The 72,089-nt window shown below is 42.7% G+C and overlaps 1 protein-coding gene across 1 annotated transcript; it reads right to left on the bottom strand.

Annotated features, from left to right (window-relative positions):
* Positions 1-7,521: 7,521 nt before the first annotated feature.
* On the bottom strand, positions 7,522-21,743 carry LOC143766224 (uncharacterized). Its single transcript, XM_077253732.1, has 7 exons — positions 21,694-21,743; positions 15,127-15,261; positions 14,818-14,997; positions 14,611-14,734; positions 14,430-14,527; positions 14,160-14,250; positions 7,522-10,681 (listed from the first exon to the last, which is right to left on the bottom strand). The coding sequence occupies exons 1-7, from the start codon at positions 21,718-21,720 to the stop codon at positions 9,537-9,539; spliced, it is 1,800 nt and encodes a 599-aa protein (XP_077109847.1). The 5' UTR covers positions 21,721-21,743; the 3' UTR covers positions 7,522-9,536.
* Positions 21,744-72,089: the final 50,346 nt, after the last annotated feature.

Genomic DNA, 72,089 nt, shown 5'->3' on the forward strand with positions numbered 1-72,089 from the left:
GGTGGTATGTCTTCATCTAGGAGGCCCTAACAGACCTAAGAGATTCTGCATACATCCGTTTTGGTTATCCCTTATAGGGGAACACGATAGAATAACAGATCAATTGGAGATATTTATAGCAGATCATGGTGATTTCCCTGATAGATTGGTAGTATGGGACACACTTAAGGCATACTTGAGGGGATGTGTTGGGTCCACGATCTCCTATATTAAAAGGGAGTCATCTATTGGGGAACAGAAGCTTGCTGAGGAATGTAAATCACTAGAAGCTGAGTACATTAATAACCCCTCAGACAACTCTTTACATAATTGGCTCGGGAAAGGGAGGGAATACCTGACCTACTTACAGGAAAAAAGCACAAAGAAAACTCTTTTTCTCTAAACAGACTTATTTTGAATTAGGTAACCAATAGAGTAAATTTTTGGCATATATATTTCAACAAACTCAAATATCCCCATCTATTTTGACCATTAATACAAGGGAGGGCAGCCCTTTGCTTAAATCAGATTAGATTGTAGGTAGATTTAAAGAATACTTTAGAGAGCTGTACAGTTCCCAACTGAATCAAACTGTGTAAGAAATTGATGAATATTTAAACCAAATAGAATTTCCTAAACTCTCTTGTGAGAAGACCAGGCCTTCTTGGATAGGGATATCACCTTGGAAGAAATACGGGAAGCAGTTATGTTTCTTTCTAGTGGGATGGCTCCCGGGCCTGATGGCATGCCCATAGAACTATATAAAAGACATATAGATCAGATAAGCTCGGTGCTCTTGCAAACCCTTTCTGAAGCACTTACAAGGCACTCGCTTCCTCAATTCTTCTACGATGCTACTGTAGTGGCAATTCCTAAGCCAGATAAAACAAATGAGTAGTGTTGTTCTTATCGCCCCATATCCTTACGTAATACAGATTACAAAATACTTACGAAACTTATAGCTAACAATTGAAAACAGTAATATTAAGCATTATACATGAGGATCAATCTGGCTTTATGCCGGGAAGATCCACCTCATCTAATATTAGGAGAGTTCAAGTTTTAACACAGATAGGTCACAAGTATCGGGAGCCTTGGGCAATAGCTTCTTTAGACACAACAAAGGCTTTCGAATCTTTGGAAATTTTTACAGTGTTTGCTTCTGAAATTTTTTTCTGATACATTTTGTAGTTGGATTAAATTACTTTACTGCATGCCAAGAGCATGTATCTTTGTAAATGGAATACTGTCAGAATACTTTGATCTAGGTAGAGGCACCAGACAGGGCTGCCCTCTGTCCCCGATGTTTCTTGCTCTAGAAATAGAGCCTATTGCCCTTAAGATTAGACAAGACCCTTTGGTAAAGGGCATTAATATAAATTCCAGAATAGACAAGGTGGGATTATATGTGGATGACCTGGTACTCTTCCTAAACAAAGTGGAACAACCTCTCCCGAGAGAAATTGACCTCATTAACTGTTTTGGGGAGTTATCAGGTCTCAAAATTAATTGGAGCAAATCTGTGGTCATGCCACTGATGGATAATATGGCTGAGCCAATGTTTTTTGGATTAGAAGTAGTACAGAAGTTCAAATATTTAGGCATTATAATCAAAACCCGATTAAGGACCTGAAGGATAACATATACCCCTTATATATGATGAAGAAAAGGTTTGAGAACTGGCCTGAACTTCCCCTATTGGGGGGGGGGCAGAATTGGCTTAATCAAAATAATAATTTTTCCAGAAAGTTTGTATGTGTTGGAACATTCATCAATTAAAGTCCCCAAAGGGTTTTTTAGGAAAATGCATGGTATGATGGCAACATTTATATGGGGTTCATCAAGGTTCGAATCAAGTATTGGATCACTGCAGAGACCCAAAAATCAGGGTGGATATGCGGTACCTAAGCTACTTTTGTATTACATAGCTGGTCAGATACGTTATTTAAAGTGCTGGATAGGTCGCAACAAGATCACTAATGCAGAAGCTCATCTTATTCACTTCTTGGGTGGGAATACACAACGGGCAATATTAGAAGGGTCCTACAGACCACCGCAAGGTTTACTATTTGCACACAACTTAGCGATACAGGTGTGGCGAAAGAGTAAACATATCATGAAATTAATTGACCAAATGGGAGAGACTCAGATATGGGATAACCCCGAATTTCCACACCTCAAAAATCTACAGGACCCATTTTCGAAGCAATATGGAATAACAACACTTAAAGGGAAGGTGCCACCAGTTTTCTTATAGTTTGTTTTTTTGTGAAACTGAGCTTAAAATAGTAAATAAAATTTATTAATGCAATGTTTGCACTGTTTGCAAACATTTGTTTTTGAAAAATATTATATATTTTCTACAAATATATATATTTAACACTAGGGGGAGCATTTTCCGTTTTAGACCTCAAGCAGCTATAGTAAGACTTACCAGCTTTACTGTTAGCTGGAAAATTGGGGCAGTAACTGCTGACTTCACCATTTCCCTCTGCTTTTGGGTGGTCTAGTATTCCTGGGGCAGAATGAGTAGCATCACAGGGAAGCGCCATTTTGTGTGTGACTGCAGGGGGAGAGGAGTGCATAGGAGCGAGAGCGAACAGGCACAGGGGGATGGAGAGCACACATGGGGAGCGAGACAGCCCCACGGGGAGAGACAGTCACCTCCAGGGTCACAGAGGGAGATATATGGGGGAAGGAACAAGGTGACAGGAGAGCAGTGTGCTGAACTATGGGAGATCACAGAGGAGATATATGGGGGAAGGAGCAGGGTGACAGGAGCACAGAGTATTTCAGGAGAGCAGTGTGCTGAACTATGGGAGATCACAGAGGAGATATATGGGGGAAGGATATATGATCCCTGCTGTGTGCATGCTACTACTCTCCCGTTTTGTGAATAACATTCTTGCCATCCCCCACCTTAATCACTGTCCTGTCAGCTGTCACATAGTTACATAGTTACATAGTTAGTAAGGCCGAAAAAAGACATTTGTCCATCCAGTTCAGCCTATATTCCATCATAATAAATCCCCAGATCTACGTCCTTCTACAGAACCTAATAATTGTATGATACAATATTGTTCTGCTCCAGGAAGACATCCAGGCCTCTCTTGAACCCCTCGACTGAGTTCGCCATCACCACCTCCTCAGGCAAGCAATTCCAGATTCTCACTGCCCTAACAGTAAAGAATCCTCTTCTATGTTGGTGGAAAAACCTTCTCTCCTCCAGACGCAAAGAATGCCCCCTTGTGCCCGTCACCTTCCTTGGTATAAACAGATCCTCAGCGAGATATTTGTATTGTCCCCTTATATACTTATACATGGTTATTAGATCGCCCCTCAGTCGTCTTTTTTCTAGACTAAATAATCCTAATTTCGCTAATCTATCTGGGTATTGTAGTTCTCCCATCCCCTTTATTAATTTTGTTGCCCTCCTTTGTACTCTCTCTAGTTCCATTATATCCTTCTTGAGCACCGGTGCCCAAAACTGGACACAGTACTCCATGTGCGGTCTAACTAGGGATTTGTACAGAGGCAGTATAATATGTATATATGTCCTGCTCTTTCTCTGCCTTCCAGGTGTCAGCTCCCGCTCTACGGGCTGTGAATGCAGCTTACCGGAGATCACTGGGACTGTGTGTGAGTGGGGAGGCAGAGACAGAGCAGAAGCACACAGGGCAGCCTGTGAGTGGAGCAGAGAGAGGATGTCTGCTCAGGACGCACAGTGCCTGGAGTACAGGACAGAGGAACACGGAGGTAAATCACCCGCACTCCCCACTCCCCATCCTCCGGCTCCAGTGAGTGCTTCTCCTGTGATAGAGAGTAAGTGGAGCTCGGCAGATAGCACTGGGCTATAATAAAATTGCGGCCAGTCGCACCTACAGCAGTGAGTTGTGCAGCCCACAGAGGCGTGCCCAGCTCACTGCTAATGCTGCTGCAATGTTAGAGATAGGGTCAGCGGAGGTCTAATTATCTCCTATGACCATGGGGTGCCATATTATGACACTGATAGTGTCGTGCTACTGCTGTGAACACAAGATGTCAGCCCCCAGTGTCTTCTTTAAAGTCATATAACACACGAAATATGTTTTACATGCATTCAAAACTTGGTTATAAGAGCAGCTTATGCTACATTACATTGATTTATTTATGATCTACAAACGCGGTACCTTCCCTTTAATCAGATTTTTCAAAATCAAACTTTATTATCATTTGATCAAATTTATATAATCCGACATAGGGATTTTTTATTTACAGATATTTGCAAATGAGACATGCTATAAAGCACCAGTTTCCATATCCTAGGACAAGAATATCCAGATATCCATTGATAGGAGTGCTAACAACTCAAGGACTCACGGGCGTAATATCCTGCCTATGTACCTTTCTCCTAAATTCCAGAATTGCTTCTACTCAACTTGCTGTTGAGAGTAAATGGTGGCAATTAATCCCTTCTATCACTGATGATCAGTGGAATGATGCACTAGAGGCACATACTATGGTGTCGCCAGCAGCAAATAATAAATTAATTCAACTATATATCCTACATCAATCCTACCTGACCCCAGTTAGACTACATAGATTTGGTAGACTAGCAATGGATGAATGCCATAGATGTGGGGAATCGGGAGCAGACTTCTGGCATCTTATCTGGAATTGTTGGAGAACACGAAAATATTGGAGTGAAGTGATAACTACATTAGAAGGGATAATTGGGATACCAATTGAATGTGGTTAAGAAATATGTATCTTGGGAATTGTAGATGAAGAATTGTGGTTGCACTATGACAGGATATTTCTCTGGGAGGTTCTATTTATTGCTAGGAAAGCAATAGCACTAAGGTGGATGGGGGGGGGGGAAACCTCCCACTATTAACCAGTGGAAAAAAATTAGTGAATCATTTCATACCATATGAGAATATATTATATAGAAATAGAGGCTGTCCCCAGAAGTTCCATAAGATATGGGAAAGATGGTGTGAATCACCCTTAACCCACTTATCCCCTAATGCCATGACTTCATCTATCTTACATTACGAATTCTGATGTATGTCCCTTTCAGCATGTGGAATGTGATGTATGTAAACTAAAAGAGTGTGCTTTGTTATGACCCGAACTGGTACGTGTTTAGAATTTTGATAAAGAACCTGTTAATTTAATTATAATGGAAATCGTCATAATATGCTATGTTCCATTCTGTTTTCTTTTTGTTTTGTTTACTTTATAATTGAGAGTGTAATGTTACTTACATATTATTGTGTGGAATGGATAAAAGGTACCATATTTTTCGGACTATAAGACGCACTTTTTTCTCCAAAAATGAGGATGAAAATGGGGGGTGCGTCTTATAGTCCGGATGTACCGGCCGGTTCTGGCTGTGGTGGGTAGGTGGGGGAGCAGCATCGGTGGAGCAGTGGGTCACAGGAAGCTGGCGCTGGCGTCACGGATAACTCCTGTGCCCGCTGATAAAGAGACATTTTCACTGCAACTACAAGGTTCATCAACCATGAAGACGAAAACCATACCAAGTGTACCACTGCAATCTTATCAAACCATGGCAAGAGAGGGAGCTAATTGAAACTCCATGTTTGCTTTTCAAGCCAGAAACAGGTGTTGAAGGAGTCGCAATAGCATAGATGTTGTTGAATGTCCAATAACAGCAGGGTCGGGAGTTGCTGCAGCAGAACAGGGACCTATTCTCAGGTTTGACAGAGTGTACAAAGGTAATAGAACACGAGATTATAACAAAATCCCATGGGCAGGTGAGCTTAAAGCCCTATTAAATTCCCAAGGCTCAGCGAGAGCTGAACTCCAAGGAAGTAAAGCAACTGCTGAATCTCTGAGTCATTGAGGAATCCCAAGAGCAGGTGCTCTAGCCTTATTGTTTTGGTTCCAAAACCCGATGGCGAATGGAGGTTACAGGAAGCTGAATGAAGTTTCCAAGTTCAACGCATATCCAATGCTGCATGTTGATTAACCTATCGAGAGACTAGGGCCGGCAAGGTACAGTGGGTAGGGAAAGTATTCAGACCCCTTTACATTTTTCACTATTTGTTTCATTGCAGCCATTTGATAAATTCAAAAAAGTTCATTTTTTTCTCATTAATGTACACTCTGCACCCCATCTTGACTAAAAAAAACAAATGTAGAAATTTTTGCAAATTTACTAAAAAAGAAAAACTGAAATATCACATGGTCATAAGTATTCAGACCCTTTGCTCCGACTCATATTTAAGTCACATGTTGTCCATTTCCCTGTGATCCTCCAGGAGATGGTTCTACTCCTTCATTGGAGTCCAGCTGTGTTTAATTAAACGGATAGGACTTCATTTGGAAAGGTACACACCTGTCTATATAAGACCTCACAGCTCACAGTGCATGTCAGACCAAATGAGAATTATGAGGTCAAAGGAACTGGCCAAGAAGCTCAGAGACAGAATTGTGGCAAGGCACAGATCTAGCCAAGGTTACAAAAGAATTTCTGCAGTACTCAAGGTTACTAAGAGCACAGTGGCCTCCATAATCCTTAAATGGAAGTTTGGGACCACCAGAAGTCTTCCTAGACCTGGCTGTCCAGTAAAACTGAGCAATCATGGGAGAAGAGCCTTGGTGAGAGAGGTAAGGAAGAACCCCAAGATCACTGTGGCTAAGCTCCACAGATGCAGTAGGGAGATGAGAGAAAGTTCCACAAAGTCGACTATCACTGCAGCCCTCCTCCAGTCGGGCCTTTATGGAAGAGTGGCCAGACAGAAGCCTCTCCTCAGTGCCAGACATGAAAGCCCGCATAGAGTTTGCTAAAAAACATGAGAAGGACTCCCAGACTAAGAGAAATAAGAATCTCTGGTCTGATGAGACGAAGATAGAACTGTTTGGTGATAATTCTAAGCGGTACGTGTGGAGAAAACGAGGCACTACTCATCACCTGCCCAATACAATCCCAAAAGTGAAACATGGTGGTGGCAGCATCATGCTATGGGGGTATTTTTCAGCTGCAGGTACAGGAAGACTGGTTGCAATGGAAGGAAACATGAATGCGGCCAAGTACAGAGATATCCTGGATGAAAACCTCTTACAGAGTGCTCTGGACCTCAGACTTGTTCGAAGGTTCACCTTCCAACAAGACAATGATCCTAAGCACACAGCTAAAATAACAAAGAAGTGGCTTCAGAACAACTCTGTGACCATTCTTGACTGGCCCAGCCAGAGCCCTGACCTAAACTCAATTGAGCATCTCTGGAGAGACCCGAAAATGGCTGTCCACTAATGTTCACCATCCAACCTGACGGGACTGGAGAGGATCTGCAAGGAGGAATGGCAAAGAATCCCCAAATCCAGGTGTGAAAAAGACTCATGGTTGTACTAGCTCAAAAGGCTGCTTCTACTCAATACTGAGCAAAGGGTCTGAATACTTATGACCATGTGACATTTCAGTTTTTCTTTTTTAATAAATTTGCAAAAATTTCTACATTTCTGTTTGTTTTTCAGTCAAGATGGGGTGCAGAGTGTACATTAATGAGAAAAAAATGAACTTTATTGAATTTACCAAATGGCTGCAATGATAAAGAGTAAAAAACTTAAAAGTGGTCTGAATACTTTCCATACCCACTGTACATAACCACCTTGAACTTAACAAAGGAATATTGGTAAAGACCCACGTCACAGGAAGCTAAGGAGAAAACTTTTTTCTCTACGTTTGATGGATAGTTCCAATACGACTGAATGTCATTTGGACTGCATAGAGCATCGGCCACCCTCCAGGTCATGCACTGGATCCTCGCGCACCATAAGAATTACGCCGCGGCATACTTAGACGATATTGTAGTCTTCAGCCCAGATTGGGGAAGTCATCTGCGAAAAGTCAAGGAGGTGTTTTATGCTCTCAGACAGGTGGGGTTTTCTATAAAAAAATGTGCCATGGATAAAGAAGATGCAAAATACCTTGGATATGTAGTAGGTAGAGGCAAGATCAAACCCAGATCAATAAAGTGGACGCAATCCAAAACTGACCGAGACCACTCTCAAAGAAGCAAGTTAGAGTTTTTCTCTGAATCATGGGGCACTACATGGAGTTTCCTCCCAGACTTTGCCATGATGGCCACACCTCTGACCATCCTCCTTCAATGGACAAAATCAGATATGGCCAAATGGACTGCGGAGGTGGCCTTTCAAAAACTGAAAGTAGTCCTGTTTAAGCAGCCTGTTCTGCTAGCCCCAAACTTTAAGAAGGAATTTGTGCTCCAGAAAGATGCCTCAGAATTCAGTTTAGGATCAGTCCTTTCTCAGGATACAGGAAGGAGAACTCCATACTCTACCTGAGTAAGAAGTCAGCATGTAAGAAGAATTATTCCATATTAGAGATGGAATGCTTGTCCATAAAGTGGCGGGGGACACATTACAATACTATCTGTTATGGTGAAAATTTAAATTGGTATCAGACCATTCCTTACTCCACGTGGAACATAGAGCCGGGAACCTATATGGTGATGCCAATGGCCTCACGAAAATCCCGAGTCTAATGGTAAAAGGTGCCAAACACCACAGCTTTAGACAGAGGGAGGAAGTATTTAAGGGGACTACCGGACACATAAATAATGTGATGTATGTATCACAAAGGTGGTTGTCCTCTGTGATATAAACCTGGAGTAATGCTCTATTGCACATAGTACTAAGAGGCCTGGGTCAGGTTTACAGGCAGTCTGAGAGATGGAGGGGGTCTAGCGAACTACATACTCCACCTAAGGGTGTTGTTCACATAATGAAATGGAATCTGATTGTTTGACACATGGCCTGAGTGTGGAGGTAAGAAGACCTCCAGTGTGATGTCTCCAGACTGAGCTGGTATGAAAGATGCTATCCAGCCTGTGTCCTGGACTCTCTAAAATGACTTTGTTGGAACAGTTTACTTTGTTTTGCCTGTACTAAAAGTCTATTTATTTTCCTTTACTCGTGGCATGATTTACCAGCCTGGACATTTAAATTGAAACGGTTCCTGTGTTACCCTACCACGCACCTAAGTGAGTAACATTCCCACATCATTCATTTGCTAGTCCTCATCAGAACATTCTAAATTCACCCAATAACTTTTTATTATAATAATTTAATTTCTGATACATTTAATTTGTCAAATTACTTTTGAGCCCCTTAAATGAGGAGGTTTTAGAAAACTGGTTGCAATTCTTAAACGTTTAAGATATTTCTGTTCAACCACTTTTGTTACACCGGAATGTCTACAGTTCAATTGCATCTCCGTTGTTTCATTTTTAAATACAGAATAGTGGAGCTCCACTCTACCCGTGGCTGTTAAAGGAATATGATGGCTAAATAAATCAGCCATCATGTGCTGGGAAAGATGTGGGCTCGGCCTTCAAGCCAGCATCAAAGACAGGGACACGATTTTTGAGGTACATGTACTTCACAAGTCATGAAGGGGTTAATTATACAACTGTCTTTGTCAATAAAATATATAGTTTTTCCCCATGCGAGTTATTTTTGATTCAACAAAATATTATTTTCAAATAAATAATTTCTTACATTTTAGGTACGCTAATGGATTTTCCCTATGTAGGATTTAAACCATTTGGGGTTAAAATATTTCCCACATTCTGAGCATCAAAAACGCTTCCCACTCTGTGAATTCTCTGGTGTCTAACAAGAATTGATTTCCGGTTAAAATATTTTCCACATTCTAAACATAAATATTGTTTCTCCCCTGTGTGAGTTTTCTGATGCGAGATCAGATGTGATTTCTCTGTAAAACATTTCCCACATTCTGAACATGGAAAAGGCTTCTCCCCTGTGTGAATTCTCTGGTGCTTAACAAGATGAGATTTGCAGATAAAATATTTCCCACATTCTGAACATAAATATAGTTTCTCCCCTGTGTGAGTTCTGTGATGTGCGATAAGATTTGATTTCTCTGTAAAACATTTCTCACATTCTGAGCATGAATATGGCTTCTCCCCTGTGTGACTTCTCTTATGTGTAACAAGGTGTGATTTATGTAAAAAACATTTTCCACATTCTGAACATGAATGTGGCTTCACGCCAGTATGAATTTTCTCATGCCTCACAAGAACTGATTTCTGGCTAAAACATTTTCCACATTCTGAACATGAATGTGGCTTCTCCCCAGTATGAATTTTCTCATGCCTAAGAAGAATTGATTTCTGGTTAAAATATTTCCCACATTCTGAACATGAATGTGGCTTCTCCCCAGTATGAATTTTCTCATGCCTAAGAAGAATTGATTTCTGGTTAAAATATTTCCCACATTCTGAACATGAGTATGGCTTCTCACCATTATGAATTCTTTCATGTGTAACAAGAATTGATTTCTGGTTAAAATATTTTCCACACTTGGAACAAGAAAATCTGTTCTCCTCTGTGTCACTTTTTTGATCTTTAACATAACACGTCTTGAGGGGAAAACTATTTCCATATTCTGAATGTGAAAATATCTTTGCTTTATGATCAGTTTGTTTTTCTTTGTCTCTTTTGTGAGTTTTATATTTCTTAGTAGTCTTTAATGAATCAGAAGATATGAACTGTTTCAAAGGATTAAATGATAGATCTTTGCTGTGAAGGGATGATGGTATATCTGGAGTAATGGCATTCACTTCAAATGTATCCTGTGTGATCTCAAGGTCATCTGATTTAAAAATTGAAGACGTCAGCTGTCCCACTATTTTCTTGGTACATTCATCTGCCAAGAATAAAACCAAATATTAGTTTTGAATAAAATATCCTTACATTTTTTAACATATCTACATAAAATGTCTGAAGAAATGGCAAATTATGTAGCAAAATTTAATTATTCTCTAAGACAATACCAACTCACAGACTAATAGATATTCTCATAGCATGAACCAGTAGAGCATGGTTTTCAACTGTTTGTTAATCCTTTCTCCCAAATATTGAAATAAAAAGCCACCCAAAAAGTTATGTAGGGGAAAATGAAACCAATGAAAACGTCTACCCATTCTGCAAAAAACAAGTTCACACTCAGGTTCATCATCTGTCAGTGGAAAAACAGAGGTTTCCACAATAATTAGGGGCTGAAAGGCTCTTGAAAAGCAATGTGGGTGTTATGATTCCACCGATCAGTGTGTTTTTCACACAGTGACTAAAAGCTCAGTCATCCAAACGGAGTCTGGGAGGTTCTGAGCTTCTTACTGGTGTTCCCTGTTCCAGGTAATTACCCAGCTACTTAGCTGAGCTGTCGGTCCCAGATTTCTGTCAGACTTAGGATCTGCTCAGTGGTGTGCCTTGTATTTCTGTGCTCTGGTTATTGATCTATTGCTGCCTGACCTTGGACCTCATTCTGACCATCCTTTTGCTGAATAATTATATCTCGGCTTAAAGTACTGTCCAACTAGTACAATAGCTACTTCATTAACACTGGGAGAATTAAATTGTTTTTTTGTATTCACCAACCAGTGTCGTCTGCTCCGATTACAATCTGATATTCGTCACTTGACATTCTTTCTAAGGCTGTTTTAAAAAGGTTTACTACAGGATTGTGTTGATGGAAAAATCTTTGCAAATTCAAAACAATATTTTTTTTTGTGTCAGGTATAGCTTCACAACATCGACCATCTTGCATCTGCTCATCTCCCAAAAAGTACATTTGTAAAAATGTGGGGTCTTCATTTGCTTCAGGAAGCATGAAACCTATTTTGTGATGTATTTGGCCTTGGACTTTAAAAGTTGACATAAATCCTGCTTCCTCAAGTCCAGCTGTCGCACCAAAGGATTTCATCGGGAAAGATGAATGGTATCTCCTGATAGTTTGAAGAAAATGCTTGGACTCAGGAGTTGCTCTCTACATGTATGAAAGTAGTCGTTTGGGAAGTTGATTTGAAGGTGGCAAACTGACTTTGCCATTCGAGCAGCACATACCAGGTGATTCCAAGTTAAACTTTTTTGCTTGACAATGTTCGCATATTACATCCATTTTACGCATTATGACTTTCAGATATGAGCTATAGTCCTGAATTGGGTCATAGTGAAATGGTTCCAAACTCAAGTCAACCTGCCTACATCTTTGCATAAGTTGTATATGTTGTATGCGGACATTTTGACGACATTCATCCTTTTGTCCAGATGTTTCAGCTTCCCTTGATTCAGCTTGTCTCATCCGTTTCCTTTCAAGCCGGGATGCTAGTTGTTCACTTGTCTCAGCTGTTTCAGACAGCTTTGTTTTCTTAATTTGCCCAATAGATGGTTGTATTTTTGGCAGCATTTAAAAAAAAACAGTCCTTCGTATTATAATCCTTAGTAATCACCTCATACTGATCAAAGATCTAATAGGTTAATTTATATATTTCAAGCAGAAAGCGTGTGACTGCCTCAGTCAGACTGTTCTAATTGTCCACTGCAACCAATCAGAGCTCAGCTTTTACTTTACCTCAGCAGCCTAATGCTGAAAGCTGCACTCTTCTTGCTATAGGAAACTAAAACGATCTTACTGTAAGCAATTTTCATAAATGTGGCCCCAGTTACTTCTGCAGAAGCTAAAGTTCAACTAGAACAATCTTACTGTGAGGCAATTCTCATAACTATGGCCCCAGTTATTTCTGCAACAGCTGTTGCTATAATTACAGAATTTAGAGCGATCAGGTTGCCCCACCTTATTGACTATATGGTTGCTACCACTTTAAGAGCGACTCATCGGGCGCTGTCGCTTTAATTCCTTAAGACTCTTTGGGCAAAAACTGCGGTTTTACACTCAACACACAGACACCAATTTTCTCATTTAATTCTATAGAGCCTAAAAAGGGGGGCAAATCTCATAAAGGGGAGGGATTTTAAGTTTAAGGCTATGTGCTCACGATCCAGAGTTGCTGCGGGTTTTTACTTCGAGAAATCCCATGTCCACTATGCGTCCACAGACACCTGTGGGTCACTCACGGAGACTGACATGCGGCGAGTCTTTCCAGACCGCATCATGTCAATTTCTCTTGCGGAGACTAGAAATTTCACCAATAGAATGTATTGAACGAGGTGAATCTGCATGGATCAGTGAACACATGCGGATTCACCTGCGTTCAATAGACGGCAGCGCTTTGGACGCAACGAACATGCGCTGCGTCGAAAGCACTGCTACTTTTGGATTGTGGGCCTTAATGTTCATAGTATTTTTAGTCTGGTGTTAAAGTCGGACTGTGCAAAAATTCACTCAAATCGGGTGAAAAACGTGACTTTGTATTCAAAGGGCTACCACACACAGGGTTTTTGCTTTATATATAATTTAACAATACTACTCACTTGGAAGCAATGTGAGGTATCTCAGGAACTGTTTCTTTTTAAAAGTCTGGCTGGTTTATTGCAGTCCTCAAACAATATCACAGTAAACTTAAATACAGCTTTGTCCGGCACAAAGTCCATACAGTAGTGTTGGTTTGCCCACTCGGCACAGAGTCCAGCTTCTCAATCTTTTAGCAAAGCCACACAATCCATGAGGTCTGCAACCTCCACACAATGACCCTTTACTAAGATGGTCAGTGTTGAACCTTTGGAAGCCATCTTGCTTCCTTTTTGGGCCTACTTATAGCCACATGGAACTCTCACTCATTGCTTGAGTACTGTGTCTAGCCTTTAGTCTAGTTTCAGTCTCCAGCTCCTGAGAACTATCTATGGCCACATTCACACATTCAGTATTTGGTCAGTATTTTCCATCAGTATTTGTAAGCCAAAACCAGGAGTGGAACAATCAGAGGAAAAGTATATCACTTCTGCATTTTTCACCCACTCCTTTGCACTGATGAGGGGCAGTACCCCAAAACACAGTGTCTGCAAATTGAGATTCTGGTTTGGCTTTTATCCTAAGTCACGTGACAAGGCTCGTAAATGGGTCGACATTGACTGTTAGGAGTGCTACTTCCAATAGGTGGCACTAGAGTTCTAGTCCTCTTCTTCTCTGAAGAGACAATTTGCAAATACTGATGGAAAAAACTGACCAAATACTTAATGTGTCAACGTTCCCTTACATAGACTGTCCTCAATCCTCCCCTCTCATGTTCCTACAATTCCTAGTGCTAATTCCAAGAACTTGAGCTACCACTTGCTGTTCCCCGCTCATGCTTCTCTGGCCATTGGATTTCAGCTGTGCTTCACCAATATCATGCCAGCCAGTGACTAAAGAAAATGTGACTTCTCTGCATTTAATGGTTACTACTCACCTGGGTAGTCACATGTAGGAATCTCCTCTTTAAACCACTCATCACCCCTCACATATGTCTCTGTAATAGTAATATGGGTAAGATCTTCACCCTGAAACAAATATTGGAAAAGTCACATCTATGATCAGCTCTAATCCTGCCATCTCCACCGTTCTCATTACACAAGTGTAAAACATATAATACTAGTGGATAAAACAAGACTGAGCACAAAACCTTCACAGCCGTCTACAAATCATAGGGGAGATCTCATGACACCTTCTCTCCATCTACCTGATGATCCTGAGGAACATTGGGATCTTCTTGTTTACAGCCCTGTGGAAGAAGAGGACGGGGACATCTCTCTGGTGTTGTCCTCTTACTGGATAGAACTGGAGGAAACACATACAGGGACTGAATTCATTCTTCACATACAGATAATGATAGGCCGTGTGTAATTAGTCCTGTCTATTACCTGGTGATGTGAGGGACTGGGGAACCTCCATCATGACATCCTTGTACAGATCTTTGTGATCTTCTAAATACTCCCACTCTTCCAAGGAGAAATAGATGGTGACATCCTGACACCTTATAGCAACCTGACACATATAATGATACCGTCATCACCCCGATCCCTTCATAGCAATACTGTATATTGTCCCAGCATTCCCAGCAGTGTCACCTCTAAAGTCAACAGCTCAATCATCTTGTAGGTGAGTTCTAGGATCTTCTGGTCATTGAAGTTCTCATGTATCAGGGTGTGAGGTGGAGGCCCTGTGATTGGGCTCACAGGTCTCCCCCATCCCTCAGACACAGGGTCCTGACATTGCTCACTAGAGGTCTTCTTCACTACTGTGTAATCCTGGTTATGGAGAGACACATTAATAAATCTCACTACAGACATTTCCAGAGTCCTCACCTCTCCAGTTCTGTCCATCTGTTATTCCCATAGATAAGAAAGATGTAATGTGAAGTCATCAGAATCTCTCACCTCTCCAGTAAGCCAGAAGAGGATCTCTAGGGTGATGTGTAATATCCTCTCCGCCATCTTGTCCTTGTCCATATCCATTCTTGACTGGTAAATCAGGAAAATTATTTTATATAGAAGATCCGATATTGTAGGAACCTGAATGGGGAAAAGATGAAGCCTACATAACATCATAAAGAATCCCATTTAATAATACAATTAATGGAGATATTAAAGGGAACCTGTCACCCCCAAAATCGAAGGTGAGCTAAGCCCACCGGCTTCAGGGGCTTATCTACAGCATTCTGTAATGCTGTAGATAAGCCCCCGATGTATCCTGAAAGATGAGAAAAAGAGGTTAGATTATACTCACTCAGGGGCGGTCCCTCTGCGGTTCTGGTCCGATGGGCATCGCGGTCCGGTCCGGGGCCTCCCATCTTCTTATGATAATGTCCTCTTCTTGTCTTCACGCTGCAGCTCCGGCTCCGGCGTACTTTGTCTGCCCTGTTGAGGGCAGAGCAAAGTACTGCAGTGCGCAGGTGCCGGGAAAGGTCAGAGAGGCCCGGCACTTGCGCACTGCAGTACTTTGCTCTGCCCTCAGCAGGGCAGACAAAGTACGCCGGAGCCGCAGCGTGAAGACAAGAAGAGGACGTCATCGTAAGAAGATGGGAGGCCCCAGACCGGACCGCGACGCCCATCAGACCAGAACCGCAGCGGGACCGCCCCTGAGTGAGTATAATCTAACCTCTTTTTCTCATCTTTCAGGACTTCAGGAAAATGGCCGCGGGATTCCGCGCGTGCGCAGATGGAGATCGCGGCGGCCATTTTCCTGAAGCCCGGGCAGCAGAGCGCTCCATCTGCGCACGCGCGGCCACAGGAAAGATGGCCGCGCCCACCGGTAAACGGCGAATAGCGAAGCCCGCGCTGTTTTGAATCTCCTGGGCAGTGGATCTTCGCTTTGGACATGCGCACACCACTACGCCACCAACGTAATGATGAGCAGGTTTCTGAGGGAAAAAAAGCGCTGTAACCACGCCCATCCGACCTGACCAACTTGAGTGACAGGACAAAACGGCCACTTCACACAGGTATTTCGGCAGCTTAACGGGGGAATAAAGGCAACAAAAAGGCACTAATGTAAAGCCCAGCTCTGCCCCTATTTCACACTATTTTTATCTAATCTTTAAAAAACGGGGTGATAGGTTCCCTTTAATATTGGAGAAGGCGTTTGGTGGATTTACCTATGACTGTTGCTAGGTATTGAGTGTGTGATAATTTATTTTCTTCTCCAAATTTAGTTTAACCCCATCCTCCACGCATCAGTGAATTTCTCTGTGTGTGTGTGTGTGTGTGTGTTTATTTGCATGTTTGGTATTTTTCGTTACCCCTGTTCGTATTACTTTGTTAGTCTGGTTGGTGTATTACATTACACTACTACTCCCCTCTGCCCTGGATGGGAGAAAGGTAAAGACTCAGGGCGGATTCAGGAACTAAGGCAGGGTACGTGGCCCCGGTGCCTTCACCATCAGAAGTAATGTGAGAAACAGGATGCCCCTAGCGATAGGGAAGGAGCCCCTGGTCCTGGGACGTGACATGTGTTATCCAAGCATGCTTGTGTGCTAACCGAGTGTCTTCGAAGTTCGACGGCTGCAACACATGCATGGATTGCTTGTGTGTTACATAATCCCTACATGTGTTGCTGCTGTTGAAAGCTGAGAGACATGCAGGCACGGGGACTCGAACATATTTTTCAAGCACCCCGAAGACACACTCTGTTAGCACACGAGCATGCTCAGATAACATCTTATCTGAGCATATTCGCTCATCAGGAATAATAAACATAGTGGGATGCATGTAATCAGAGTAAAATGAGGCATCACATGCTTAATTCTGATTAGACTGCAGTGTTGTATTTCTGCGTAGGTTTATGATAATTGACGCTATTCTTAGCCTTATTGCTATTCAAAGAAAAAATCTATTACCTGAAAAGGAAGGTATATTCTCTATATAATTAGAGCGAGGAAGGAGTTTGGGTGGAGAACGGAGTGGACATGGTAAGTGCTGGCTCACAGGCCACTGCAATGCATAAAGTAGTATTAGGACACATTAAGCTTGGAGCCTAATCGATGAAAACAGCAGAGCTGCAGCTGGCAGACACAAAGTGAGGCTTTCTGCATGATAAAGGGATATATTACTATAATAAGAGCATGGATGCATTTACTGGCACTTAATGACACGATTAATGACTAAAAAATGAAATGAGTTGGGTAATGGATAACTTCTTTAACCCCTTTCTGTCATTAGACGTACTATTCCGTCCATGTGGGGTGGGCCCTACTTCCCAAGGACGGAATAGTACGTCCAGCACGATCGGCCGCGCTCACGGGGGGAGCGCGGCCAATCGCGGCCGGGTGTCAGCTGACTATCGCAGCTGACATCTGGCACTATGTGCCAGGAGCGGTCACGGACCGCTCCCGGCACATTAACCCCCGGCACACCGCGATCAAACATGATCGCGATGTGCCGGCGGTGCAGGGAAGCATCGCGCAGGGAGGGGGCTCCCTGCGGGCTTCCCTAAGCCCCCCGCAGCAACGCGATGTGATCGCGTTGCTGCGAGGGTCTTACCTCCCTCCCTGCCTGCTCCAGACCCGGATCCAAGATGGCCGCGGATCCGGGTCCTGCAGGGAGGGAGGTGGCTTCACAGAAGCCTGCTCAGAGCAGGCACTGTGAAGCAGCCTGCACTTCTCTCAGATCGGTGATCTGTCAGAGTGCTATGCAAACTGGCAGATCACCGATCTGTATTGTCCCCCCCTGGGGCAAAGTAAAAAAGTAAAAAAAAAAAATTTCCAAATGTGTAAAAAAAAATTTAAAAAAATATTCCAAAATAATGAAAAAAAAATATATATATATTATTCCCATAAATACATTTCTTTATCTAAATAATAAAAAACAATAAAAGTACACATATTTAGTATCGCCGCGTCCGTAACGACCCGACCTATAAAACTGGCCCACTAGTTAACCCCTTCAGTAAACACCGTAAGAAAAAAAAAAAAAAAACGAGGCAAAAAAACAACGCTTTATTATCATACTGCCGAACAAAAAGTGGAATAACACGCGATCAAAAAGACAGATATAAATAACCATGGTACCGCTGAAAGCGTCATCTTGTCCTGCAAATAACGAGCCACCATACAGCATGATCAGCAAAAAAATTAAAAAGTTATAGTCCTGAGAATAAAGCGATGCAAAAATAATTATTTTTTCCATAAAATAGTTTTTATCGTATAAAAGCGCCAAAACATAAAAAAATAATATAAATGAGGTATCGCTGTAATCGTACTGACCCGAAGAATAAAACTGCTTTATCAATTTTACCAAACGCAGAACGGTATAAACGCCTCCCCCAAAAGAAATTCATGAATAGCTGGTTTTTGGTCATTCTGCCTCACAAAAATCGGAATAAAAAGCGATCAAAAAATGTGACGTGCCCAAAAATGTTACCAATAAAAGCGTCAACTCGTCCCGCAAAAAACAAGACCTCACATGACTCTGTGGACCAAAATATGGAAAATTTATAGCTCTCAAAATGTGGTAACGCAAAAAATATTTTTTGCAATAAAAAGCGTCTTTCAGTGTGTGACGGCTGCCAATCATAAAAATCCGCTAAAAAAATCAAACCCCCCTTCATCACCCCCTTAGTTAGGGAAAAATAAAAAAATGTATTTATTTCCATTTTCCCATTAGGGCTAGGGTTAGGGCAAGGGTTGGGGCTAGGGTTAAGGCTACAGTTAGGGTTGGGGCTAAAGTTAGGGTTAGGGTTGGGGCTAAAGTTACGGTTAGGGTTTAGATTACATTTACGGTTGGGAATAGGGTTGGGGTTAGGGGTGTGTCAAGGTTAGAGGTGTGGTTAGGGTTACTGTTGGGATTAGGGTTAGGGGTGTGTTTGGATTAGGGTTTCAGTTATAATTGGGGGGTTTTCCACTGTTTCGGCACATCAGGGGCTCTCCAAACGCGACATGGCGTCCGATCTCAATTCCAGCCAATTCTGCGTTGAAAAAGTAAAACAGTGCTCCTTCCCTTCCGAGCTCTCCCGTGTGCCCAAACAGGGGTTTACCCCAACATATGGGGTATCAGCGTACTCAGGACAAATAGGACAACAACCTTTGGGGTCCAATTTCTCCTGTTACCCCTGGGAAAATACAAAACGGGGCTAAAAAATAATTTTTGTGGGGGGAAAAAAAAAAGATTTTTTATTTTCACGGCTCTGCGTTATAAACTGTAGTGAAACACTTGGGGGTTCAAAGTTCTTACAACACATCTAGATAAGTTCCTTGGGGGGTCTAGTTTCCAAAATGGGGTCACTTGTGCGGGGCTTCTACTGTTTAGGTACATTAGGGGCTCTGCAAACACAATGTGACGCCTGCAGACCATTCCATCTAAGTCTGCATTCCAAATGGCGCTCCTTCCCTTCCGAGCCCTTCCATGCGTCCAAACGGTGGTTCCCCCCCACATATGGGGTATCAGCGCACTCAGGACAAATTGGACAACAACTTTTGGGGTCCAATTTCTCCTGTTACCCTCCGGAAAATACAAAACTGGGGGCTAAAAAATAATTTTTGTGGGAAAAAATTTTTGTTTTATTTTTACGGCTCTGCATTATAAACTTCTGTGAAGCCCTTGGTGGGTCAAAGCGCTCACCACACATCTAGATAAGTTCCTTAGGGGGTCTACTTTCCAAAATGGTGTCACTTGTGGGGGGTTTCAATGTTTAGGCACATCAGGGGCTTTCCAAATGCAACATGGCGTCCCATCTCAATTCCAGTCAATTTTGCATTGAAAAGTCAAATGGCGCTCCTTCGCTTCCGAGCTCTGTCATGCGCCCAAACAGTGGTTTACCCCCACATATGGGGTATCGGCGTACTCAGGACAAATTGTACAACAACTTTTGGGGTCCATTTTCTCCTGTTACCCTTGGTAAAATAAAACAAATTGGAGCTGAAGTAAATTTTTTTGTGAAAAAAAAGTTAAATGTTCATTTTTATTTAAACATTCCAAAAATTCCTGTGAAGCACCAGAAGGGTTAATAAACTTCTTGAATATGGTTTTGAGCACCTTGAGGGGTGCAGTTTTTAGAATGGTGTCACACTTGGGTATTTTCTATCATATAGACCCCTCAAAATGACTTCAAATGAGATGTGGTCCCTAAAAAAAAATGGTGTTGTAAAAATGAGAAATTGCTGGTCAACTTTTAACCCTTATAACTCCCTAACAAAAAAAAATTTTGGTTCCAAAATTGTGCTGATGTAAAGTAGACATGTGGGAAATGTTACTTATTAAGTATTTTGTGTGACATATCACTGTGATTTAATTGCATAAAAATTCAAAGTTGGAAAATTGCGACATTTTCAAAATTTTCGCCAAATTTCCGTTTTTTTCACAAATAAACGCAGGTACTATCACAGAATTTTTACCACTATCATGAAGTACAATATGTCACGAGAAAACAATGTCAGAATCACCAGGATCCGTTGAAGCGTTCCAGAGTTATAACCTCATAAAGGGACAGTGGTCAGAATTGTAAAAATTGGCCCGGTCCATAACGTGCAAACCACCCTTGGGGGTGAAGGGGTTAAACATATCTGGCCAGAATCCGTCACTGACTCCATCACCGCCGGCCGCCTGACAGGCAGGAATAATACCCCGCACTACAGTAGTACAGGGCATCACCGGAGCAACCAGAGGCTTCTATGCTGTATGATCGCACTAATGAGGGGTGTGGAGAAAAGCTGAAAAATGTCTTAAAGAAATAAATATCACAGTTTTAGCAAAAGAGAAAGAACATTCTCTATTCTTGATGAGGACAGAGAGAAGACATCTTCTATATATCTGAGGTAACGGAGAGACAACATCCATTATTGTATCTGAGGCAGAAAGACAGAGGCAGAGCGCCTCCTCCATTATATCTGGGGCACAGAGAGGGGGAGTCCTGTGTTCCCCATAGACACATCCCAATATATCGCCATGACAGCCGGGGCCTAACACTGGGGTCCTAGAACGGGGTCATTAAATTATAAAGAGAAAACAACAAGGTAAAATCCAGCTACATTCACTGAAGAGAAAAAGTTCTACTGCTGGGATAATCTGTCCCCAGAATGTCTCCATTACATGTACAGCTCCCCCCGCAGATAACAGCCCCTCATACATCTACAGCACCGGCCCCGGGGGCCACATCTCCAGCCCTGGGAAACTGATCCAGGAGGTCGGTGCTGTGTCCCGGGGTCATCTGTATCTGCACCAGGAGTGGGGGAGGGAGGAGATATTTATTAGGAGGTGGGTGGTGCCATATTGTGGGGGCAACTTGTACTGTCATAATGTGTGTGGGGGGGGGGAGGGGCCGGTACTGGGGGAACATTATACGGGGGGGAGAAAGAAAGGAGCATTGTACTATGGGAGCAATATGTGTTTCCTCACTCCCTGTTTTCATAGTTGGCTGGTATGGCTCTATCACAGGAAAAGCACCAAAACACTCTGTGCACTGAAGGGGTTACTGCCCCCTGTGCCCAGTAATGGGGAATCTCCAGCACCTACCTCCACCTGCAGAGCCGCACACCACATATATGGCTGTTCTGTGCGCACAGGACCTGGGATGAGGTCACAGGAGGGGAGGAGTCAGGGGTCACATGATCAGGGGCCTCAGTGTATGCAGGACTGTGCTGTGCTGGTTGTCATGGTGCTGGATGAGGGGAAGATTATGTGTGGGGTCAGGAGGGGTTTACAGGGTGGATGTAGCGGAGCCGTGTGTGTATGAGGTGTACGGAGCTGAGCCGCGTGTGTACGAGGTGTACGGAGCAGAGCCGCGTGTGTACGAGGTGTACGGAGCAGAGCCGTGTATGTACAAGGTGTACGGAGAGGAGCCGTGTGTATGAGGTGTACGGAGCGGAGCCGTGTGTGTGTACGAGGTGTACGGAGTGGGGCCGTGTGTGTGTACGAGGTGTACGGAGCGGAGCCGTGTGTGTACGAGGTGTACGGAGCAGAGCCGTGTGTGTACGAGGTGTACGGAGTGGAGCCGTGTGTGTACGAGGTGTACGGAGCGGAGCCGTGTGTGTACGAGGTGTACGGAGCAGAGCCGTGTGTGTACGAGGTGTACGGAGCAGAGCCGTGTGTGTGTACCAGGTGTACTGAGCGGACCCTTGTGTGTACGAGGTGTACAGAGCGGAGCCGCGTGTGTACGAGGTGTACGGAGCAGAGCCGTGTGTGTACGAGGTGTACGGAGCAGAGCCGTGTGTGTACGAGGTGTATGGAGCGGAGCCGTGTGTGTACGAGGTGTACGGAGCGGAGCCGTGTGTGTACGAGGTGTACGGAGCGGAGCCGTGTGTGTACGAGGTGTACGGAGCAGAGCCGTGTGTGTACGAGGTGTACGGAGCAGAGCCGTGTGTGTACGAGGTGTACGGAGCAGAGCCGTGTGTGTACGAGGTGTACGGAGCAGAGCCGTGTGTGTACGAGGTGTACGGAGTGGAGCCGTGTGTGTACGAGGTGTACGGAGCGGAGCCGTGTGTGTACGAGGTGTACGGAGCGGAGCCGTGTGTGTACGAGGTGTACGGAGCAGAGCCGTGTGTGTACGAGGTGTACGGAGCAGAGCCGTGTGTGTACGAGGTGTACGGAGCAGAGCCGTGTGTGTACGAGGTGTACGGAGCAGAGCCGTGTGTGTACGAGGTGTACGGAGCAGAGCCGTGTGTGTACGAGGTGTACGGAGCAGAGCCGTGTGTATACGATAGTTTCCCCCTTGGCACATCCCGTTTTGACCTTTGCAGCCCCAGCGCTCTGTTAGGCCGTGCTCACATGTCCAGTAGTGATCAGGACGGACCCAGCAGCAATCAGTTGGTGAAGAGCTTATGCACACACAACTTTTTAGTCCGTTTTTAAATGAGTGATTTTAGCTGAATACATTTTTTTTTCATTGAAGTCTATGGAAAACGGATCCGTTAATCAGCTGATGGTAATTCTCTCATTTGTATTGGCTCCATTTTTTGCTTCCTGGACTTTTTTCTTAGGGCAGAGACAGTCGGCTGTATTTCTAGTGCGAGAATCGCTTCGCACTGCACGGACTGCCCGGCACCTCTCCGGGCCTGAGCAAGACAGTGTGATGGATTACTCTGCAGCCATCAGGTGAGGAGAGCCAACAGCCAGCATGAGGTTTACGGTGCGATTCTCGCATGAGAAATGCAGCAGTCTGTCTCTGCCCTTCCTTAACCCCTTCCCGACATGTGACGGAATAGTACGTCACATGTCGGGACCCCCGCTTTGATGTGCGCTCCGGCGGTGAGCGCACATCAAAGTCGCGACATGTCAGCTGTTTTTTACAGCTGACATGTGCGCGCAATAGCGGCGGGTGAAATCGCGATCACCCGCCGCTATTAACTAGTTAAATGCCGCTGTCAAAGCAGACAGCGGCATTTAACTACCGCATCCGGCCGTGCGGCCGGATATGAGCACATCGCCGACCCCCGTCACATGATCGGGGTTCGGCGATGCTCCTCCATTGTAACCATAGAGGTCCTTGAGACCTCTATGGTTACTGATTGCCGGTGGCTGTGAGCGCCCCCCTGTGGTCGGCGCTCACAGCACACCTGCATTTTAGCTACATAACAGCGATCTGATGATCGCTGTTATGTAGCAGAGCCGATCGGGCTGTGCCTGCTTCTAGCCTCCCATGGAGGCTATAGAAGCATGGCAAAAGTAAAAAAAAAAAGTTTTTAAAAATGTGAAAAAAAATATAAAAGTTTAAATCACCCCACTTTCGCCCCAATCAAAATAAATCAATAAAAAAAAAACCCAACCTACACATATTTGGTATCGCCGCGTTCAGAATCGCCCGATCTATCAATAAAAAAAAAGCATTAACCTGATCGCTAAATGGCGTAATGAGAAAAAAATTCGAAACGCCAGATTTACGTTTTTTTGGTCGCCACGACATTGCATTAAAATGCAATAACGGGCGATCAAAAGAACGTATCTACACCAAAATGCTATCATTAAAAACGCCAGCTCGGCACGCAAAAAATAAGCCCTCACCTGACCCCAGATCACGAAAAATGGAGACGCTACGAGTATCGGAAAATGGCGCAATTTTGTTTTGTTTTGTTTTTTGCAAAGTTTGGAATTTTTTTTCACCACTTAGGTGAAAAATAACCTAGTCATGTTAGGTGTCTATGAGCTCGTAATGACCTGGAGAATCATAATGGCAGGTCAGTTTTAGCATTTAGTGAACCTAGCAAAATAGGCAAGCAAAAAACAAGTGTGGGATTGCACTTTTTTTGCAATTTCACTGCACTTGGAATTTTTTTTCCCGTTTTCTAGTACACGACATGCTAAAACCAATGATGTCGTTCAAAAGTACAACTCGTCCCGCAAAAAATAAGCCCTCACATGGCCAAATTGACGGAAAAATAAAAAAGTTATGGCTCTGGGAAGGAGGGGAGCGAAAAACGAAAACGGAAAAAGCTCCGGGGGTGAAGGGGTTAAAGGACGGCCATCATCAGCCCCGATTCTGTTAGTTGGTGCTGCACAACGTGATGGGATTAGATATAGGGCTCGGCGGAGTGTATCACAGAGGATGGACTTAGATATGCGGACTGCATTGGATACGCAGATTTTATCACGCCCTGGGATTCAATGTGCGGACTGTATCACACGCTGGGCTTAGGCTATGTCTCCACGCTCAGGATGGCCGGCGGTATCGCCGCAGCGGCGAAGCCGCTCGGCGCTAAGCCCCGCCCCTTTCTGGGACGCGATGGTGCCGGATGTGTACAGTACACATCCGGGATCATCACACCCCTCGCCATAGGGCCCTGTGATATGCCTTGCGGGGACGCTGCGTCCCCGCAAGGTGTACGGACATGCTGCGATCTGAAAAGACGCGCAGCATGTCCGGAGTCGCAGGGCCGCCGCGTGCGGGTTTCCACGCATAGTGGAGACGGGATTTCATAAAATCCCCTCCACTATGCTGGAACATCTGGACGCTGCTTGTTTGACGCTGCAGCTCTGCGCAGCGTCAAACAAGCAGCGTTTACTTACCGTGGAAACATACCCTTAGATATGCAAACTTTATCATGCATTGGGATTAGATACAGGACTCTAGTGAGAAAGTGCATTATAAGGGAATGGGTACATTTAATTGTAATTTCCCTTTAAAAGAAAAAATCTGAAAAATCAGGTATATGGGAGATTCAATACCTTTTTTGATTGCTGTGACCAGTGTGTTCATTATGTAGATACCTATACACATGGACCAGTCTTTGCCCATTCAAACCTGGTTGTTTGAATACAACCAATTGTTGCATATATATATATAGGCGAATTCGCCTCGACCAATCAGCGACGGGCACAGTATCGACGTAGATGTCATAATGGTTGCCATGGCGACGATGATGTCATAAAGGTTGCCTCGACCAATCAGCGACGGGCACAGTCTGCCGCGAATTCTGGAATCATCATTGTCCATATACTACGGGGACATGCATATTCTAGAATACCCGATGCGTTAGAATCGGGCCACAATCTAGTGTATATATATATATATATATATATATATATATACATACATACATACACACACACACACACACACACACACACACACACACACACACACACACACACACACACACACACACACACACACACACACACTCACTAAGCAGGGTAAAGTAATATTTTTTGTATACATGTAAAATGATGGGAGATCTAATGCCTTTTGTTTTTCACAATTGTGCCTATTTATTTAAAGGCTCCCGAGTCCTCCTCGCTGTATATACTTTTACAGCAGCGAATCCGTATTTATAAACATGGAGCTCTATGTTCATTCAGACTTGGTTATCTACATATCCCTAATAGGTGCATATTCACACTACAATCTATCTTATGTGTTAAGGTACCGTCACATTTAGCGACGCTGCAGCGATCTAGACAACGATGCCGATCCCTGCAGCGTCGCTGTGTGGTCGCTGGAGAGCTGTCACACAGCTCTCCAGCGACCAACGATGCCGAAGTCCCCGGGTAACCAGGGTAAACATCGGGTTACTAAGCGCAGGGCCGCGCTTAGTAACCCGATGTTCACCCTGGTTACCAGTCTAAATGTAAAAAAAACCAAACAGTACATACTTACATTCCGGTGTCTGCCGCGTCCCCCGGCGTTCTGCTTCCCTGCACTGTAAGCGCCGGCCCTAAAGCAGAGCAGTGATGTCACCGCTGTGCTTTGCTTTACGGCCAGCCGGCGCTGACACAGTGCAGGGAAGCAGAGCGCTGGGGGACGCGGCAGACACCGGAATGTAAGTATGTAGTGTTTTTTTTTTTTTTACATTTACACTGGTAACCAGGGTAAATATCGGGTTACTAAGCGCGGCCCTGCGCTTAGTAACCCGATGTTTACCCTGGTTACCAGTGAAGACATCGCTGAATCGGTGTCACACACGCCGACTCAGCGATGTCAGCGGGAGATCCAGCGACGAAATAAGGTGCTGGCCTTCTAGCTCCGACCAACGATGTCACAGCAGGATCCTGATCGCTGCTGCCTGTCAAACACAACGAGATCGCTATCCAGGACGCTGCAACGTCACGTATCGCTAGCGATATCGTCGTTCAGTGTGAAGGTACCTTTAGCTAATTGTATGCACCTCCACTAGGGCACATGTTCACACTAGAACTTTGTGTTAGTCAATAAGTATTTCTGGGAGACTTAACCCCTTTACCCCCAAGGGTGGTTTGCACGTTAATGACCGGGCCAATTTTTACAATTCTGACCACTGTCCCTTTATGAGGTTATAACTCTGGAATGCTTCAACGGATCTTGGCGATTCAGACATTGTTTTCTCGTGACATATTGTACTTCATGATAGTGGTAAAATTTCTTCGATATAACTTGCGTTTATTTGTGAAAAAAATTAATATTTGGCGAAAATTTTGAAAATTTCGCAATTTTCCAACTTTGAATTTTTATGCCCTTAAATCACAGACATATGTCACGCAAAATACTTAATAAGTAACATTTCCCACATGTCTACTTTACATCAGCACAATTTTGGAACCAAAATTTTTTTTTGTGATGGAGTTATAAGGGTTAAAAGTTGACCAGCAATTTCTCATTTTTACAATACCATTTTTTTTTAGGGACCACATCTCATTTGAAGTCATTTTGAGGGGTCTATATGATAGAAAATACCCAAGTGTGACACCATTCTAAAAACTGCACCCCTCAAGGTACTCAAAACCACTTTCAAAAAGTTTATTAACCCTTCAGGTGTTTCACAGGAATTTTTGGAATGTTTAAATAAAAATAAACATTTAACTTTTTTTCACACAAAATTTATTTCAGCTCCAATTTGTTTTATTTTACCAAGGGTAACAGGAGAAAATAGACCCCAAAATTTGTTGTACAATTTGTCCTGAGTACGCTGATACCCCATATGTGGGGGTAAACCACTGTTTGGGCGCATGGCAGAGCTCGGAAGGAAAGGAGCGCCATTTGACTTTTCAATGCAAAATTGACTGGAATTGAGATGGGACGCCATGTTGCATTTGGAAAGCCCCTGATGTGCCTAAACATTGAAACCCCCCACAAGTGACACCATTTTGGAAAGTAGACCCCCTAAGGATCTTATCTAGATGTGTGTTGAGCACTTTGACCCAACAAGTGCTTCACAGAAGTTTATAATGCAGAGTCGTAAAAATAAAAAATCATATTTTTTCACAAAAATGATCTTTTCGCCCCCATTTTTTTATTTCCCCAAGGGTAAGAGAAGAAATTAGACCACAAAAGTTGTTGTGCAATTTGTCCTGAGTACGACGATACCCCATATGTGGGGGTAAACCACTGTTTGGGCGCATAGCAGAGCTCGGAAGGGAAGGAGCGCTATTTTACTTTTCAATGCAAAATTGACTGGAATTAAGATGGGATGCCATGCTGCGTTTGGAGAGCCCCTGATGTGCCTAAACATTAAAAACCCCCACAAGTGACACCATTTTGGAAAGTAGACCCCCTAAGGAACTTATCTAGATGTGTTTTGAGAGCTTTGAACCCCCAAGTGTTTCACTACAGTTTATAACGCAGAGCCGTGAAAATAAAAATTCTTTTTTTTTTTCACAAAAATGATTTTTAGCCCCCAGTTTTGTATTTTCACAAGGGTATCAGGATAAATTGGACCCCAAAAGTTGTTGTCCAATTTGTCCTGAGTACGCTGATACCCGATATGTGGGGGGGAACCTCTGTTTGGGCGCATGACAGAGCTCGGAAGGGAAGGAGCGCCATTTGGAATGCAGACTTAAATGGATTGGTCTGCAGGCGTCACGTTGCATTTGCAGAGCCCCTGATGTACCCAAACAGTACAAACCCCCCACAAGTGACCCCATATTGGAAACTAGACCCCCCAAGGAACTTATCTAGATGTGTTGTGAGAACTTTGAACCCCCAAGTGTTTCACTACAGTTTATAACGCAGAGCCGTGAAAATAAAAATTCTTTTTTTTTTCACAAAAATGATTTTTAGCCCCCAGTTTTGTATTTTCACAAGGGTATCAGGATAAATTGGACCCAAAAAGTTGTTGTCCAATTTGTCCTGAGTACGCTGATACCCCATATGTGGGGGGGAACCACTGTTTGGGCGCATGACAGAGCTCGGAAGGGAAGGAGCGCCATTTGGAATGCAGACTTAAATGGATTGGTCTGCAGGCGTCACGTTGCATTTGCAGAGCCCCTGACGTACCCAAACAGTACAAACCCCCCACAAGTGACCCCATATCGGAAACTAGACCCCCCAAGGAACTTATCTAGATGTGTTGTGAGAACTTTGAACCCCCAAGTGTTTCACTACAGTTTACAACGCAGAGCCGTGAAAATAAAAAATCTTTTTTTTCCCACAAAACTTATTTTTTGGCCCCCAGTTTTGTATTTTCCCAAGGGTAGCAGGAGAACTTGGACCCCAAAAGATGATGTCCAATTTGTCCTGAGTACGCTGATACCCCATATGTTGGGGTAAACCCCTGTTTGGGCACACAGGAGAGCTCTGAAGGGAAGGAGCACTGTTTTCCTTTTTCAACGCAGAATTGGCTGGAATTCAGATCGGATGCCATGTCCCGTTTGGAGAGCCCCTGATGTGCCTAAACAGTGGAAACCCCCCAATTATAACTGAAACCCTAATCCAAACACACCCCTTACCCTAATCCCAACAGTAACCCTAACCACTCCTCTAACCCAGACACACCCAACCCTATTCCCAACCGTAAATGTAATCCAAACCCTAACCCTATCTTTAGCCCCAACCCTAACTGTAGCCCCAACCCTAGCCCTAACCCTAGCAATAACCCTAGCCCTATCACTAGCCCTAACACTAGCCGTAACACTAGCCCTAACCCTAGCCCTAACCCTAGCCCCAACCCTAGCCCTAACCCTAGCCCCAACCCTAACCCTAACCCTAGCCCCAACCCTAGCCCCAACCCTAACCCTAGCCCTAACCCTTGCCCTAACCCTAACCCTAGCCCTAACCCTAGCCCTAACTCTAGTCCTAACTCTAGTCCTAACCCTAACCCTAATGGGAAAATGGAAATAAATACATTTTTTAATTTTTTAATTTTTCCCTAACTAAGGGGGTGATGAAGGGGGGTTTGATTTACTTTTATAGCGGGTTTTTTAGCGGATTTTTATGATTGGCAGCCGTCACACACTGAAAGACGCTTTTCATTGCAAAAAATATTTTTTGCGTTACCACATTTTGAGAGCTGTAATTTTTCCATATTTGAGTCCACAGAGTCATGTGAGATCTTGTTTTTTGTGGGACGAGTTGACGTTTTTATTGGTAACATTTTCGGACACGTGACATTTTTTGATCGCTTTTTATTCCGATTTTTGTGAGGCAGAGTGATCAAAAACCAGCTATTCATGAATTTCTTTTTTCTGGGAGGCGTTTATACCGTTCCGCGTTTGGTAAAATTGATAAAGCAGTTTTATTCGTCGGGTCAGTACGATTACAGCGATACCTCATTTATATCATTTTTTTTATGTTTTGGCGCTTTTATACGATAAAAACTATTTTATAGAAAAAATAATTATTTTATAATCGCTTTATTCTCAGGACTATAACTTTTTAATTTTTTTGCTGATGATGCTGTATGGCGGCTCGTTTTTTGCGGGACAAGATGACGTTTTCAGCGGTACCATGGTTATTTATATCAGTCTTTTTGATCGTGTGTTATTCCACTTTTTGTTCGGCGGTATGATAATAAAGCGTTGTTTTTTGCCTCGTTTTTTTTTTTTTTTTCTTACGGTGTTTACTGAAGGGGTTAACTAGTGGGGCAGTTTTATAGGTTGGGTCGTTACGGACGCGGCGATACTAAATATGTGTACTTTTATTGTTTTTTTTTTATTTTATTTAGCAAAAGAAATGTATTTATGGGAATAATATTCTTTTTTTTTTTCTTTATTTAGGATATTTTTTTATTTATTTTTTTACATATGTGGGGAATTTTTTTTTTACTTTTTTACTTTGTCCCAGGGGGGGACATCACAGATTGATGATCTGGCAGTGTGCACAGCACTCTGCCAGATCTGCGATCTGCTGTGCAGGGCTGCAGGCTTACCAAGTGTCTGCTCTGAGCAGACACTCGGTAAGCCACCTCCCTCCCTGCAGGACCCGGATGCCGCGGCCATCTTGGATCCGGGACCTGCGGCGAGGAGGGAGGTAGGAGACCCTCAGAGCAACGCGATCACATCGCGTTGCTCCGGGGGTCTCAGGGAAGCCCGCAGGGAGCCCTCTCCCTGCGCGATGCTTCCCTATACCGCCGGTACACCGCGATCATGTTTGATCGCGGTGTGCCGGGGGCGGTCCGTGACCGCTCCTGGCACATAGTGCCGGATGTCAGCTGCGATATGCAGCTGACACTCGGCCGCGCTCCCCCCGTGAGCGCGGCCGATCGCGTATGACGTACTATGCCGTCGGTGGTCATACGGCCCACCCCACCTCGACGGGATAGTACGTCAGATGTCAGGAAGGGGTTAATGACTTTTTGATTGTTGTGATTATTTTGTCTTTTTATATTTAGGCTCATTAATCTTCCTTCTTGCCAGACATACAGTTGTGCGAAAAAGTGTTTGCCCCCTTCCTGATTTCCTATTCTGTTGCATGTCTGTCACATATGTTTCAGATCACCAAACAAATGTAAATATTAGACAAAGATAACACAAGTAAACACAAAATGCAACCCCTTAATGACCGCCGATACGCCTTTTAGCCCCTTTCCAATGTTGGGCGTAATAGTACACCTACGTCGGAGTCCGCCTGTTTGGTGCCGTCTCCGGCACTGAGCCTGCACCTTTCTGGGCACATGTCCGCTAATATATACAGCTGACATGTGCCCGCAAAAGTCGCGATCCACCCGCGGCCGTTAACTAATTAAATGCCGCTGTCAATCTCTGAAGCGCGTCGGAAATCCCGCCCATCGGTGACCCCGTCACATGAACGCAGCAGACCTCTATGGTTGTCCTTGATGGATTGCTGCCCAGTGGTCGGCGCTCATAGCAAGTGAGCATTTCAGCCACAAACAGGAGATCTGATCATCTGCTCTGCTACATACAGGTGATCGTGTTATGGCAGCTTCTAGTCTCCCATGGAGTCAGACTATTGAAGCATGCCAAAAGTGAAAAAAAAAAAAGTTTTTAAAAAATATTAACCCCTTAATGACCACCAATACGTCTTTTTACTGACCTGAGATATGAGAATAGCCTCCCCATACAGGTGACAATCCAGCAACTGTCGGCTGTCCACTATAGCTGACACCTTGCTGCATCAGCCGTGATCAGTTTTTGGCACTTCCATATCTGTTTAACCCCTTAGATGCTGCTGTCAATAGTTGCTACATACAAATAAATGGTTAACAGAGTGTGGAGGCTTCCTCTTTAACCCCATTGGCATCCTGAGATCATGATTGTATGGTCCTGATGTTTGCCGTGACAATTCACGGACAAATAATGGCCTTAGAGTCTGCCGGTTATAGTAACCTGTTCAGACGTTTGCAACCTTTAGGTGATAAAAACACACTTTTTCATTCCAGTCAAGTCACTTTGTATTAATTCCTGAAAAGCACCTGAAGGGTTAATAAACTACCTGGCAGCAGTTTTCAGTATGTCAGGGGGCGCTGATTTTAACCCCTTAACCCCCGGAGCTTTTTTCGGTTTTGCGTTTTCGTTTTTTGCTCCCCTCCTTCCTGGTGCCATAACTTTTTTATTTTTCCGTCAATACCGCCATGTGAGGTCTTATATTTTGTTCAATCTCACACTTGTTTTTTGTTTGGCTTTTCTGCTAGGTTCACTAAATGCTAAAACTGACCTGCCTTTATGATTCTCCAGGACATTATGAGTTCATAGACACCATGTCTAGGTTATTTTTTATCTAAGAGGTAAAAATAAAAATTCCAAACTTTGCTTAAAAAAAAAACTGCTCTGTTTTTCGAGATCCGCAGCGTCTCCATTTTTCGTGATCTCGGGTTGGGTGAGAGCTTATTTTTTGTATTTTTTTTTTACCATGTTCATTAAATGCTAAAACTGACCTGCTAATACAATTATCCTGGCCATTACGAGTTCACAGACACCAAACATGTCTAGGTTCTTTTTTATTTAAGTGGTGAAAAAAAAATCCAAAGTTTAAAAAAAAAACGCAGCAGAGCAGGAGCCGAGTGTCATGCGTCTGTGCTCCGATTCTCTCGCACAGGGAGGATCAGAGCACAGCTGCGGAGGAGGCGGAGAAATGAATTTCTCCATCTACTCCATTGCTGGGGTCCGCTTATAACGCACATCACTCAGATGATATCCAAGTGATGTGCGTTGTCTCACTTGCACCCATAGGCTTACAGTCGTGGCCAATAGTATTGACACCCCTGCAAGCAATTCTGTCAGATAATACTCAGTTTCTTCCTGAAAATGATTGTAATCACAAATTCTTTGGTATTATTATCTTCATTTAATTTGTCTTAAATGAAAAAACACAAAAGAGAATGAAGCAAAAAGCAAAACATTGATCATTTCACACAAAACTCTAAAAATGGGCCAGACAAAATTATTGGCACCCTCAGCCTAATACTTGGTTGCACAACCTGTAGCCAAAATAACTGCGACCAACCACTTCCGGTAACCATCAAGGAGTTTCTTACAATGCTCTGCTGGAATTTTAGACCATTCTTCTTTGGCAAACTGCTCCAGGTCCCTGATATTTGAAGGGTGCCTTCTCCAAACTGCCATTTTTAGATCTCTCCACAGGCGTTCTATGGGATTCAGGTCTGGACTTATTGCTGGCCACCTTAGAAGTCTCCAGTGCTTTCTCTCAAACCATTTTCTAGTGCTTTTTGAAGTGTGTTTTGGGTCAGTGTCCTGCTGGAAGACCTATGACCTCTGAGGGAGACCCAGCTTTCTCACACTGGGCCCTACGTTATGCTGCAAAATTTGTTGGTAGTCTTCAGACTTCATAATGCCATGCACATGGTCAAGCAGTCCAGTGCCAGAGGCAGCAAAGCAACCCCAAAACATCAGGGAACCTCCGCCATGTTTGACTGTAGGGACTGTGTTCTTTTCTTTGAATGCCTCTTTTTTTCTCCTGTAAACTCTATGTTGATGCCTTTGCCCAAAAAGCTCTACTTTTGTCTCATCTGACCAGAGAACATTCTTCCAAAACGTTTTAGGCTTTTTCAGGTAAGTTTTGGCAAACTCCAGCCTGGCTTTATTATGTCTCGGGGTAAGAAGTGGGGTCTTCCTGGGTCTCCTACCATACAGTCCCTTTTCACTCAGACGCCGACGGATAGTACGGGTTGACACTGTTGTACCCTCGGACTGCAGGGCAGCTTGAACTTGTTTTAATGTTAGTCGAGGTTCTTTATCCAACATCTGCACAATCTTGCATTGAAATCTCTTGTCAATTTTTCTTTTCCGTCCACATCTAGGGAGGTTAGCCAGAGTGCCATGGGCTTTAAACTTCTTGATGACACTGCGCACGGTAGACACAGGAACATTCAGGTCTTTGGAGATGGACTTGTAGCCTTGGGATTGCTCATGCTTCCTCACAATTTGGTTTCTCAAGTCCTCAGACAGTTCTTTGGTCTTCTTTCTTTTCTCCATGCTCAATGTGGTACACACAAGGACACAGGACAGAGGTTGAGTCAACTTTAATCCATGTCAACTGGCTGCAAGTGTGATTTAGTTATTGCCAACACCTGTTAGGTGCCACAGGTAAGTTATAGGTGCTGTTAATTACACAATTTAGAGAAGCATCACATGATTTTTCGAACAGTGCCAATACTTTTGTCCACCCCCTTTTTTATGTTTGGAGTGGAATTATATCCAAATTGGCTTTAGGACAATTCTTTTTGTGTTTTTTCATTTAAGACAAATTAAATGACGATAATAATAACAAAGAATTTGTGTTTGCAATCATTTTCAGGAAGAAACTGAGTATTATCTGACAGAATTGCAGGGGTGTCAATACTTTTGGCAACAACTGTATATGGGTGCGAGTGAGCCGAGAGTTTTCCTCGGTCCGAGACAATCGCAGCATCTCGGACCGAGGAAAACGGCCGATAAAAAGTCGGCTGGTGGGATCTGCCCCATAGCTTAACATTGGTCCAAGTGCAATGCGATTTTTTTTATCGCATTGTACTCGGCCATTTAAAACGCCAGTGTGATGCCAGCCTAATAGAAACATATGCACCACTTCTGTATTTATCACCCATTCCTTGTTTTGGCTTACAAATTCTGATGTAAAATTCCGACCAAATACTGCTAGTGTGATAGCAGACTTATGGGCACATGCCAGCTGTCCTGGCTTTGATGAGGGCTCCGGCGGAGGTTCTGTCATTGGATGTACTATTCCGTCCGAAAGTCACTTCGAACCTGGATAGTTCGCTCAAAATAAAAAATGTTGTAAATTTCCTTGAAAAAATGAAAAATTACTTCTACATTTTTAAACCTCCTAAAAGGCTAACAAAATTAAGTAACATTTTACAAATGGTGCTGATGTAAAGCAAACGTGGGAGAAATTTATTTATTATTGTTTTTGTGTGGTATGACTATCTGGATTAAAGGGATAATCATTCAAAGTTTGAAAATTGCTAATTTTTTTTACATTTTTGTCTCATTTTTGATATTTTTTATAAATGAAAACAAAACATATCTACCTAAATTTACCATTAACATAAATTATAATGTACCACGAAAAAACAATCTCAAAATCACTGGGATTTGTTGAAACATTCCAGAGTTAGTGCCACATCAAGTGACATTGGTCAGATTTAAAAAATTTGGCCTGATCACTAAAGGATTAAAAAAATATAAAAGTTCAAATCACCCCCTTTCTCCCATTCAAAAGAAAACAATAAAAAAAAAATCTACTAGGGACCATTCATGTCAGACTAATTTGATCAATTTCTATGAAGAGGAAAGTTCCGGACTGGACCAAGGGAACGCAGTGGACGTAGTGCATATGGACTTTTCAAAAGCTTTTGATACACACAAAAAGTTGATACATAAAATGAGAATAATGGGGATAGGGGAAAATATGTGTAAGTGGGTAAAGAGCTGTCTCAGGGATAGGAAACAAAGGGTGGTTATTAATGGAGCACACTCGGACTGGGTCGCGGTTAGCAGTGGGGTACCACAGGGGTCAGTATTGGGCCTTCTCTTTAACATATTTATTAATGACCTTGTAGGGGGCATTCAGAGCAGAATTTCAATATTTGCAAATGACACTAAACTCTGCAGGGTAATCAATACAGAGGAGGACAATTTTATATTACAGGATGATTTATGTAAACTAGAAGCTTGGGCTGATATATGGCAAATGAGCTTTAATGGGTATAAATGTAAGGTCATGCACTTGGGTAGAAGTAATAAGATGAATAACTATGTGCTTAATTCTAAAACTCTGGGCAAAACCGTCAATGAAAAAGACCTGGGTGTATGGGTGGATGACAAACTCATATTCAGTGGCCAGTGTCAGGCAGCTGCTACAAAGGCAAATAAAATAATGGGATGCATTAAAAGAGGCATAGATGCTCATGAGGAGAGCATAATTTTACCTCTATACAAGTCACTAGTGCGACCACACTTAGAATACTGTGCACAGTTCTGGTCTCCGGTGTATAAGGGTATGTGTCCACGTTCAGGATTGCATCAGGATTTGGTCAGGATTTTTCATCAGTATTTGTAAGCCAAAACCAGGAGTGGAACAATTAGAGGAAAAGTATAACAGAAACATATGCACCACTTTTGCATTTATAACCCACTCCTGGTTTTGGCTTACAAATACTGATTAAAAATCCTGACCAAATCCTGATGCAATCCTGAACGTGGACACATACCCTAAGGCTACGTTCACATTTGCGTTGTTGTGTGCTGCGTCGGCAACGCATGCAAAAACGCATGCAAAACGCAGCGTTTTGTGACACATGCGTTCATTTTTATAGCGCAAAAAAAATGCAACAAGCATTGTCCTCTGCGCCCTGACGCTTGCGCCCAAAAAATGCATGCGTCACAAAACGCAACACAACGCATGTCCATGCGCCCCCCCCCATGTTAAATATAGGGGCGCATGACGCATGCGTTGCCGCGGCTGCGCCCGACGCAACGCAAATGTGAACGTAGCCTAAGAAAGACATAGCTGAACTGGAGCGGGTGCAGAGAAGAGCGACCAAGGTTATTAGAGGACTGGGGGTCTGCAATACCAAGATAGGTTATTACACTTGGGGCTATTTAGTTTGGAAAAACGAAGGCTAAGGGGTGATCTTATTTTAATGTATAAATATATGAGGGGACAGTACAAAGACCTTTCTGATGATCTTTTTAATCATAGACCGGTGACAGGGACAAGGGGGCATCTTCTACGTCTGGAGGAAAGAAGGTTTAAGCATAATAACAGACGCGGATTCTTTACTGTAAGAGCAGTGAGACTATGGAACTCTCTGCCGTATGATGTTGTAATGAGTGATTCATTACTTAAATTTAAGAGGGGACTGGATGCCTTTCTGGAAAAGTATAATGTTACAGGGTATATACACTAGATTCCTTGATAGGGCGTTGATCCAGGGAACTAGTCTGACTGCCGTATGTGGAGTCGGGAAGGAATGTTTTCCCCCAAGGTGGAGCTTACTCTTTGCCACATGGGTTTTTTTTTCCTTCCTCTGGATCAACATGTTAGGGCATGTTAGGTTAGGCTATGGGTTGAACTAGCTGGACTTAAAGTCTTCCTTCAACCTTAATAACTATGTATCAAAATAAAAATGGAATTAACCCAATCGCTAAACAGCGTAACGGGAAAAAAAAGTTAAAAACGCCAGAATTACTTTTTTTGTGGCCGTAACATTACATTAAAATGCAATAACGGCGATCAGAAGATCGTATCTGCACCAAAATGGTACTAATAAAAATGTCAGCCTGACACGCAAAAAATAAGCCCCCACCCAGCCCAAGATCACAAAAAATGAAGCCACTACAGGTATCAGAAATGGGGCACATTTTTTTTTTTTTTTTTTTTTTTTTAAACTTTGGAATTTTTTTCACCACTTAAATAAAAAAGAACCTAGACATGATTGGTGTCAGTGAACTCATAATGGCAGGTCAGTTTTAGCATTTAGTGAACATGGTAAAAAAAACATACAAGAAAACAAGTGTGGGATTGCACTTTTTTTTGCAATTTCACCTCACTTGGATTTTTTTCCAGTTTTCCAGTACATGATATGTTAAAACCAATGGAGTAGTTCAAAAGTACAACTCGTCCCGCATATCAGAGGAGAGAGAAATGGGGTTCCTCATTACCTCTGCCATCCTCAGACCTTCCTGCTCCGTCCCTCCGTCTTGCGCATGCCAAGATCTGCCTGCTGATGCCCAGCAGTAATAGGAGATTTTTGCTATTGGTTTATTTTGATCACTGTGATAAACCCTATCACAGTCATCAAAATAAAAAAAATAGTAAATCAAACCCCCCGTTGTCACTTCCTTATAGTTAGATAAAATAAAAAAATTATAATTTTTTCCATCCTTTGCAGTTAGAGCTGTGGTTAAGGTTGGGGCTAGGGTTAGGGTGGTGGTGTTGGGGTTAGGGTTGAAGACAGAATTGGGGGTTTTCCATTGTTTAGGCACATCGGGGGTCTCCAAACGCAACATGTTGCTCGCCATCGATTCCAGCCAATTTTGTGTTCATAAAGTCAAACGGTGCTCCTTCCCTTTTGAGCACTGCCATGCCCCCAAACAGTGTATTTCCCCCACAATTGGGGTATCTGAGTACTCAGGAGAAATTGCACAACAAGTTTTGTGGTTTATTTTCTCCAGATACCCTTGTGAAAATAAAATAGTTTGGGTCCAAAGTAAATTTTATGTGAAAATGCTAAGTGTTACTTTTTTCCTTGCTTTAGTTCTTGTGAAGCACCTGAAGGGTTAATAAACTGACTACTAGCTGAAGAGCCCGGCGTTGCCTGGGCATAGTAAATATCTGTGGTTAGTTATAGCACCTCACTTCTCTTATTTTCCCATCACGCCTCTCATTTTCCCCCTCACATCTCTCATTTTCCCCCTCACTCCTCTCATTCCCCCTAACACTTGTCATTTCGACCTCACATCTGTCATTTTCCAATCATTTTCACCTCACACCCCTCATTTTCACCTCACACCTCTCATTTTCCCCTCAGTATATACATGTTTGTCATCTCCCTTATATATAGTATACACCTGTATGTCATCTCCTGTATATAGTATATACATGTTTGTCATCTCCCTTATATATAGTATACACCTGTATGTCATCTCCTGTATATAGTATATACCTGTCATCTCCTGTATATAGTATATACCTGTATGTCATCTCTTCTGTATATACTATATACCTGTATGTCATCTCCTACTATATATAGTATATACCTGTATGTCATCTCCCCTGTATAAAGTATATACGTGTCATCTCCTCCTGTATATAGTATACACCTGTAAGTCATCTCCTCCTGTATATAGTATATACCTGTGTGTCCTCTGCTCCTGTATAGTATATACCTGTGTGTCATCTCCTCCTGTATATAGTATGTACCTGTATGTCATTTCCTCCTGTATATAGTATATACCTGTGTGTCATCTCCTCCTGTATATAGTATATATGTGTGTCATCTCCCCTGTATATAGTATATACCTGTAATAATAATAATCTTTATTTTTATATAGCGCTAACATATTCCGCAGCGCTTTACATTTTTGCACACATTATGATCGTTGTCCCCAATGGGGCTCACAATCTAAATTCCCTATCAGTATGTCTTTGGAAAGTGGGAGGAAACCGGAGAACCCGGGGGAGCGCTTTACATTTTTGCACACATTATGATCGTTGTCCCCAATGGGGCTCACAATCTAAATTCCCTATCAGTATGTCTTTGGAAAGTGGGAGGAAACCGGAGAACCCGGGGGAAACACATGGAAACATGGAGAGAACATACAAACTCTTTGCAGATGTTGTCCAGGGTGGGGCCTGAACCCAGGACTCCAGCGCTGCAAGGCTGCAGTGCTATCCATGAGCCACCGTGCTACCTGTGTCATCTCCCCTGTATATAGTATGTACCTGTATGTCATCTCCCCTGTATATAGTATATACCAGTGTGTCATCTCCTCCTGTATATAGTATATACCTGTGTGTCATCTTCTCCCCTGTATATAGTATATATGTGTGTCATCTCCTGTATATAGTATATACCTGTTTCATCTCCCCTGTATGTAGTATATATGTGTGTCATCTCCCCTGTATGTAGTATATATGTGTGTCATCTCCCCTGTATATAGTATATACCTGTGTGTCATCTTCTCCTGTATATAGTATATATCTGTGTGTCATCTCCTCCTGTTATTAGACCTCGTTCACACGTTATTTGCTCAGTATTTTTACCTCAGTATTTGTAAGCTAAATTGGCAGCCTGATAAATCCCCAGCCAACAGGAAGCCCTCCCCCCTGGCAGTATATATTAGCTCACGTATACACATAATAGACAGGTAATGTGACTGACAGCTGCCGTATTTCCTATATGGTACATTTGTTGCTCTTGTAGTTTGTCTGCTTATTAATCAGATTTTTATTTTTGAAGGATAATACCAGACTTGTGTGTGTTTAGGGCGAGTTTCATATGTCAAGTTGTGTGTGTTGAGTTGCGTGTGGTGACATGCATGTAGCGACTTTTGTGAAATGAGTTTTGTGTGGCGACATGCGTGTAGCAACTTTTTGTGTGTCGAGTTGCATGTGACAGGTTAGTGTAGCAAGTTGTGTGCAGCAAGTTTTGCGCATGGCGAGTTTTGTGTGTGGCAAGTTTTATGTGTGGTGCGTTTTGAGTATGTGCAAGTTTTGTGTGAGGCAACTTTTGCATGTGTTGCAACTTTTGTGCATGTGGCAATTTTTCCGCGTGTGCAAGTTTTGCGTGTGGCGAGTTTTCCATGAGGAGAGTTTTGCATGTGTGGCGAGTTTTGCGTGAGCCTAGTTTTGCATGTGGCGAGTTTTGCGCGTGGCGAGTTTTGAGCGGCGACTTTTGTGTTTCGACTTTTAAGTGGCGAGGTTGGTGTATGTGTGGTGAAATGTGTGCTGAGGGTGATATGTGTTCAAGCACATGGTAGTGTGTGGCGCATTTTGTGTGTGTTCATATCCCCGTGTGTGGTGAGTATCCCATGTCGGGGCCCCACATTAGCAACTGTATAGTATATACTTTGTCGCCATCGCTCTCACTCTTTAAGTCCCCCTTGTTCACATCTGGCAGCTGTCAATTTGCCTTCAACACTTTTCATTTCACTTTTTCCCCATTATGTAGATAGGGGCAAAATTGTTTGGTGAATTGGAATGCGCGGGGTTAAAATTTCACCTCACAACATAGCCTATGACGCTCTCAGGGTCCAGACGTGTGACTGTGCAAAATTTTGTGTCTGTAGCTGCGACGGTGCAGATGCCAATCCCGGACATACACACACACACACACACACACACACACACACACACACACACACACACACACACACACACACACACACACATACATACACACATTCAGCTTTATATTTTAGATTTTGTGTGACACGAATCTCTCATTTAATGGCAAAAAAATTAAAGTTTGAAAATTGCCAAATTTTCCCCAAATTTCCTTTTTTTTTAGCTAATATATAAAGCTGAATGTGTGTGTGTGTGTGTGTGTGTGTGTGTGTGTGTGTGTATGTCCGGGATTGGCATCTGCACTGTCGCAGCGACAGCCACAAAATTTTGCACAGTCACATGTCTGGACCCCGAGAGCGTCATAGGCTATGTTGTGAGGCGAAATTTTAACCCCGTGCGTTCCAATTCCCCAAACAATTTTGCCCCTATCTACATAATGGGGAAAAAGTGAAAGGAAAAAAGTGTTGGAGGCAAATTGACAGCTGCCAGATGTAAACAAGGGAAACTTAAAGAATCAGAGCGATGGCGCCAAAGAGCATATACCGTACAGTTGCTAAGGTGGGGCCCCAACATGGTATACCACACACGGGGATATGAACACACACACAAAATGCGCCACACACTACCACGTGCTTGAACACATATACCACCCTCAGCACACACCACACATACACCAACCTCGCCACATAAAAGTCAAAACACAAAAGTCGCCACTCAAAACTCGCCACGCGCAAAATTCACCACATGCAAAACTAGCCACCTGTCTAAAACTAGCCACACGTGCAAAACTCACCTAGGTACATACTATATACAGGAGCAGATGACATAAAGGTACATACTATATACAGGAGCAGATGACATACAGGTACATACTATACACAGGAGCAGATGACATACAGGTACATACTATATACAGGAGCAGATGACATACAGTTATATACTATATACAGTGGAGATGACATACAGTGTCAGGACTCTGAACATTTTTTACCTTTTGTGCATTACTGCCCTTTTCCAAGATGGTGTCTTTGGTCTCATGTGCACTGTGTCTTCCTGCTATAAAACTCCACCCCAGCCTTCAGTCTGTGCTAGAGTATTCTGCCTTGCATCCAGCTCCTGACCTCTGATTACTCCCTGGCTATATACCTGCTCCAGTGAACCTGTGTGGTGATCCTGCTACTCTGCTCGGAGTTCCTGCTGCATACACGTTTCCAGTAATCCTCCTTCATCTGCTGCTCGTGTTTACTTCCATCTCATTTGCTGGACATGGAAGCTGTTTCTGCTCTGCAAAAACCTGAGACTATTAACCAGGCCTCCCTGGTTGAGCTAAGATATGATTTGAACTGCCTTATAAGCTTATCTATCTGTGTTTGGACTAAGACAAGGATTTATTCGTGTCAAGTATCCTCAAGAATAACCGTGCTTCATAGACTTTCTGCTTGATTGCATTTTCCTCTGAAGTTTCCTATTGACTGCTAAGCTGCGTTTATTATTTGCACCAAGTGTTGTGGACTTGAGTTTCTCTCTGCACCTGTTTGAATCACCGTGTGATAATATAGACTTTACCACTTATAAAACTGTGTCCTGTAGTTGTCTTGTTCCATGCAAAGAGTCTCCTGAGTTATCCCCTATAATTATTACATACAGGTATATACTATGTACAGGAGCAGATGACATACAGGTACATACTATATACAGGAGCAGATCAGATGACATACAGTTATATACTATATACAGGGGAGATGACATACAGTTACATACTATATACAGGAGGAGATGACATACAGGTACATACTATATAAAGTAGATGACACACAGGTACATACTATATACAGGAGATGACACACAGGTACATCCTATATACAGAAAACCGGCTAGAATATTGAAAGGATATATTAAGTTGAAAAACCAGAAAAAACGTACTATCCTTAAAACGATATTTTATTATTAAATTGTCTAAAATCCCAATAGATAAAACTCAAATGTATGCAATCAACATCAGCCAACTGGGTTGGGTAAGCTAGAAAAATAGGGAGAAAATAGCAGATATGCCTGACACAGTCCCTGTAGGTGGCCCTAAAGTGTCTTAAACCTACCTACCAGCGGAGGTTGGCACCCTAGATTTCGATATGGCGCCCCCGCTCACCGTCGACTGTCCCTCCTTACCCTAGTAGGGTCCTACTTGCTACCCACACCCAGGTACCCACAGACATACACACACAAATTGACCAATAGGTCACACTAACCAAAAAACGTGAAAAAGTGAAAAAAGAAAAAAGTGAACGAAAAATTCTAAAAACACTGCAGACATTGCTGCATAAATGCACTAAATAGCATGTACCCCACAGTTACCTCAAAAAGATTTTTTTGAAAAAATAGATAGTGCAGAGCTATGGGGTACAGCCGGGCACAGTTGGAGTGTGCTCAGTAAAATATTCGGAGGTCATAAGTAGTGAAACCTCTAATAGATGTAACAATAGGTCACTGTCTTTGTTAGTGGTTGATGACCTAAAAATCTTAGACAGACCAATAAAGCTAATGTACAGAGTGGATCCCTAAGCAAGATAGCACCCCTCCGAAAAGGTTAGCAGATATATGAGTACACTCAATGGATGTAAATATGTTGTTGGGTGATATAGATATTACACCCTAAATTGTCCAAAAATAAACAGAACAAAATATTCAACAAAAACCAAAAAACAAAATAAACCCAAATGAAAAGATTATCTGCCTTATAGGGTATCGCATGTAGTATTTCTCATTTAGTTTAAGGGCTAATGCACATCAGTATACAGAAACGACTGAGAACCATCCCTATATTAGATGATCTGGTAAACTTTTATTGTTATGAGTAGCATAATAGTCTGCACTCTAGATGCCATCCGAGTTCCGCATCTTATACCATAGAAAAAATCAGCAAAATATTGAACAAAATCAGAAAAAAAGAAAAAAACACAAAACAAATTGGTATCACATATAGTGTCTCTCAATTGCGTTAGATTAGTGCATCTACAAGCCCAAAAAAATATAAGGCCAATCCCATTATAGGATATCACATATAGTATTTCTCATTTGGTTTAAGGGCTAATGCACGTCAGAGTACAGAAACAGCTGAGAGCCATCCCTCATTACCCTCTCTATAATGGATAATCTGATACACTTTTGTTGCTGTCAGTAACACATTAGTCTGCACTCTAGATGCCATACGAGTTCCGCATCTCATACCAAAGAAAAAATTAGCAAAATATTAAGAAAGAAACACAAAATAACTTGGTATCACATAAAGTGTCTCTCAATAGCGTTAGATTAGTGCCTTATAGGGTATCACATATAGTATTTCTCATTTAGTTTAAGGGCTAATGCACATCAGTATACAAAAACGACTGAGAACTATCCCTCATTACTCTCTCTATATTAGATGATCTGGTACACTTTTATTGTTATGAGTAGCATATTAGTCTGCACTCTAGATGCCATCCGAGTTCCGCATCTTATACCATAGAAAAAATCAGCAAAATATTAAACAAAATCAGAAAAAAGAAAGAAACACAAAACAAATTGGTATCACATATAGTGTCTCTCAATTGCGTTAGGTTAGTGCATCTACAGGCCCAAAATATCTAAGGCCAATCCCTTATAGGATATCACATATAGTATTTCTCATTTAGTTTAAGGGCTAATGCACATCAGAGTACAGAAACAACTGAGAGCCATCCCTCTTTACCCTCTCTATAATGGATAATCTGGTACACTTTTGTTGGTGTCAGTAACACATTAGTCTGCACTCTAGATGCCATACGAGTTCCGCATCTCATACCAAAGGAAAAATTTTACCAAAATATAACAAAATCAGAAAAAAGAAAGAAACACAAAATAAATTGGTATCACATAAAGTGTCTCTCAGTAGCGTTAGATTAGTGCAACTACAAGCCCAAAATATCTGAGGCCAATCCCTCATTGCTGTCCTATAGGCAAGTGGTAATCCACTTGTGTAGCCATAGCTGCTAGACTTCTGAAGCCATTGTTGCTATACCCGAATTTATCCCCTGATGAGCCCCTAAACTGGGAAGGGGCGAAACGCGTAGGGATGGCGAGATGGGACTGAACATGTCACCTACTCAGATAAGTTTTTTTGTCAAGACAGACCAAGTACAGCACTTGCCTATAGGACAGCAATGAGGGATTGGCCTCAGATATTTTGGGCTTGTAGTTGCACTAATCTAACGCTACTGAGAGACACTTTATGTGATACCAATTTATTTTGTGTTTCTTTTTTTTTTCTGATTTTGTTATATTTTGGTAAAATTTTTCCTTTGGTATGAGATGCGGAACTCGTATGGCATCTAGAGTGCAGACTAATGTGTTACTGACACCAACAAAAGTGTACCAGATTATCCATTATAGAGAGGGTAAAGAGGGATGGCTCTCAGTTGTTTCTGTACTCTGATGTGCATTAGCCCTTAAACTAAATGAGAAATACTATATGTGATATCCTATAAGGGATTGGCCTTAGATATTTTGGGCCTGTAGATGCACTAACCTAACGCAATTGAGAGACACTATATGTGATACCAATTTGTTTTGTGTTTCTTTCTTTTTTCTGATTTTGTTTAATATTTTGCTGATTTTTTCTATGGTATAAGATGCGGAACTCGGATGGCATCTAGAGTGCAGACTAATATGCTACTCATAACAATAAAAGTGTACCAGATCATCTAATATAGAGAGAGTAATGAGGGATAGTTCTCAGTCGTTTTTGTATACTGATGTGCATTAGCCCTTAAACTAAATGAGAAATACTATATGTGATACCCTCTAAGGCACTAATCTAACGCTATTGAGAGACACTTTATGTGATACCAAGTTATTTTGTGTTTCTTTCTTAATATTTTGCTAATTTTTTCTTTGGTATGAGATGCGGAACTCGTATGGCATCTAGAGTGCAGACTAATGTGTTACTGACAGCAACAAAAGTGTATCAGATTATCCATTATAGAGAGGGTAATGAGGGATGGCTCTCAGCTGTTTCTGTACTCTGACGTGCATTAGCCCTTAAACCAAATGAGAAATACTATATGTGATATCCTATAATGGGATTGGCCTTATTTTTTTTTGGGCTTGTAGATGCACTAATCTAACGCAATTGAGAGACACTATATGTGATACCAATTTGTTTTGTGTTTTTTTCTTTTTTTCTGATTTTGTTCAATATTTTGCTGATTTTTTCTATGGTATAAGATGCGGAACTCGGATGGCATCTAGAGTGCAGACTATTATGCTACTCATAACAATAAAAGTTTACCAGATCATCTAATATAGGGATGGTTCTCAGTCGTTTCTGTATACTGATGTGCATTAGCCCTTAAACTAAATGAGAAATACTACATGCGATACCCTATAAGGCAGATAATCTTTTCATTTGGGTTTATTTTGTTTTTTGGTTTTTGTTGAATATTTTGTTCTGTTTATTTTTGGACAATTTAGGGTGTAATATCTATATCACCCAACAACATATTTACATCCATTGAGTGTACTCATATATCCGCTAACCTTTTCGGAGGGGTGCTATCTTGCCTAGGGATCCACTCTGTACATTAGCTTTATTGGTCTGTCTAAGATTTTTAGGTCATCAACCACTAACAAAGACAGTGACCTATTGTTACATCTATTAGAGGTTTCACTACTTATGACCTCCGAATATTTTACTGAGCACACTCCAACTGTGCCCGGCTGTACCCCATAGCTCTGCACTATCTATTTTTTCAAAAAAATCTTTTTGAGGTAACTGTGGGGTACATGCTATTTAGTGCATTTATGCAGCAATGTCTGCAGTGTTTTTAGAATTTTTCGTTCACTTTTTTCTTTTTTCTTTTTTCACTTTTTCACGTATTTTGGTTAGTGTGACCTATTGGTCAATTTGTGTGTGTATGTCTGTGGGTACCTGGGTGTGGGTAGCAAGTAGGACCCTACTAGGGTAAGGAGGGACAGTCGACGGTGAGCGGGGGCGCCATATCGAAATCTAGGGTGCCAACCTCCGCTGGTAGGTAGGTTTAAAACACTTTAGGGCCACCTACAGGGACTGTGTCAGGCATATCTGCTATTTTCTCCCTATTTTTCTAGCTTACCCAACCCAGTTGGCTGATGTTGATTGCATACATTTGAGTTTTATCTATTGGGATTTTAGACAATTTAATAATAAAATATCGTTTTAAGGATAGTACGTTTTTTCTGGTTTTTCAACATCCTATATACAGGGAAGATGACATACAGGTATATACTATATACAGGGGAGATGACATACTGGTATATACTATATACAGGAGATGACACATAGGTATATACAGGAGGAGATGACACACAGGTACATACTATTTACAGGAGATCACATACAGGTATATACTATATACAGGGGAGATGACATACAGGTATATCCTATTTACAGGAGATCACATACAGGTATATACTATATACAGGGGAGATGACATACAGGTATGTACTATATACAGGGGATGACACATAGGTGTATACTACTGTATATACAGGAGATGACACAGGTACATACTATATAGAGGAGAGATGACACGTATATACTATATACAGGGGAGATGACATACAGGTATATACTATATACAGGAGGACATGACATACAGCTATATACTATATACAGGAGATGACATACAGATATATACTATATTCAGGGGAGATGACATACAGGTATATACTGAGGGGAAAATGAGAGGTGTGAGGTGAAAATGAAGCATGAGGTGAAAATGAGAGGAGTCAAGGGAAATACTGGAGTGATCGGAAAATGACAGGGGTTAGGGGGAAAATGAGAGGCTTGAGGGGGAAAATGAGAGGTGTGAGGGGAAAATGAGAGGTGTGAGGGGGAAAATGAGAGGTGTGGGGGGTAAAATGAGAGGTGTGAGGGGTAAAGTGAGAGGTGTGAGGAGGAAAATGAGAGATGTGAGGGGGAAAATGAGAGATGTGAGGGGGAAAATGAGAGATGTGATGGGGAAAATGAGAGATGTGATGGGGAAAATGAGAGATGTGAGGAGGAAAATGAGAGGCGTGATGGGAAAATGAGAGATATGAGGGGGAAAATGAGAGCTGTGAGGGGGAAAATGAGAGAAGTGAGGTTTTATAACTAACCACAGTTAGTTTCTATGCCCGGGCAACGCTGGGCTTTTTCAGCTAGTAAATAAATAAAAGTCATATCAAAGAAATTTTACCACTAACATGAAGTACAATATGTAACGAAAAAACTATCTCAGAATCAGTGTAATCCGTTGAAGCGTTCCAGACCTATAACCTCAAAGTGACAGTGGTCAGAATAGTAAAAATTGGCTTGGTCACTAAGGGGTTAATTGAAGGTCTTTATTATTAAAGGGAACCTGTCACCCCCAGGCATATTATAACTAAGAGCCACCTTGTGCAGTACTAATGCTGCATTCTGTCAAGGTGGCTCTTTTAGTTGGGGTCCCTTTCAACGCTGCAATATCCGTTTTTATAATTTGTCCCTCATACCTGTTGTTTGTCTTTTGCCCCCGGACACAAACGCCTGCCAGCCATCACTCAATACTCCGATCGCCACCTCCACTTCCTTCATGAACATCCCCATGCCTGCATTGTAAGTTTTTTTTTTGGCATGCGCAGTTTGCGCTGCCCTTCGACTCCCATCACACTATGGGAACTTACAGCGCAGGCGCCAGGGACTTGGTGATGGCTCCTCGGAGGCGTTTGTGTCCGGGGGGGGGGGGGGGGGTTAGACATGCCCCCCGGACAAACTACAGGTATGAGGGAAGAATTATAAAAACGGATATAGCAGCGTTGAAAGGGACCCCAACTAAAAGAGCCACCTTGACAGAATGCAGCATTAGGCCGGGATCACACATACGCGAGATACGGCCGAGTCTCGCAGGTGAAAACCCAGCTCTGGCCCCAGCACTCCGGAGGGGAGCGTGCAGCTTCATGTATTGCTGTGCGGCTGCACGCTCCGCTCTGGAGTGTTGGCGCCAGAGATGGGTTTTCACCTGCGAAACTCGGCCTTATCTCGTGTATGTGTGATCCCGGCCTTAGTGCTGCACAAGGTGGCTCTTTTAGTTAAAAATGCCTGGGGGGTGACAGGTTCCCTTTAAGGGAAAGCTAAATCCAAACCTAGAAAGCCCTGTGAGAAAAAGTGATTGCTCCTAAAGGCTCAGGCCGGCATCACACTTGGCGTAAGACAATACGCCACGTATTATACGTCCGTACTACGCGTTCAATATGCCAAAATGTCTCCGTAATCGACTTCCGTAGTTCCTGCGTTGCTTAGGTGTGGTCGCATATTTTGCGCATGTGCTTGTGTAATCCGTATGTGATCCATATGGCGTATTTTTCACGCACCATCACAAAATGGACATTTAACGGTTTTCAGGCCTGCAAATCATTTAAACCATCATTAACTACACTAATTAAGACCTCTACAACAGGTGGAGCCCTCCCATCTGTCCTATATGTTCTCTAGCATATTTTGGCTGTGTTGCTTTGAGATTACAAACATGTCTGGCCCTGTGTATTTAAGCACAACTCAGCGGGTGTTGCTTCACTGGGTGTTGTCTCGTCGCTTTGGCCAGCCATATCAGGTCAATGTGGATCCGCGAAGGAGGAGACGAAGATTGTGGGTACATCCTCTATTGACCCAACGCCAGAGTAAAGGCCATTTCCAGAGACTATATTCAGCTTTGAGGGCACATCCAGAGAAGTTTTACCTGTATACTCGCATATCCATCCGGACTTTTGACATGTTGTTGGAGATCTTACGTCCTGGGCTCACCTTTCAGGACACCTGGATGAGAAAAGCCATCTCTGCTGAGGAGCGTCTGCTCCTAACCTTACGGTATGAATTCCACATTCGCACATACTGTTTTGTTATTTTGTTTTCTGTCAAAATGTGTGGTGTCCTACTATGTTTCATTAACTTAACTTGGACATGAAGCCACAAGCACATATAAAAGAATGGTGTCAATATTCTAGTATATTAAGATTTTCAAATGAAACTTTTTCTATTGTAAATAATGTAATAGTAAATGAAATATACACTTGTGCTTATTCCTTTTTTCGTAGTCCTCATGTTTTTTTTTTTTCCCTTTTTGTTGTATTGCAGCTTCCTGTCCACAGGCTTGTCCTATGCGGGTCTACACCTGGAGTTTCTGGTTGGGCGGTCGACCATTTCAGGCATTGTTAGGACAACCTGTTCACAAATCTGGCAGAAACTACATGAACTTGTGTTGCCTGAGCCAAAACAGGACGATTGGCTTAAAATCGCCACAGGTTTCAAAAATAATTGTGACTTCCCTAATTGCATTGGAGCTGTGGATGGGAAACATATCAGGGTGCGTAAGCCGCCGAACTCTGGTTCCCAATTCTACAATTACAAGCAGTTTTTCTCTGTAGTTCTGTTAGCAGTTGCTGACAGTAACTACAGGTTTAGAATTGTAGACATTGGGGCCTATGGGCGAACTGGAGACTCTAGGGTCTTCAATTCGTCCATAATGGGTCGGCGGCTACGTGACAACCAGTTGAACCTCCCACCACCACAACAACTCCCAGGCTCCAATGCGGAAGCAGTGCCTTTTGTTTTGGTTGGAGATGAGGCCTTCCAACTGTCGAGGCACGTCATGAGGCCTTACCCCAGGCGCAACCTTGACCACCGGCGGAGGGTGTTTAATTTGAGACTTGCCAGGGCACGGAGACTGGTTGAGTGCGCCTTTGGGATTCTTGTGGCCAAATGGCGTGTTCTTCAGTCTGCCATCCAGCTGAGTGAGGCTACAATCAACGAAGTGATAAAAGCCTGTGTAATTCTACATAATTTCACAAGAATACATGATTGTTCCTCTCCAAATTTTGAAGATAACCTCATGAACAATGTTAGTAGGCCTACCCCATATGTCCCTCCTCCGCGTCGTCCACTTTCTGGTCTTAAAGTTCGTGATATCTTTACAAATTATTTTTTGTCTCCTCAAGGTGCTACTCCCTGGCAAGACTATGCATTTTTGCATGTGTAATTAATTTTCTCTATAAAGTATGTGTTAACCAAGTTAAAAACTCTGTCTGTTGTATTTTATTATTTCACATATGGTTATCAGCATATCATGTGTGTGTGATGGAAGAATGAATACAGCGCATCCAGACGTTGATTGTTATTAATATAACGTTTTACTGTATAACTTTTTTAAATGTCTAGGTTATTTTTTGGACATAACCATTTTTTGGCCTCTAAATGGCCTATATTTGTGGGCCCCAAAAAATCGTTACAACATCCACAATAAACACTGCTCTGTAGGGACAATACAAACGAAAATTGTTGTAAAAAATCATATAAAAAAATTTAAAAAATGGTAAAAGAAACATAAAAAAAAAAAAAAAAAAAAAAAAAATTACAAGTCCTGGTAGGTTGGGGCAGGAGAAGTAGCTTGCTCAGGGTCTGCATCAGGTGGCCTTTCTAGGCCCAATTGTCCAGCACCCTGTGCAGATGTTGTAGTGGCCTGAGGGACATTAGCCCAGCTATGATGCTGGGAACTTGGAAGAGTGGGCCGAGGATTTGGGAGATACCCCTGCTGATGACCATATGGCCGGGAATCATAACCCAACCCAAAATGACCATATTGTCCATACCCAGGTTGGGACCAGCCTCCAGCACTGGGTGTGGACAAGTGGCTATATTGGGATGGTTGATGATATCCCGCCATATGTTACTGAGGTGGCCATTGTGTGTTCGTTGTGGGTTGGGGCTGAGGTGTTGGCTGACGTGGAGGGGGTGCTTCAGATCCTTGTTGAGCAGCCAGGCCTTGTAATCTCTGAGGCCGCAGAATATTTTCAGGTGACATCTGCCACTGTTCAATCATCTGCATGAGATTGTATGGGTTATTTGGGGGGTGCATGCGTCAACAAGGATCTGAAAACAGCCTCTCACAAGAAGCCTCAACTCCCGCTCTATGAACCTTAAGTACTGGGCAAGGCTCCTGGTAAAGCCCTCCTCCCCATCATCCTCTCGAACACGTGCCAAATAGCTCATGACCCCAGCATCCACGTTTCGCCGGCTTTGTATCAGCTCTCTTCTGCGGCGTGCACGCTGTGGTCTGACTGCAGCCTGTGGGGATGGATCCAGGGCAACAGTTGGGCTGCTGCTATTTCCAGGGTCATCCTGGCTAGGTGGTGGTGCTGCTGATGATGCTGCGGCGGAAGATGCAAACTGTGGGTCCTCTTGTAGTGGTTCTGATGCAGATGGAGCTGCCTGACCAGATGAGGAGGATCCAGGAGGGATGGAGCCTGAGGGAGCAGCAGATGGACCAGCCACCTCTTCACCTTCCCCAACTGGGTCAATGACCAGTTCCGAGTCAGACCCTGTCTCCCTGTCAGTGAGGTTAGACTGAGTTCTGAAAAAGAACAATGTTTTATGTTCCAAATTTCCAGGAGTGGAACAATTAGAGGAAAAGTATAACAGAAACATATGCACCACTTTTGCATTTATAACCCACTCCTGGTTTTGGCTTACAAATACTGATTAAAAATCCTGACCAAATCCTGATGCAATCCTGAACGTGGACACATACCCTAAGGCTACGTTCACATTTGCGTTGTTGTGTGCTGCGTCGGCAACGCATGCAAAAACGCATGCAAAACGCAGCGTTTTGTGACACATGCGTTCATTTTTATAGCGCAAAAAAAATGCAACAAGCATTGTCCTCTGCGCCCTGACGCTTGCGCCCAAAAAATGCATGCGTCACAAAACGCAACACAACGCATGTCCATGCGCCCCCCCCATGTTAAATATAGGGGCGCATGACGCATGCGTTGCCGCGGCTGCGCCCGACGCAACGCAAATGTGAACGTAGCCTAAGAAAGACATAGCTGAACTGGAGCGGGTGCAGAGAAGAGCGACCAAGGTTATTAGAGGACTGGGGGTCTGCAATACCAAGATAGGTTATTACACTTGGGGCTATTTAGTTTGGAAAAACGAAGGCTAAGGGGTGATCTTATTTTAATGTATAAATATATGAGGGGACAGTACAAAGACCTTTCTGATGATCTTTTTAATCATAGACCGGTGACAGGGACAAGGGGGCATCTTCTACGTCTGGAGGAAAGAAGGTTTAAGCATAATAACAGACGCGGATTCTTTACTGTAAGAGCAGTGAGACTATGGAACTCTCTGCCGTATGATGTTGTAATGAGTGATTCATTACTTAAATTTAAGAGGGGACTGGATGCCTTTCTGGAAAAGTATAATGTTACAGGGTATATACACTAGATTCCTTGATAGGGCGTTGATCCAGGGAACTAGTCTGACTGCCGTATGTGGAGTCGGGAAGGAATGTTTTCCCCCAAGGTGGAGCTTACTCTTTGCCACATGGGTTTTTTTTTCCTTCCTCTGGATCAACATGTTAGGGCATGTTAGGTTAGGCTATGGGTTGAACTAGCTGGACTTAAAGTCTTCCTTCAACCTTAATAACTATGTATCAAAATAAAAATGGAATTAACCCAATCGCTAAACAGCGTAACGGGAAAAAAAAGTTAAAAACGCCAGAATTACTTTTTTGTGGCCGTAACATTACATTAAAATGCAATAACGGCGATCAGAAGATCGTATCTGCACCAAAATGGTACTAATAAAAATGTCAGCCTGACACGCAAAAAATAAGCCCCCACCCAGCCCAAGATCACAAAAAATGAAGCCACTACAGGTATCAGAAATGGGGCACATTTTTTTTTTTTTTTTTTTTTTAAACTTTGGAATTTTTTTCACCACTTAAATAAAAAAGAACCTAGACATGATTGGTGTCAGTGAACTCATAATGGCAGGTCAGTTTTAGCATTTAGTGAACATGGTAAAAAAAACATACAAGAAAACAAGTGTGGGATTGCACTTTTTTTTGCAATTTCACCTCACTTGGATTTTTTTCCAGTTTTCCAGTACATGATATGTTAAAACCAATGGAGTAGTTCAAAAGTACAACTCGTCCCGCATATCAGAGGAGAGAGAAATGGGGTTCCTCATTACCTCTGCCATCCTCAGACCTTCCTGCTCCGTCCCTCCGTCTTGCGCATGCCAAGATCTGCCTGCTGATGCCCAGCAGTAATAGGAGATTTTTGCTATTGGTTTATTTTGATCACTGTGATAAACCCTATCACAGTCATCAAAATAAAAAAAATATAGTAAATCAAACCCCCCGTTGTCACTTCCTTATAGTTAGATAAAATAAAAAAATTATAATTTTTTCCATCCTTTGCAGTTAGAGCTGTGGTTAAGGTTGGGGCTAGGGTTAGGGTGGTGGTGTTGGGGTTAGGGTTGAAGACAGAATTGGGGGTTTTCCATTGTTTAGGCACATCGGGGGTCTCCAAACGCAACATGTTGCTCGCCATCGATTCCAGCCAATTTTGTGTTCATAAAGTCAAACGGTGCTCCTTCCCTTTTGAGCACTGCCATGCCCCCAAACAGTGTATTTCCCCCACAATTGGGGTATCTGAGTACTCAGGAGAAATTGCACAACAAGTTTTGTGGTTTATTTTCTCCAGATACCCTTGTGAAAATAAAATAGTTTGGGTCCAAAGTAAATTTTATGTGAAAATGCTAAGTGTTACTTTTTTCCTTGCTTTAGTTCTTGTGAAGCACCTGAAGGGTTAATAAACTGACTACTAGCTGAAGAGCCCGGCGTTGCCTGGGCATAGTAAATATCTGTGGTTAGTTATAGCACCTCACTTCTCTTATTTTCCCATCACGCCTCTCATTTTCCCCCTCACATCTCTCATTTTCCCCCTCACTCCTCTCATTCCCCCTAACACTTGTCATTTCGACCTCACATCTGTCATTTTCCAATCATTTTCACCTCACACCCCTCATTTTCACCTCACACCTCTCATTTTCCCCTCAGTATATACATGTTTGTCATCTCCCTTATATATAGTATACACCTGTATGTCATCTCCTGTATATAGTATATACATGTTTGTCATCTCCCTTATATATAGTATACACCTGTATGTCATCTCCTGTATATAGTATATACCTGTCATCTCCTGTATATAGTATATACCTGTATGTCATCTCTTCTGTATATACTATATACCTGTATGTCATCTCCTACTATATATAGTATATACCTGTATGTCATCTCCCCTGTATAAAGTATATACGTGTCATCTCCTCCTGTATATAGTATACACCTGTAAGTCATCTCCTCCTGTATATAGTATATACCTGTGTGTCCTCTGCTCCTGTATAGTATATACCTGTGTGTCATCTCCTCCTGTATATAGTATGTACCTGTATGTCATTTCCTCCTGTATATAGTATATACCTGTGTGTCATCTCCTCCTGTATATAGTATATATGTGTGTCATCTCCCCTGTATATAGTATATACCTGTAATAATAATAATCTTTATTTTTATATAGCGCTAACATATTCCGCAGCGCTTTACATTTTTGCACACATTATGATCGTTGTCCCCAATGGGGCTCACAATCTAAATTCCCTATCAGTATGTCTTTGGAAAGTGGGAGGAAACCGGAGAACCCGGGGGAAACACATGGAAACATGGAGAGAACATACAAACTCTTTGCAGATGTTGTCCAGGGTGGGGCCTGAACCCAGGACTCCAGCGCTGCAAGGCTGCAGTGCTATCCATGAGCCACCGTGCTACCTGTGTCATCTCCCCTGTATATAGTATGTACCTGTATGTCATCTCCCCTGTATATAGTATATACCAGTGTGTCATCTCCTCCTGTATATAGTATATACCTGTGTGTCATCTTCTCCCCTGTATATAGTATATATGTGTGTCATCTCCTGTATATAGTATATACCTGTTTCATCTCCCCTGTATGTAGTATATATGTGTGTCATCTCCCCTGTATGTAGTATATATGTGTGTCATCTCCCCTGTATATAGTATATACCTGTGTGTCATCTTCTCCTGTATATAGTATATATCTGTGTGTCATCTCCTCCTGTTATTAGACCTCGTTCACACGTTATTTGCTCAGTATTTTTACCTCAGTATTTGTAAGCTAAATTGGCAGCCTGATAAATCCCCAGCCAACAGGAAGCCCTCCCCCCTGGCAGTATATATTAGCTCACGTATACACATAATAGACAGGTAATGTGACTGACAGCTGCCGTATTTCCTATATGGTACATTTGTTGCTCTTGTAGTTTGTCTGCTTATTAATCAGATTTTTATTTTTGAAGGATAATACCAGACTTGTGTGTGTTTAGGGCGAGTTTCATATGTCAAGTTGTGTGTGTTGAGTTGCGTGTGGTGACATGCATGTAGCGACTTTTGTGAAATGAGTTTTGTGTGGCGACATGCGTGTAGCAACTTTTTGTGTGTCGAGTTGCATGTGACAGGTTAGTGTAGCAAGTTGTGTGCAGCAAGTTTTGCGCATGGCGAGTTTTGTGTGTGGCAAGTTTTATGTGTGGTGCGTTTTGAGTATGTGCAAGTTTTGTGTGAGGCAACTTTTGCATGTGTTGCAACTTTTGTGCATGTGGCAATTTTTCCGCGTGTGCAAGTTTTGCGTGTGGCGAGTTTTCCATGAGGAGAGTTTTGCATGTGTGGCGAGTTTTGCGTGAGCCTAGTTTTGCATGTGGCGAGTTTTGCGCGTGGCGAGTTTTGAGCGGCGACTTTTGTGTTTCGACTTTTAAGTGGCGAGGTTGGTGTATGTGTGGTGAAATGTGTGCTGAGGGTGATATGTGTTCAAGCACATGGTAGTGTGTGGCGCATTTTGTGTGTGTTCATATCCCCGTGTGTGGTGAGTATCCCATGTCGGGGCCCCACATTAGCAACTGTATAGTATATACTTTGTCGCCATCGCTCTCACTCTTTAAGTCCCCCTTGTTCACATCTGGCAGCTGTCAATTTGCCTTCAACACTTTTCATTTCACTTTTTCCCCATTATGTAGATAGGGGCAAAATTGTTTGGTGAATTGGAATGCGCGGGGTTAAAATTTCACCTCACAACATAGCCTATGACGCTCTCAGGGTCCAGACGTGTGACTGTGCAAAATTTTGTGTCTGTAGCTGCGACGGTGCAGATGCCAATCCCGGACATACACACACACACACACACACACACACACACACACACACACACACACACACACACACACACACACACACACACACACACATACATACACACATTCAGCTTTATATTTTAGATTTTGTGTGACACGACTCTCTCATTTAATGGCAAAAAAATTAAAGTTTGAAAATTGCCAAATTTTCCCCAAATTTCCTTTTTTTTTAGCTAATATATAAAGCTGAATGTGTGTGTGTGTGTGTGTGTGTGTGTGTGTGTGTATGTCCGGGATTGGCATCTGCACTGTCGCAGCGACAGCCACAAAATTTTGCACAGTCACATGTCTGGACCCCGAGAGCGTCATAGGCTATGTTGTGAGGCGAAATTTTAACCCCGTGCGTTCCAATTCCCCAAACAATTTTGCCCCTATCTACATAATGGGGAAAAAGTGAAAGGAAAAAAGTGTTGGAGGCAAATTGACAGCTGCCAGATGTAAACAAGGGAAACTTAAAGAATCAGAGCGATGGCGCCAAAGAGCATATACCGTACAGTTGCTAAGGTGGGGCCCCAACATGGTATACCACATACGGGGATATGAACACACACACAAAATGCGCCACACACTACCACGTGCTTGAACACATATACCACCCTCAGCACACACCACACATACACCAACCTCGCCACATAAAAGTCAAAACACAAAAGTCGCCACTCAAAACTCGCCACGCGCAAAATTCACCACATGCAAAACTAGCCACCTGTCTAAAACTAGCCACACGTGCAAAACTCACCTAGGTACATACTATATACAGGAGCAGATGACATAAAGGTACATACTATATACAGGAGCAGATGACATACAGGTACATACTATACACAGGAGCAGATGACATACAGGTACATACTATATACAGGAGCAGATGACATACAGTTATATACTATATACAGTGGAGATGACATACAGTGTCAGGACTCTGAACATTTTTTACCTTTTGTGCATTACTGCCCTTTTCCAAGATGGTGTCTTTGGTCTCATGTGCACTGTGTCTTCCTGCTATAAAACTCCACCCCAGCCTTCAGTCTGTGCTAGAGTATTCTGCCTTGCATCCAGCTCCTGACCTCTGATTACTCCCTGGCTATATACCTGCTCCAGTGAACCTGTGTGGTGATCCTGCTACTCTGCTCGGAGTTCCTGCTGCATACACGTTTCCAGTAATCCTCCTTCATCTGCTGCTCGTGTTTACTTCCATCTCATTTGCTGGACATGGAAGCTGTTTCTGCTCTGCAAAAACCTGAGACTATTAACCAGGCCTCCCTGGTTGAGCTAAGATATGATTTGAACTGCCTTATAAGCTTATCTATCTGTGTTTGGACTAAGACAAGGATTTATTCGTGTCAAGTATCCTCAAGAATAACCGTGCTTCATAGACTTTCTGCTTGATTGCATTTTCCTCTGAAGTTTCCTATTGACTGCTAAGCTGCGTTTATTATTTGCACCAAGTGTTGTGGACTTGAGTTTCTCTCTGCACCTGTTTGAATCACCGTGTGATAATATAGACTTTACCACTTATAAAACTGTGTCCTGTAGTTGTCTTGTTCCATGCAAAGAGTCTCCTGAGTTATCCCCTATAATTATTACATACAGGTATATACTATGTACAGGAGCAGATGACATACAGGTACATACTATATACAGGAGCAGATCAGATGACATACAGATATATACTATATACAGGGGAGATGACATACAGTTACATACTATATACAGGAGGAGATGACATACAGGTACATACTATATAAAGTAGATGACACACAGGTACATACTATATACAGGAGATGACACACAGGTACATCCTATATACAGAAAACCGGCTAGAATATTGAAAGGATATATTAAGTTGAAAAACCAGAAAAAACGTACTATCCTTAAAACGATATTTTATTATTAAATTGTCTAAAATCCCAATAGATAAAACTCAAATGTATGCAATCAACATCAGCCAACTGGGTTGGGTAAGCTAGAAAAATAGGGAGAAAATAGCAGATATGCCTGACACAGTCCCTGTAGGTGGCCCTAAAGTGTCTTAAACCTACCTACCAGCGGAGGTTGGCACCCTAGATTTCGATATGGCGCCCCCGCTCACCGTCGACTGTCCCTCCTTACCCTAGTAGGGTCCTACTTGCTACCCACACCCAGGTACCCACAGACATACACACACAAATTGACCAATAGGTCACACTAACCAAAAAACGTGAAAAAGTGAAAAAAGAAAAAAGTGAACGAAAAATTCTAAAAACACTGCAGACATTGCTGCATAAATGCACTAAATAGCATGTACCCCACAGTTACCTCAAAAAGATTTTTTTGCAAAAATAGATAGTGCAGAGCTATGGGGTACAGCCGGGCACAGTTGGAGTGTGCTCAGTAAAATATTCGGAGGTCATAAGTAGTGAAACCTCTAATAGATGTAACAATAGGTCACTGTCTTTGTTAGTGGTTGATGACCTAAAAATCTTAGACAGACCAATAAAGCTAATGTACAGAGTGGATCCCTAAGCAAGATAGCACCCCTCCGAAAAGGTTAGCAGATATATGAGTACACTCAATGGATGTAAATATGTTGTTGGGTGATATAGATATTACACCCTAAATTGTCCAAAAATAAACAGAACAAAATATTCAACAAAAACCAAAAAACAAAATAAACCCAAATGAAAAGATTATCTGCCTTAGGCCGGTTTCACACGTCAGTGGCTCCGGTACGTGAGGTGACAGTTTCCTCCCGTACCGGAGACACTGACACACGTAGACCCATAAAAATCAATGCATCTGTTCAGATGTCATTGATTTTGTGCGGACCGTGTGCGGACCGTGTCTCCGTGTGCCAAACACGGAGACATGTCAGTGTTCGTGGGAGCGCACGGATTACACGGACCCAATAGAGTCAATGGGTCCGTGTAAAACACGCACCTCACACGGACATTCTCCGTCTGGGGTCCGTGTGGCGTGCCGGAGACAGCGCTACAGTAAGCGCTGTCCCCCCCACATGGTGCTGAAGCCGCCATTCATATGTTCCCTGTAGCACCGTTTGCTACAGAGAAAATATGAATGATAGTGTTTAAACTAAAGATCCATGTGTCCGCCGCCCCCCCACCCCCTGTGCGCCCCCCCCGCTGGTCAGAAAATACTTATCCGGGTCCCCCGTCGGCAGTCGCTCCTTCCTGGTCTGGCCGCGCCTCCTACTGTATGCGGCCGATTACACTCATGAATATGTGGCTCCACCTCCAATAGGGGCGGAGCCGCCTATTCATGAGTGTAAATGAGCGGCCCCACGTGACCGCATACAGTAAGCCGCGGCCAGACCAGGAAGGAGCGACTGCCGACGGGGGATCCGGGTGAGTATTTTCTGACCAGCGGGGGGGGCGCACAGGGGGTGGGGGGGCGGCGGACACATGGATCTTTATTTTAAACACTATTCTTCATATTTTCCCTGCAGCAAACGTTACTGCAGGGATGATATGAATCGCAGCTTCAGCACCATGCAGAGTGGGTACCACACGCTCCGTGTGGTACCCACTCGCCATACGGGCGGCACACGTGTGCCGCAGGTATGGCCTCCGTGAGTTCCCAGGCACACGGACACGGATAACTCCGGTACCGATTTATTCCGGTACCGGAATTATCTGGACGTGTGGGACAGCCCTTATAGGGTATCGCATGTAGTATTTCTCATTTAGTTTAAGGGCTAATGCACATCAGTATACAGAAACGACTGAGAACCATCCCTATATTAGATGATCTGGTAAACTTTTATTGTTATGAGTAGCATAATAGTCTGCACTCTAGATGCCATCCGAGTTCCGCATCTTATACCATAGAAAAAATCAGCAAAATATTGAACAAAATCAGAAAAAAAGAAAAAAACACAAAACAAATTGGTATCACATATAGTGTCTCTCAATTGCGTTAGATTAGTGCATCTACAAGCCCAAAAAAATATAAGGCCAATCCCATTATAGGATATCACATATAGTATTTCTCATTTGGTTTAAGGGCTAATGCACGTCAGAGTACAGAAACAGCTGAGAGCCATCCCTCATTACCCTCTCTATAATGGATAATCTGATACACTTTTGTTGCTGTCAGTAACACATTAGTCTGCACTCTAGATGCCATACGAGTTCCGCATCTCATACCAAAGAAAAAATTAGCAAAATATTAAGAAAGAAACACAAAATAACTTGGTATCACATAAAGTGTCTCTCAATAGCGTTAGATTAGTGCCTTATAGGGTATCACATATAGTATTTCTCATTTAGTTTAAGGGCTAATGCACATCAGTATACAAAAACGACTGAGAACTATCCCTCATTACTCTCTCTATATTAGATGATCTGGTACACTTTTATTGTTATGAGTAGCATATTAGTCTGCACTCTAGATGCCATCCGAGTTCCGCATCTTATACCATAGAAAAAATCAGCAAAATATTAAACAAAATCAGAAAAAAGAAAGAAACACAAAACAAATTGGTATCACATATAGTGTCTCTCAATTGCGTTAGGTTAGTGCATCTACAGGCCCAAAATATCTAAGGCCAATCCCTTATAGGATATCACATATAGTATTTCTCATTTAGTTTAAGGGCTAATGCACATCAGAGTACAGAAACAACTGAGAGCCATCCCTCTTTACCCTCTCTATAATGGATAATCTGGTACACTTTTGTTGGTGTCAGTAACACATTAGTCTGCACTCTAGATGCCATACGAGTTCCGCATCTCATACCAAAGGAAAAATTTTACCAAAATATAACAAAATCAGAAAAAAGAAAGAAACACAAAATAAATTGGTATCACATAAAGTGTCTCTCAGTAGCGTTAGATTAGTGCAACTACAAGCCCAAAATATCTGAGGCCAATCCCTCATTGCTGTCCTATAGGCAAGTGGTAATCCACTTGTGTAGCCATAGCTGCTAGACTTCTGAAGCCATTGTTGCTATACCCGAATTTATCCCCTGATGAGCCCCTAAACTGGGAAGGGGCGAAACGCGTAGGGATGGCGAGATGGGACTGAACATGTCACCTACTCAGATAAGTTTTTTTGTCAAGACAGACCAAGTACAGCACTTGCCTATAGGACAGCAATGAGGGATTGGCCTCAGATATTTTGGGCTTGTAGTTGCACTAATCTAACGCTACTGAGAGACACTTTATGTGATACCAATTTATTTTGTGTTTCTTTTTTTTTTCTGATTTTGTTATATTTTGGTAAAATTTTTCCTTTGGTATGAGATGCGGAACTCGTATGGCATCTAGAGTGCAGACTAATGTGTTACTGACACCAACAAAAGTGTACCAGATTATCCATTATAGAGAGGGTAAAGAGGGATGGCTCTCAGTTGTTTCTGTACTCTGATGTGCATTAGCCCTTAAACTAAATGAGAAATACTATATGTGATATCCTATAAGGGATTGGCCTTAGATATTTTGGGCCTGTAGATGCACTAACCTAACGCAATTGAGAGACACTATATGTGATACCAATTTGTTTTGTGTTTCTTTCTTTTTTCTGATTTTGTTTAATATTTTGCTGATTTTTTCTATGGTATAAGATGCGGAACTCGGATGGCATCTAGAGTGCAGACTAATATGCTACTCATAACAATAAAAGTGTACCAGATCATCTAATATAGAGAGAGTAATGAGGGATAGTTCTCAGTCGTTTTTGTATACTGATGTGCATTAGCCCTTAAACTAAATGAGAAATACTATATGTGATACCCTCTAAGGCACTAATCTAACGCTATTGAGAGACACTTTATGTGATACCAAGTTATTTTGTGTTTCTTTCTTAATATTTTGCTAATTTTTTCTTTGGTATGAGATGCGGAACTCGTATGGCATCTAGAGTGCAGACTAATGTGTTACTGACAGCAACAAAAGTGTATCAGATTATCCATTATAGAGAGGGTAATGAGGGATGGCTCTCAGCTGTTTCTGTACTCTGACGTGCATTAGCCCTTAAACCAAATGAGAAATACTATATGTGATATCCTATAATGGGATTGGCCTTATATTTTTTTGGGCTTGTAGATGCACTAATCTAACGCAATTGAGAGACACTATATGTGATACCAATTTGTTTTGTGTTTTTTTCTTTTTTTCTGATTTTGTTCAATATTTTGCTGATTTTTTCTATGGTATAAGATGCGGAACTCGGATGGCATCTAGAGTGCAGACTATTATGCTACTCATAACAATAAAAGTTTACCAGATCATCTAATATAGGGATGGTTCTCAGTCGTTTCTGTATACTGATGTGCATTAGCCCTTAAACTAAATGAGAAATACTACATGCGATACCCTATAAGGCAGATAATCTTTTCATTTGGGTTTATTTTGTTTTTTGGTTTTTGTTGAATATTTTGTTCTGTTTATTTTTGGACAATTTAGGGTGTAATATCTATATCACCCAACAACATATTTACATCCATTGAGTGTACTCATATATCCGCTAACCTTTTCGGAGGGGTGCTATCTTGCCTAGGGATCCACTCTGTACATTAGCTTTATTGGTCTGTCTAAGATTTTTAGGTCATCAACCACTAACAAAGACAGTGACCTATTGTTACATCTATTAGAGGTTTCACTACTTATGACCTCCGAATATTTTACTGAGCACACTCCAACTGTGCCCGGCTGTACCCCATAGCTCTGCACTATCTATTTTTTCAAAAAAATCTTTTTGAGGTAACTGTGGGGTACATGCTATTTAGTGCATTTATGCAGCAATGTCTGCAGTGTTTTTAGAATTTTTCGTTCACTTTTTTCTTTTTTCTTTTTTCACTTTTTCACGTTTTTCGGTTAGTGTGACCTATTGGTCAATTTGTGTGTGTATGTCTGTGGGTACCTGGGTGTGGGTAGCAAGTAGGACCCTACTAGGGTAAGGAGGGACAGTCGACGGTGAGCGGGGGCGCCATATCGAAATCTAGGGTGCCAACCTCCGCTGGTAGGTAGGTTTAAAACACTTTAGGGCCACCTACAGGGACTGTGTCAGGCATATCTGCTATTTTCTCCCTATTTTTCTAGCTTACCCAACCCAGTTGGCTGATGTTGATTGCATACATTTGAGTTTTATCTATTGGGATTTTAGACAATTTAATAATAAAATATCGTTTTAAGGATAGTACGTTTTTTCTGGTTTTTCAACATCCTATATACAGGGAAGATGACATACAGGTATATACTATATACAGGGGAGATGACATACTGGTATATACTATATACAGGAGATGACACATAGGTATATACAGGAGGAGATGACACACAGGTACATACTATTTACAGGAGATCACATACAGGTATATACTATATACAGGGGAGATGACATACAGGTATATCCTATTTACAGGAGATCACATACAGGTATATACTATATACAGGGGAGATGACATACAGGTATGTACTATATACAGGGGATGACACATAGGTGTATACTACTGTATATACAGGAGATGACACAGGTACATACTATATAGAGGAGAGATGACACGTATATACTATATACAGGGGAGATGACATACAGGTATATACTATATACAGGAGGACATGACATACAGCTATATACTATATACAGGAGATGACATACAGATATATACTATATTCAGGGGAGATGACATACAGGTATATACTGAGGGGAAAATGAGAGGTGTGAGGTGAAAATGAAGCATGAGGTGAAAATGAGAGGAGTCAAGGGAAATACTGGAGTGATCGGAAAATGACAGGGGTTAGGGGGAAAATGAGAGGCTTGAGGGGGAAAATGAGAGGTGTGAGGGGAAAATGAGAGGTGTGAGGGGGAAAATGAGAGGTGTGGGGGGTAAAATGAGAGGTGTGAGGGGTAAAGTGAGAGGTGTGAGGAGGAAAATGAGAGATGTGAGGGGGAAAATGAGAGATGTGAGGGGGAAAATGAGAGATGTGATGGGGAAAATGAGAGATGTGATGGGGAAAATGAGAGATGTGAGGAGGAAAATGAGAGGCGTGATGGGAAAATGAGAGATATGAGGGGGAAAATGAGAGCTGTGAGGGGGAAAATGAGAGAAGTGAGGTTTTATAACTAACCACAGTTAGTTTCTATGCCCGGGCAACGCTGGGCTTTTTCAGCTAGTAAATAAATAAAAGTCATATCAAAGAAATTTTACCACTAACATGAAGTACAATATGTAACGAAAAAACTATCTCAGAATCAGTGTAATCCGTTGAAGCGTTCCAGACCTATAACCTCAAAGTGACAGTGGTCAGAATAGTAAAAATTGGCTTGGTCACTAAGGGGTTAATTGAAGGTCTTTATTATTAAAGGGAACCTGTCACCCCCAGGCATATTATAACTAAGAGCCACCTTGTGCAGTACTAATGCTGCATTCTGTCAAGGTGGCTCTTTTAGTTGGGGTCCCTTTCAACGCTGCAATATCCGTTTTTATAATTTGTCCCTCATACCTGTTGTTTGTCTTTTGCCCCCGGACACAAACGCCTGCCAGCCATCACTCAATACTCCGATCGCCACCTCCACTTCCTTCATGAACATCCCCATGCCTGCATTGTAAGTTTTTTTTTTGGCATGCGCAGTTTGCGCTGCCCTTCGACTCCCATCACACTATGGGAACTTACAGCGCAGGCGCCAGGGACTTGGTGATGGCTCCTCGGAGGCGTTTGTGTCCGGGGGGGGGGGGGGGTTAGACATGCCCCCCGGACAAACTACAGGTATGAGGGAAGAATTATAAAAACGGATATAGCAGCGTTGAAAGGGACCCCAACTAAAAGAGCCACCTTGACAGAATGCAGCATTAGGCTGGGATCACACATACGCGAGATACGGCCGAGTCTCGCAGGTGAAAACCCAGCTCTGGCCCCAGCACTCCGGAGGGGAGCGTGCAGCTTCATGTATTGCTGTGCGGCTGCACGCTCCGCTCTGGAGTGTTGGCGCCAGAGATGGGTTTTCACCTGCGAAACTCGGCCTTATCTCGTGTATGTGTGATCCCGGCCTTAGTGCTGCACAAGGTGGCTCTTTTAGTTAAAAATGCCTGGGGGGTGACAGGTTCCCTTTAAGGGAAAGCTAAATCCAAACCTAGAAAGCCCTGTGAGAAAAAGTGATTGCTCCTAAAGGCTCAGGCCGGCATCACACTTGGCGTAAGACAATACGCCACGTATTATACGTCCGTACTACGCGTTCAATATGCCAAAATGTCTCCGTAATCGACTTCCGTAGTTCCTGCGTTGCTTAGGTGTGGTCGCATATTTTGCGCATGTGCTTGTGTAATCCGTATGTGATCCATATGGCGTATTTTTCACGCACCATCACAAAATGGACATTTAACGGTTTTCAGGCCTGCAAATCATTTAAACCATCATTAACTACACTAATTAAGACCTCTACAACAGGTGGAGCCCTCCCATCTGTCCTATATGTTCTCTAGCATATTTTGGCTGTGTTGCTTTGAGATTACAAACATGTCTGGCCCTATGTATTTAAGCACAACTCAGCAGGTGTTGCTTCACTGGGTGTTGTCTCGTCGCTTTGGCCAGCCATATCAGGTCAATGTGGATCCGCGAAGGAGGAGACGAAGATTGTGGGTACATCCTCTATTGACCCAACGCCAGAGTAAAGGCCATTTCCAGAGACTATATTCAGCTTTGAGGGCACATCCAGAGAAGTTTTACCTGTATACTCGCATATCCATCCGGACTTTTGACATGTTGTTGGAGATCTTACGTCCTGGGATCACCTTTCAGGACACCTGGATGAGAAAAGCCATCTCTGCTGAGGAGCGTCTGCTCCTAACCTTACGGTATGAATTCCACATTCGCACATACTGTTTTGTTATTTTGTTTTCTGTCAAAATGTGTGGTGTCCTACTATGTTTCATTAACTTAACTTGGACATGAAGCCACAAGCACATATAAAAGAATGGTGTCAATATTCTAGTATATTAAGATTTTCAAATGAAACTTTTTCTATTGTAAATAATGTAATAGTAAATGAAATATACACTTGTGCTTATTCCTTTTTTCGTAGTCCTCATGTTTTTTTTTTTTCCCTTTTTGTTGTATTGCAGCTTCCTGTCCACAGGCTTGTCCTATGCGGGTCTACACCTGGAGTTTCTGGTTGGGCGGTCGACCATTTCAGGCATTGTTAGGACAACCTGTTCACAAATCTGGCAGAAACTACATGAACTTGTGTTGCCTGAGCCAAAACAGGACGATTGGCTTAAAATCGCCACAGGTTTCAAAAATAATTGTGACTTCCCTAATTGCATTGGAGCTGTGGATGGGAAACATATCAGGGTGCGTAAGCCGCCGAACTCTGGTTCCCAATTCTACAATTACAAGCAGTTTTTCTCTGTAGTTCTGTTAGCAGTTGCTGACAGTAACTACAGGTTTAGAATTGTAGACATTGGGGCCTATGGGCGAACTGGAGACTCTAGGGTCTTCAATTCGTCCATAATGGGTCGGCGGCTACGTGACAACCAGTTGAACCTCCCACCACCACAACAACTCCCAGGCTCCAATGCGGAAGCAGTGCCTTTTGTTTTGGTTGGAGATGAGGCCTTCCAACTGTCGAGGCACGTCATGAGGCCTTACCCCAGGCGCAACCTTGACCACCGGCGGAGGGTGTTTAATTTGAGACTTGCCAGGGCACGGAGACTGGTTGAGTGCGCCTTTGGGATTCTTGTGGCCAAATGGCGTGTTCTTCAGTCTGCCATCCAGCTGAGTGAGGCTACAATCAACGAAGTGATAAAAGCCTGTGTAATTCTACATAATTTCACAAGAATACATGATTGTTCCTCTCCAAATTTTGAAGATAACCTCATGAACAATGTTAGTAGGCCTACCCCATATGTCCCTCCTCCGCGTCGTCCACTTTCTGGTCTTAAAGTTCGTGATATCTTTACAAATTATTTTTTGTCTCCTCAAGGTGCTACTCCCTGGCAAGACTATGCATTTTTGCATGTGTAATTAATTTTCTCTATAAAGTATGTGTTAACCAAGTTAAAAACTCTGTCTGTTGTATTTTATTATTTCACATATGGTTATCAGCATATCATGTGTGTGTGATGGAAGAATGAATACAGCGCATCCAGACGTTGATTGTTATTAATATAACGTTTTACTGTATAACTTTTTTAAATGTCTAGGTTATTTTTTGGACATAACCATTTTTTGGCCTCTAAATGGCCTATATTTGTGGGCCCCAAAAAATCGTTACAACATCCACAATAAACACTGCTCTGTAGGGACAATACAAACGAAAATTGTTGTAAAAAATCATATAAAAAAATTTAAAAAATGGTAAAAGAAACATAAAAAAAAAAAAAAAATTACAAGTCCTGGTAGGTTGGGGCAGGAGAAGTAGCTTGCTCAGGGTCTGCATCAGGTGGCCTTTCTAGGCCCAATTGTCCAGCACCCTGTGCAGATGTTGTAGTGGCCTGAGGGACATTAGCCCAGCTATGATGCTGGGAACTTGGAAGAGTGGGCCGAGGATTTGGGAGATACCCCTGCTGATGACCATATGGCCGGGAATCATAACCCAACCCAAAATGACCATATTGTCCATACCCAGGTTGGGACCAGCCTCCAGTACTGGGTGTGGACAAGTGGCTATATTGGGATGGTTGATGATATCCCGCCATATGTTACTGAGGTGGCCATTGTGTGTTCGTTGTGGGTTGGGGCTGAGGTGTTGGCTGACGTGGAGGGGGTGCTTCAGATCCTTGTTGAGCAGCCAGGCCTTGTAATCTCTGAGGCCGCAGAATATTTTCAGGTGACATCTGCCACTGTTCAATCATCTGCATGAGATTGTATGGGTTATTTGGGGGGTGCATGCGTCAACAAGGATCTGAAAACAGCCTCTCACAAGAAGCCTCAACTCCCGCTCTATGAACCTTAAGTACTGGGCAAGGCTCCTGGTAAAGCCCTCCTCCCCATCATCCTCTCGAACACGTGCCAAATAGCTCATGACCCCAGCATCCACGTTTCGCCGGCTTTGTATCAGCTCTCTTCTGCGGCGTGCACGCTGTGGTCTGACTGCAGCCTGTGGGGATGGATCCAGGGCAACAGTTGGGCTGCTGCTATTTCCAGGGTCATCCTGGCTAGGTGGTGGTGCTGCTGATGATGCTGCGGCGGAAGATGCAAACTGTGGGTCCTCTTGTAGTGGTTCTGATGCAGATGGAGCTGCCTGACCAGATGAGGAGGATCCAGGAGGGATGGAGCCTGAGGGAGCAGCAGATGGACCAGCCACCTCTTCACCTTCCCCAACTGGGTCAATGACCAGTTCCGAGTCAGACCCTGTCTCCCTGTCAGTGAGGTTAGACTGAGTTCTGAAAAAGAACAATGTTTTATGTTCCAAATTTCCAGGAGTGGAACAATTAGAGGAAAAGTATAACAGAAACATATGCACCACTTTTGCATTTATAACCCACTCCTGGTTTTGGCTTACAAATACTGATTAAAAATCCTGACCAAATCCTGATGCAATCCTGAACGTGGACACATACCCTAAGGCTACGTTCACATTTGCGTTGTTGTGTGCTGCGTCGGCAACGCATGCAAAAACGCATGCAAAACGCAGCGTTTTGTGACACATGCGTTCATTTTTATAGCGCAAAAAAAATGCAACAAGCATTGTCCTCTGCGCCCTGACGCTTGCGCCCAAAAAATGCATGCGTCACAAAACGCAACACAACGCATGTCCATGCGCCCCCCCCATGTTAAATATAGGGGCGCATGACGCATGCGTTGCCGCGGCTGCGCCCGACGCAACGCAAATGTGAACGTAGCCTAAGAAAGACATAGCTGAACTGGAGCGGGTGCAGAGAAGAGCGACCAAGGTTATTAGAGGACTGGGGGTCTGCAATACCAAGATAGGTTATTACACTTGGGGCTATTTAGTTTGGAAAAACGAAGGCTAAGGGGTGATCTTATTTTAATGTATAAATATATGAGGGGACAGTACAAAGACCTTTCTGATGATCTTTTTAATCATAGACCGGTGACAGGGACAAGGGGGCATCTTCTACGTCTGGAGGAAAGAATATTTAAGCATAATAACAGACGCGGATTCTTTACTGTAAGAGCAGTGAGACTATGGAACTCTCTGCCGTATGATGTTGTAATGAGTGATTCATTACTTAAATTTAAGAGGGGACTGGATGCCTTTCTGGAAAAGTATAATGTTACAGGGTATATACACTAGATTCCTTGATAGGGCGTTGATCCAGGGAACTAGTCTGACTGCCGTATGTGGAGTCGGGAAGGAATGTTTTCCCCCAAGGTGGAGCTTACTCTTTGCCACATGGGTTTTTTTTTCCTTCCTCTGGATCAACATGTTAGGGCATGTTAGGTTAGGCTATGGGTTGAACTAGCTGGACTTAAAGTCTTCCTTCAACCTTAATAACTATGTATCAAAATAAAAATGGAATTAACCCAATCGCTAAACAGCGTAACGGGAAAAAAAAGTTAAAAACGCCAGAATTACTTTTTTTGTGGCCGTAACATTACATTAAAATGCAATAACGGCGATCAGAAGATCGTATCTGCACCAAAATGGTACTAATAAAAATGTCAGCCTGACACGCAAAAAATAAGCCCCCACCCAGCCCAAGATCACAAAAAATGAAGCCACTACAGGTATCAGAAATGGGGCACATTTTTTTTTTTTTTTTTTTTTTAAACTTTGGAATTTTTTTCACCACTTAAATAAAAAAGAACCTAGACATGATTGGTGTCAGTGAACTCATAATGGCAGGTCAGTTTTAGCATTTAGTGAACATGGTAAAAAAAACATACAAGAAAACAAGTGTGGGATTGCACTTTTTTTTGCAATTTCACCTCACTTGGATTTTTTTCCAGTTTTCCAGTACATGATATGTTAAAACCAATGGAGTAGTTCAAAAGTACAACTCGTCCCGCATATCAGAGGAGAGAGAAATGGGGTTCCTCATTACCTCTGCCATCCTCAGACCTTCCTGCTCCGTCCCTCCGTCTTGCGCATGCCAAGATCTGCCTGCTGATGCCCAGCAGTAATAGGAGATTTTTGCTATTGGTTTATTTTGATCACTGTGATAAACCCTATCACAGTCATCAAAATAAAAAAAATAGTAAATCAAACCCCCCGTTGTCACTTCCTTATAGTTAGATAAAATAAAAAAATTATAATTTTTTCCATCCTTTGCAGTTAGAGCTGTGGTTAAGGTTGGGGCTAGGGTTAGGGTGGTGGTGTTGGGGTTAGGGTTGAAGACAGAATTGGGGGTTTTCCATTGTTTAGGCACATCGGGGGTCTCCAAACGCAACATGTTGCTCGCCATCGATTCCAGCCAATTTTGTGTTCATAAAGTCAAACGGTGCTCCTTCCCTTTTGAGCACTGCCATGCCCCCAAACAGTGTATTTCCCCCACAATTGGGGTATCTGAGTACTCAGGAGAAATTGCACAACAAGTTTTGTGGTTTATTTTCTCCAGATACCCTTGTGAAAATAAAATAGTTTGGGTCCAAAGTAAATTTTATGTGAAAATGCTAAGTGTTACTTTTTTCCTTGCTTTAGTTCTTGTGAAGCACCTGAAGGGTTAATAAACTGACTACTAGCTGAAGAGCCCGGCGTTGCCTGGGCATAGTAAATATCTGTGGTTAGTTATAGCACCTCACTTCTCTTATTTTCCCATCACGCCTCTCATTTTCCCCCTCACATCTCTCATTTTCCCCCTCACTCCTCTCATTCCCCCTAACACTTGTCATTTCGACCTCACATCTGTCATTTTCCAATCATTTTCACCTCACACCCCTCATTTTCACCTCACACCTCTCATTTTCCCCTCAGTATATACATGTTTGTCATCTCCCTTATATATAGTATACACCTGTATGTCATCTCCTGTATATAGTATATACATGTTTGTCATCTCCC

Source organism: Ranitomeya variabilis, chromosome 4 (assembly GCF_051348905.1).
Source record: "Ranitomeya variabilis isolate aRanVar5 chromosome 4, aRanVar5.hap1, whole genome shotgun sequence".
NCBI lineage: Eukaryota > Metazoa > Chordata > Amphibia > Anura > Dendrobatidae > Ranitomeya > Ranitomeya variabilis.

Coding starts and splice junctions, on each gene's coding strand:
- LOC143766224 (XM_077253732.1), bottom strand. CDS start 21,720: ATGTGGTGTGCGGCTCTGCAGGTGGAG. Junction 14,998..15,126: donor TCTTCTGGCTTACTGGAGAG/GTGAGAGATTCT, acceptor CTCCATAACCAG/GATTACACAGTAGTGAAGAA. Junction 10,682..14,159: donor TCCTACATGTGACTACCCAG/GTGAGTAGTAAC, acceptor TATTCTTGGCAG/ATGAATGTACCAAGAAAATA.